This window comes from Xiphophorus couchianus, chromosome 18, assembly GCF_001444195.1.
Source record: "Xiphophorus couchianus chromosome 18, X_couchianus-1.0, whole genome shotgun sequence".
NCBI classification, from domain to species: domain Eukaryota; kingdom Metazoa; phylum Chordata; class Actinopteri; order Cyprinodontiformes; family Poeciliidae; genus Xiphophorus; species Xiphophorus couchianus.
The window spans coordinates 30,903,052-30,975,140 of NC_040245.1; the positions used below are offsets into that span (position 1 = coordinate 30,903,052).

The 72,089-nt window shown below is 38.7% G+C and overlaps 3 protein-coding genes across 7 annotated transcripts in view; 1 reads left to right on the forward strand and 2 right to left on the reverse strand.

Moving 5' to 3' along the window:
* Positions 1–4,197: 4,197 nt before the first annotated feature.
* Positions 4,198–47,398, reverse strand: brip1 (BRCA1 interacting helicase 1). Of its 4 annotated transcripts, XM_027999340.1 has the most exons (21): positions 47,158–47,398; positions 46,901–46,994; positions 46,238–46,349; positions 45,344–45,541; positions 44,983–45,128; positions 43,448–43,585; positions 35,191–35,469; positions 32,285–32,506; positions 31,969–32,168; positions 31,757–31,889; positions 29,826–29,980; positions 29,564–29,741; positions 29,280–29,420; positions 28,201–28,362; positions 18,495–18,654; positions 17,866–17,987; positions 9,897–10,009; positions 9,738–9,820; positions 9,524–9,606; positions 9,322–9,430; positions 4,198–6,650 (listed from the first exon to the last, which is right to left on the reverse strand). In XM_027999340.1, the coding sequence occupies exons 2-21, from the start codon at positions 46,988–46,990 to the stop codon at positions 6,001–6,003; spliced, it is 3,474 nt and encodes a 1,157-aa protein (XP_027855141.1). In that variant the 5' UTR covers positions 46,991–46,994; positions 47,158–47,398; the 3' UTR covers positions 4,198–6,000. The 4 variants fall into 4 exon arrangements, with proteins under 4 accessions (XP_027855141.1, XP_027855139.1, XP_027855140.1 ...); XM_027999338.1 differs by having other exon boundaries at positions 9,322–9,606; positions 47,236–47,398; XM_027999339.1 differs by having other exon boundaries at positions 9,322–9,606; positions 18,501–18,654.
* Positions 47,399–49,423: 2,025 nt separating this feature from the next.
* ppm1da (protein phosphatase, Mg2+/Mn2+ dependent, 1Da) lies at positions 49,424–59,317 on the reverse strand. Of its 2 annotated transcripts, none has more exons than XM_027999146.1 (6): positions 58,644–59,317; positions 55,045–55,273; positions 53,657–53,781; positions 52,717–52,898; positions 52,330–52,554; positions 49,424–52,137 (listed from the first exon to the last, which is right to left on the reverse strand). In XM_027999146.1, the coding sequence occupies exons 1-6, from the start codon at positions 59,167–59,169 to the stop codon at positions 51,766–51,768; spliced, it is 1,659 nt and encodes a 552-aa protein (XP_027854947.1). In that variant the 5' UTR covers positions 59,170–59,317; the 3' UTR covers positions 49,424–51,765. The 2 variants fall into 2 exon arrangements, with proteins under 2 accessions (XP_027854947.1, XP_027854946.1); XM_027999145.1 differs by having other exon boundaries at positions 49,424–52,140.
* An 8,431-nt stretch (positions 59,318–67,748) lies between these two features.
* Positions 67,749–72,089, forward strand: part of appbp2 (amyloid beta precursor protein (cytoplasmic tail) binding protein 2) — a 25,951-nt gene continuing 21,610 nt past the window's right edge. The window contains exons 1-3 of the mRNA XM_028045642.1: positions 67,749–68,151; positions 71,446–71,534; positions 71,961–72,089. The exon at positions 71,961–72,089 is cut by the window's right edge and continues 23 nt beyond it. Of these exons, the coding sequence (XP_027901443.1) occupies positions 68,014–68,151; positions 71,446–71,534; positions 71,961–72,089 (356 nt within the window). The 5' untranslated portion in view covers positions 67,749–68,013. The remainder of the gene's footprint in view (positions 68,152–71,445; positions 71,535–71,960) is intronic.

Consider the following 72,089-nt stretch of genomic DNA (forward strand, 5'->3'; position numbering starts at 1 on the left):
AACACGCACACAAAATAAATAAAATAAAAATAAAAGGATGTGAAAACCTCACTCGAATGTAAATAGTAAATTTCCTCAGTTATTGTCACATAACGATGCAATGCATTGGTTTGTTCGCTGAAGTGCATGAGCCGCTTATTATCTGTAGGATAATTTCCTTCTTACTGAAAAAGAAAACAGGGTTATATCAGTAGATTAACTCCAAACAGGTCAGGTTGGATTAGTTTTAAGGTGATCAAGGTGTGTGTAGACAATCACACGTCCTGCATATAAGTAGCTGCGCAAAGGTGCATAATTGTGGAATGCTTTGGCTCTGATGGAGAACATCGTCATTAGAAGGATTCAGAGGAAGCGTTTGTTCAGAGATCATATTGATCTGCTGGGAAATGTTGATGATGGTTTATTATCCTTCAGTGCGTTACCGGTGCACCAGGAGCTGCTGACAGGTCAGACACTCATCCTTCAGTTGAGCTATGCCACCCTTATGAATACACCTTTGTGGACAGAAAGCATCTATATTCTGTAAATGTGCAACTTATACACCTAATTCCTCTATTTAGAATTAAAGTCCATATTCACAACTCACCGTAAAGGACTCTCTGGCATGCTTTTTTCAAGTCCCGGCTGAATGCTCTGCTGTTCAAACAAGCATTTCCACTTGGATCTTTCTGTTTTCTTTTTTTTCTATTTGGAATTTTTCCTTAAAATGTATGTTTTATTTTTTGTGAGTGACCTTATGTGCCCTGAAAGCACCTTTTAAATAAAATATATAATTATTATTATATATAATAATAATTATATAGGGCAGCTGCCCTATTTCCCTCAAATTGGGATGTATAAAGGAAAGGTGTGCAGGTATGCGCGTACATATGGCTTTATGCATCAGAATTTCTTTTATTCACCGCACTTTTTTAAATTTGTCCGTGTGAAAGCTGCACACTCTTTTATACATGAGGCCCCTGGAGTTGAAAAGTTCCTGTAAACGTCATAACACGTAAAGTGTTTTGATCAATGTACTGTTTATTAAGATGCATGTGAAGACGTGTCGAAGTATTGGGTTATCAACATCAGAACCAGGGATTCTTCGTAAACTCAAGAGCATCCTCTTGAGTTTATTAAGTCCAACTGTCATACAACAACAAAGTGTCTTCAGAGACTTCTTTTGATCTACTGAAATATAGACAGCTAAAGGAGACCTGTCTTGTCCACCACCATCAGCCTCTACAATAAGTCTGAAGTAGACTGTTATTGTTACGCTTATTACAGAGTCATTCCAGCCCAAATCTCAACACGGTAGTGTCCAAACACACGTGACCAGCTGTATGGTATGTAGCAATATAATGTATGTAGCAAATGTCGCAACAGTGTACTGGCTGGTGTTAATATAACACATTATTTCACATTTGAATTGCTTCAAACTGTAGTTGTTCTAATGTAAGAGAAAAGACAGAACACCTACTATGGGGTCAGACCAGAGAGGACATCCACAAGGCTCTCTGCAATATAATATTATTGTGGAAATGAGTTCCAGCAACGTGAAATCCCCCATCCCGGCGTTAGGTACCTGATCTCCAGCATCATTTCCAGGGTAGTGGATCTCAGCGGCCATTAAAGGTGCAGAAGTCTTTGGTCTCTGAGCGGAGCAGATTTTGCACTGGAAAAATCTGGTAACAGAACGCTCCTCAGGGTCCCAGATGGCATTGTATGCTATATAAAAAATTATAAATGAAGAAGCAAGTAATTTTTCAAAAGTTTCAGAATAACAGAAATGAAACTAAATTATCAAAAGTTCTCAAATTTTCTTATTTAGTTACATTTAAGTAGGAGTTATCTATCTGCAAGTCTAGACTGTTTTCATCAGTTCTGCTGTTACTCACAAGTTAAACTCTGATCACAGTAGGGCTCCAGAGCGCTCCTCAAGGCCTTTAGAGACGAAGGGCTTTGAACCACCAGCATCCAGTTGTCTGAGACTGGTGGCGGAGGTACACTCTGACAGCAGCAGGTGAGGGCCCCAACATTACACCTGAGTTCTCTTAGAACAGCTAGATGGTTTTTATTACACACATCATGCTGGACTGAGACCAAAAAGCAGAACAAACATTTAGGCCAATGCGAATGCTTCGGTTTAGAAGACTGGGGAGAATAGAACCGTTAAAGTACCATGTGCATCAGAAAGTAGTTCTTTTCCACAGAGAGAACAGTAAAGTCCCACAGAACATGTTTTCTGCTCTGTGTTGCTCTGTGGGTACAGAATAAAAGTCAATGTTAGACATTATTGTTTGACCAAAAGCTGAAGCCCAATAGTTTCTTACTTACCTTTGACACTTTAGAGGCCTTTATAAATCTTCTGTGTTTTTGCCTATAAGATCTTCGTACTTTTACAGCTTAATTGAGAAAAAAAAGATTACTTTACACTTTATTTTTTTAAAACATTTTCAGTTATTTTTGATATGCTGCAAATGAACTTCAAGACTAAATCTTGCCAGAGAGTGACCCATTCTTGACTTCCTAGTATTTTTATTCAATTACAGTTGAGAAATTGTGGCACATTCTCAGGGGGGGTTAAATCTGGGGAGGTCCCTGACTCTGACAGGTCTAAAGTATTGGTGTTTTGGAGTCTCAATATTAAAGGCGGGATATTCACAAAACATGGCTTGAAACTGGCTTATGTCACTTCCCACACAAAGGTTGTGATCTACAAAAACCGGCAGAATGTGACTCATGACCTCTGAACCCGATGAACGCTGGTTTTGGAGACAGGCAAAACTGGTGACCCAAGATGGTGAGGTGGGGAATTGAAGCCACACTGTGTCATGATTCCTCTGACATTTCATTTCACTTCATATTAAACTTATTCATAGATCAACTTTTTCATAAGTTTTTTTAATGTTTCTGCTGATGAGCCATAACTATAAGGATCGCTACAAAAAAAGGCCTATGAATCAAATCAATCTTAAACTCTGCACAACATTTCATCAAAGTTTTTTCACTATCGCATGCATGATCTGGCTGATCACCAGGGTGATGTGCACCATAGATTAACACATAAAATGTGACTAGTTGTCAGCATCAAACTGACAGCTGTAAATATGGGAATGCCGTGGTGACACTTGTGCATAATGCTGCATGATGGATGCATTGACAACTGGGAGAATCAGGAAGGAAATTCTAACTATTGGGCCCTGATGTAATGACGCAGTTTTCCACTATAACCTGCAGTGGACTCTTCGGACTCTTCAGTGGCAGAATTCACTCACATCCAATCACTAGGTGCTCTGACTTACAGATAAATTGTGTTCCTCTTCTTCCATATTATGGCTCCAATAGCACTCACTAGAACACTCAAAACCTTTTTGAAGGGGTACCTATTTCCATAAAGATGTATTACAACTGTCGGATTTTTTACAAAGGTCTATTAGCTTTTATAATAGCTGTGCAATCATTTAGTAATGAAAAACCTTCTCAAGCCCATCAGTTAATATTAAACCAGCTGATACTGGCCTTCACATACAGCAACAGAAATGCTTTCTAAATACTGGCAGATTTGCTCTGGGTTCCTTGAATTTCTGTGCACATTCTTCTCTTCAAGTGTTCAATACGTATTCCATCCAATATCCTACTTCATTACTCATAACTTTATTTAAGCACCAATTTGCTTTGACTTCTTTGTATGTTTGGATTACTCAGGTTGTTGTCAACAATTTATGTCAATAAAAATATTAGAAACATATTTCCTAAAAGCAAAAAAAGACAGACATCCTCAATACTTATTGTGCCAGCTGCAGATATAAACTAAATCCTCATTAGCAAGAGTACTTACTGTAACATGAGAAATGGAAGCAAATCATTTTGAGAGTAATAAATGCATCCCAGCTATGATTTTATTATTTAACATTATGGTCTAGAAATCCAATAATGGCTCAAATTTTGGATTGAGCCAAAACATTACATACAATACAAAACATTTCCCAGTTATTGAACCAGCTCTTTGACTGGCACTTATAACTCCTAACAATAGTTTTTCTAGATATGCAAAAACAAGTATGTATGTGTGTGAGATTAATCATCTTCAGAATACTTGAAATGGGAAATCTTTTTATAGTAACGTTGGACTTTGTTAAATTGTCTCACATGCAATTTTAACACAATGTCTCTAAGTGCAGATTTAATGCTCTGGCTGAAGAAAAGTCTGAAATATGTTAATGGAAAAACATTTTAATTGCAGACCACAACTGAGTCTTTGAGTAACATGGGCTGCCCATTAAGAGCTTTTAACACACATTCGCAGTCCTCTCTACGCTCTGAGTTTTCATTATGTTAACGAGAGGTCATGCACGATTACACTGACAAGGGTCTTGGTTAGGCAGCTGATGGGGAAAGAAAGGCTTTAATGGAACACTTGTCTCTGCGCAAATCCCACATTGGTGAAGATTTTTTGTGTAATGAGAAGGATCAAATCAGGGTAATCATCTTTCATGTTATTGTTCAGTCTTCCTTCCACTCAGGCTGTTTGATGAGCCTACACTTCGCATCGACCTGATTAAATGACATACACTCTTCATGCTGAAACACTCAGATATGGCGCTTAAAGTGCTGATTAAAAGACTGTATCCAAAGTCACAAATGTGTGTGATTTAAAAATAAAAATTAATAAATAAAAAAAAAACTGTAAAGCCCGGGGATGTCACGATGCGATGCCAGGTGTAGGCTCAGGTAGTGAAGCACTGCAGACTGGAGTCTTTTTAAGACTTATAGATATCTCACTACTGACAGCCATGATGAGCTGTTACCTCAAAAGGACAGTTCCAAAGCTGAGATCATTAAACTAGCTTTTTTTTTTATTATAGGAAAAATACTGACAACTTATAACATCTCAAAACATCCATACTTCAAAAATCTAAAAAAAAAATCCCCTTGTGCAATATTCTGTTAGGAAATGTTTTAATGGGTAATAATTTAAAGAGACAGTTGTTTAAAATGGTAAAGACCCCAGATGTTTTGTTTTGTTATATTTCATTCTTGTTCGTTTACACAGCCAGATATTAAATATTAAATCTGTATTTATTCAAACAGTTTGCACTGAAATTCCAATTGTTATTATCACAGAAAGTAAAGGAATCATTAACAACTCTAATAAGAGTATAATTGGGAGAAAATACATAAATGTATATCTTCTAACATCAGTGCTACTCAAAGAACCCCAAATACAAGCAATGAAAATAACTCAAAGCAGGGCATCATTTAGTGATGACATCTAAACAATTGACTTTTACTGATTATATCTGTTTTATTTAATGAAAGCGGCATCATCATTCATGTAGCGTAGGGTGGGTTTATTTATATTATTGCTTTTCTACCCATAACACTTTGAAGTATTTAGAAGAAAAAACAGAAAAAAATCAATTAAATGAAATAGTAAAATTCTACTTTAGCTTAACTAGCTATTTATCAGTATATGCTCCAACAGTAAAACAAATCCATACCAAACCCACAGTAGATAACGTAAAACTACTTAATTAGTGAGATGGTCCTCCATTCAGGGTTCAATCGGGCATAATAGAGCTTCTGCTGTGTTCACTCATTACCGACGGACACATCATTAAACTGAACTACATAATTATTTACTCCTGCAGAATATAGATGAATTCCTACTTGTGTATTTTAATGATTTACCAAAGAGATGTTCAGTTTATGCAGCAATCTTGATAATGTTGGTTTTGTTTATTTGAGCTTTAACAAGAAGAGCCGTCACAACACATGAGCAGCAGGCAAGCGACGGCTGTGTGCAGTGTCAGAGTATTAATTGCCTGAGGCAGCTGGAACATTCAACATTAAGGGAATATAAACAATTTAAGATCGAACATGATTAAGAATCGAGAAGCAAAAACACAATATAAACACAGACAATTTCATTGCATGGTTTGAGTCCTTTGCTAATATTTGGTGGAAACCTTCCTTCTCTGTAAGGATGCAGTGTGTGTGCTACTCTGTGTGTCCAGGCTACTGGTTACCTGTCTGACTGAGGGAAACTCTCTGTCTGGACCTGGACAGCCTGTGAAGTCTACTTCCTCTCTGTCTACTCTGGCTCTCATTCTCCTCTGTTTTCCCACTTTGCTGCAGTGCCTCTGTGTCCTCTTTCTGGCCCTGTGATAGCTCTGTGCTTTGCTTACTGACTGAAACAACACTCTGTTCACCAAATGCAGTGGCTAAATCCTGAGATGGAGTGGCTGATCTCTCTGTGCCAGGATCAACTCTGGGAGAGGACACATGGTTCTCTTTCGGTGGGTTTCCTTCATCCTCAAAAAGTTCCGGAGTATAGAAAACACTCTTGTCTTCGTCATCATCAGAAGACTTTGCTGGTACTGGTGATTCACTTTTAAAGCGGGGAGGGGTGGTTATTGTGGACACCCCCGGAGCCTCAGTGTTTTCACTGAGACAGTTTCCATCCGTTTGGTTAGTGCGCAAGGTTTCCAGATTCATTGGTGGAGAAGAGATCTGCAGGGCCCCAGGCCGGACGGAGCAGTTCGCTGGTTTCGCTTTAAAGATCGGCGTCTTAAGGTTGGTGTTTGTAGGGTTGATGGTGAAAATGTGATACAAATGCTGGGCTGAGAGTTGCTTAGCTGGAGCACTTCGCAGTGCCTTCAGTGGCTCTGTGCAAACAAAAAACAATTTCAAATCAGCTCACAGACCACTTGTTTTACTTTTTAACTAGCAAAACTAGACAGAGTGTCATGACTGGGAGATAAAGATCCAGTCAATGTGGGCATACGCTCAATATAACCCAAACAAAGGTCAATGGGAATTAATTAAAAGCAACAGTCCAACATCTGTTCATCAGCTCGCTGCAGCGCCACTCAGGCACGCAAAAGATCTTACAGTAATGAGGTGAGCCACTCTACCTACCCCATGCTACCCCCCAAAAACCGCCCGCCCCCCAATTCTGAGGGAGCCGGAGGGGTAGAAGGAGATGGGCTGCTGCCTTTCTACCATTTCATTCACCTCACTGAAATAGTCAAACTGCTTAACCTCCACATGAACCCAAAGACAATAGGTGCTCACCAAGGCAATGTGCAAACACGCCACCTCGACGCATTTTCTGCTGCTGATGTCATCCCTACACATATCCTGAGTGTAAAAATGGTTGAAATGGAATAATAACTGTTTCTGTACAAAACATTCAGTAGTTACGTTGGTCCAACTAGAACAAAAATAGTAAAAGTGTCCTTTATTAGACACATAAAGCACCACTGTATCAATTATTAATAACACACCAATGAGCTTTAGTTTTGTATTAAATTTACATGTTTACATGAGAACCTAAGGTCTTAAAAACAAGCGCAGTTTAAACATTTTCAATGCAATAATCTGGTAAAAAATGTATTTCAGTTTTCATTCTTTAAAAAAATGTAAAGAATTGTGAATAAAGATACTAGAGAATCAACAAATACAGTGGTCAAAATAAACACATTAAGGCTTTAGGACTTTAAATTGTGTATTATGTCAAAATATTTTATGCTCAAAAATCTTCAGGTAACCACAAACTATGTTTTGGTTATAATATGAATTCATATTTAAATATACATCTGAACTAACATCATCCACATACAAAATCTCTTTGTGTGAGCTCATTGGGACTCATTGGGAAAGTCTAAATGAAATGAGAATGTGATCCTCTCACTAATTTGAAAATATTTTCTTTGAATTTTTATGGATATTAAATGGTAGTATGTTCAGAATATTTTCTGTGAAATAAAAACCTATAAAACATAGGCACTTAGGTGTTTCAGTCTTTTACTGAGTAGAAGACTGAATAGAAATAGAATCTATTTGTTTTTATTTCTTGAAATACCAAATAATGAAAAACAAAAAATGATTACAGAGCATCAATCTGAAGTCGACAAACATTTGCTGTTTTTAAGATATTGCAATCAGTCTTGATTGTACATATACTTTTTCATTTTCAAACAGGCATGTCTTGAGCCAGCTGTTGTGTTGACAAAGTGAGACATACCATAAGTACTTTCCTGTTTACCAAAGACCAAATAGATCCTAGAGCAACATGCATACATCTATACCTGATCTCCAGCTGTCTCTGGATAACAATGACAGCTGGAACATTCCAACATCTGCTCATCAGCTCGCTGTAGCGCCACTCAGGCACGCAAAAGACCTTACAGTAATCAGGTTAGCCACTCAACCTAGCCCATACTACCCCCCAAATCTGAGGGAGCCGAAGGCTTAGGTCACCAGTTCATCACAGGGCAACACAGAGACACACAGGACAAACAACCATGTTCACACAAACTCACACCTAAAGACCAAAATAATGGTACCAGTTAATCCAACATGAATATTTCTGGACCGTGAGGGACAGCAGTAGTACACAGAGAGAACTTGTGCAAGCACATCACATAGAGAAGATTCATGCAGGAGGGCCCTGACTGCTATTTGACTCCTACAACCCAGCAAGCCAACTGCTGCTGTGCAACCTGCGGTCGGCTCTCTATGTACTAAATTCTAAGTAACAAAAAATCATTACCAGAGAAAACAGTGCATTCTTAAATTCCAAAGCATTTCTTTAAAGTTAAATTAAAAAAGGAACATAGAAAAGTATTCATCAGTTTAAGCTAATAAAGGATTGATTTGTTTTCTAAATTGTGTGTGTGTTGGGGTGTGGGGGAGTACAACGGGCGACAATCTAACAACAGAGAATAGAACACAAAAGAAAATTTTAACAAATAAAAAGCACAATTCATCTGTGTTGTTTGTTTTTGTACAGCTGGAACAGCATCTTAAGGTCAGGAGCTGGAACGAAACAACAAAATGTCTCCACCACCAGGTCAATAGAATTACAAAAGAAAAACGAAACTTCTGCTCCAACCAGTTCACTTCAGTCTGAGTTCCCAGAATGAATAAAAACATGTTAGCTAAATGAAACAAACAGTACTGTCCAAATATCCCGCTTTAAACTTTAAATATTGTACGCCAACCTGTAGTTTCATACCTTGATAGTTATTCAGTTAATTTGTTCCTTTATTTATATTTGTTATGTAAAAGTGGCCAAGAAATCTTACTTTAGTCACATCAGACATGACGGAACTTCAAAGATAGTAGATAGAAAAACACAGCAGTAATCCTGGTACAAATGCTGCATGTTTAAATGCCTCTTCTTGCCATTTAAAAAGGAACCTTATCAGGTATGACGGTCCAAATCAGTAGATAAGTTTCATATGTAAAGTTTGGTTTGTGTTCGACAATAAATAAGGATGTCTTGAGACTTAAATTCTAAAGTAAGTCAAGTAAAATTTTATGTTTCCTCACCTGCTGTGTTACTGTGTTCAGTTTTCAGCTGTGTGACTGTGTTCTGCTGGGAATAAGGGGGTTTGTCACATGAATTGGTTCTCCGAGGCTCTGGTTCTCCATTAAAACTCTGAGCCGACACAGACAAGGGACTACTGTTAGACAAATCAGAAACGTTGAGCGTCGGGTTGTTCACAGGGGCCACCTCCACATTCTGCTGCACCTCAGAGAAAGCTTTCAGAGACTGCATAGCATTGCTGAAGGTGTTGTGTTGCTGGACAAGCTGGCGGACCCATTTAGACAAACCTAGGGTTGCACAAACAGACAAACAGCAGAGGTAACCGACTCAAAGAGTCGCTCAGTGGATAAATATTGCCATCTAGTGCTCAAACTGAAAGGCTATGTGAGACTGACTAACAAACAAAAACATTCAAAACCTGCAATGTATTTATTAGGATTGTTCTTGTATCGGTCATCCACCAGAATCAGGGCACCCCAGTCATTTCTGTGCCGGATGCATCTGTAAAATAACATGGAAACATGTCATTACAGAAGGAAGTACAAATGGCACCTTTAGGACAAAGTGAGGCGTTTACCTCCCCAGCGCCTGGTTTAGAGCTCTGTAGGCCTGGATCTCATACCAGCGATGGCCTGGAAGGAGACCTCTTGACTTGCAGTGCTGGTCATTGTACTTCATCTTTAGTTCCACCTAAAAATCACATACAACACATTTGTTACATGATGTGTGTTTTTTTTACTATTCTAAAGAAAACACTTTACTTTTGTATATTAAAGCTGCACCATGTAACTTTTATAAACAATATGCTTTTTGCATGTTTCTTAAAACTGTAATTGTATCCTGACAGTTTTTTTCTGTGAAAAAAATCAACTCCTCTCCTTTCTCCCTGTGGTCCTATTGCCATCTGCAGAAGCTCCCTGTCGGAAACCAATCAGAGCCAGGAGGAAAGTCTTAGTGCAGTCAGACACTCTCGTGTACATGCTGATGGTTTTAACAAATATATAAAAAACATTTTGTTTATAAAAGTTACAAGGTGCAGCTCCAAGCATTGCACCAGGTATCTAATAAATCTGTACTTCACCTACATTTTCTTGTAATTATTTGGACTATTTGTAATTTACTGCACATAAAAATTATTGAATGTGCTAAAAGAATAAAAACTTTCACAATGAAATTGTGCATGTACACTCTAATTGTTGAATAAATTATGAAATTAAGCAATATTATAGTTTCAATTCAATTAAAGTAAAGACACTAGAAATTATTCATTCATAGTAAATTCAACAACAGAGTCCAGATTGACCTGCTTCAAGTACAAATCCAGTCAGATTCATCATAAAAATGTTAATAATTATTGGTCTCTGAGGTATGTTTTAAAGTGACGGATTGCATCAAATCTTTACTTGGATGCAGTCATTTGTCTTGCGTAGAAACATGACAGTGGTAAGGAAGCATCGTTTAACCAGGTAACGGTTTAAAGGACAGGACATAGACAGAGACAGTGATGGGGCTGGTAACAATCTCTTTATTGCATAAAGTTAGTAAACATAATTGTGAATGTTATCAAGAAGAGGGGAAATGTGATGGAAAATGCTCAAACTATTCTGGCCTCCAAACAGCCTAATCTCAGCCTAATCTCTAGAAATATTTGTTTCTCTAGGTTTTATCATCTTATTAAAATGGAACACTTTAAGCACAGTTTTAAGAGTAATGTGTCTGCCTCACAGACAAAACCGGGAGCTGGTTACACAAGAAGAGTGAACTGATAAATGAAGGTTCAGTTTCAGATTCTTTCAGAAACTCGAGAAACTCACAAACCTTACAGTTTGAGAGCAAAGTGATCTGCAGGGAGCAAACAGAATTACAGCCTCTTTAAAGAAGGAGTTTGCTCATTTGGGTTTTTATCTGCAAGAAGAATTGATCTATTTGACAAAAGCAGAGCTTGACCTGGTTCACCAAGGTTCCCCAAACTAAAACTAGAAAACAAAATAATGTCTTTCAATGTCATTTATGGTTAGTACATTTCTAAGTGATTAGTTTGAAGACAAGAATGTCCTGTTTTGTATTTGTTTTTAATTTGGGAGTTAGGCTAAATATGACAGATTATCGTCAGCATAAAGACGGAACTTATTTCCACGCAGTTCACGAATACAGCCTAATAGAAGAATGTAGAAAGGCACTGAACTAGTGAGATAAAATCCTAGCCTGATGGGTTACATTTTCTCAGGTCATGATTCTAACAAACTGTTATATAAAGTCACATTAAACACAGTGAAGTTGCCAAAGTTTTATCCAAAATTATTAATATGTTAGATTATACAAAGCAGTAGGTGGTCATATAAGGTCTGAAATTGTGAGATATTACCTGGCCTCCCCAACAGATGTCTTCTCAAAGGAAAATAGAGAGCAAAGCAGAGGTGGGAGGAGGCAGGCAAGACGGGCCAGGCAACATCAAGCATCCCTGCACAAAAATGCCAAGAAAGCATCCATCCATTTGCATCTGTCGCTGCTGATTTTGGCGCTAACCTTTCAGAATTGACAAGTGAAAAGTTCAGCTGGCGTCTGACGAGATGCCATACAGGGCAGGCTGCTGAGCACAGCTCTAACTGCTTTTGACAGGTACCGTGTGTTCGCCCAGAGCCACAAAACACGGGGCCGCGGCAGGTACACCCTGTCCCCTCACACGCATCACGCAACAGCACTATGGCTTGCCAAAGATGCTATAAACAAATAAGCAGTCACAGGAAATCCAAAAAGTCAGCCCAAAGTTTTATCACAACTGATGACACCTCAGCTAAGACGTCATAAAGCAGGTAGACAATGGACGCCGATGTTTGCTAGCAGATTCAAAACAGTAGCAAAGGCTGTCAGAGGAAGCCAGACTGTAACATAGGAAGGTTTAGAAACGCTGTTGGCTTGGTGGTGAGAACTTTGCCAACATATGAGACACCAGAGCAGTTAACGAATCCACTTCTCAAGCCACAGAAAGGGTGCTAGCCTCAAGCCAGCGGTGTCATGTAAATGCAATCACAGTCCACTTCAGCATCAGAGCCATCACATTCCCGGTCTCTACCATGTCACCGCTCAATCCAACATGACAGGTTGCATATGTGAAAAAGCCAATTCTGGCTGCTAGCAAATATCACAAATGTGCAAGAAACCACAAGCTAGAAGGGATTAGTTAAAATGTCAAGAGATCACTCAGCTTGCTTTGGTCTTGTCCTCCACAGCAACCTGTTCATCTCCACAAACATTTATTCGTCCACGAGGCATGAGTCGCAGCTCAGCGCATCTGCCTCAGCTACGTTTTACGTGGGGTGTGTGTGCGCGTCAGCGTGCACGCCCCTGGCAGTCAGGGACATCTTGTGCCTGTCACTCAGATTGCTGAGCGCCTCATCTGCCACATGTGGCTGAGCTGACAGCTGAGAGGCTCAACTTTGAATCTGTGTGTGCTCTTGTGTGTGGGTGTGTGTGTGTGCCCACACTGACAAAGGCGTTAGGCTATCACGCTCCTTTCCAATAGACCCATGGATCAGCTCACACTATCTGCACAAAGTCACCCCTCGTCTTCCAACTCACTTGTTGGTATATAGAAACATCAGTGTATAGAAAATATGAAAATATTTGGAATGAAGGCTCAACCTAAAGACCATATCAGCTTATAAATCTTGACTTCATCAAAATTAATTTTGTGAAATCAATTATCAGCTGATACATGTGAGGCCAATCTTATACAAAGGTCTAAAAATCAAATAATGTCCTCTTCAGCTCTGCCATTAGAGAGACTTGACTGATAGACCAGCCCACCAGGTCATGTCTGCACGTTTGCAGTTAATAGTATATATTAATAGTCACCCAACTGTTGCCAACTCAGCAACTTTCTTGCTATATTTAGACAACATTTCAGACAAAAAAAATGGGTATAGTCCATCGGAATCGGTAGGTCAGACTTTTTAAAGATCTGTAATGGGCCAAACTGCAATTGGTACACCCCTAATTCTTTCACTTTTTGCTGTGTAAAGCAACATGTACTGTGAATAAATATTTCACACAATTTATCTGAAGTTTTTAGAAAGCAAACAGACGTCACAGAGTTTGTAGTTTCGCTGGACGGAGGGAAGCGCTCCCTCCCACTCTCCTCCTCCCCGTCCACCCGGTTGCAAGTCAGGAGTTGGAGTAGCAAGCGTTGCCATGGCGACTGGTGAGCTTTGATCGATAGTGTTATTCAGCTTTAAAAATGTGTAATTTATTTGCAATGTGGACACAGAGTGGAATGAGTCTGCTGTGCTCTCACTATTAGTGACGGTATGGTGTTGAACAGATGACTGTGTCAGACTGACTGAAGAGTTGAGGAAGCAGGAGAAGCTAATGGCGGCTAATGGCCGCTCTTGCTGCTCGCTGACGGCAGACAGGCTGTCTATAACCAGGCCGCAGAGCGCTGTCACCATAAAAGTCTCCATCAGCACAGATATAAACAGAGCTGAGATAACCTTAGTGTAGAAATGCAGAAATGTATCTTCCTTATCCAATTATATTTTTTTGGCAACTAAAGTATGGATATAAGTTTTAGCCAGTTACCAGCATCATCACATGCAGAGCTTCTGAAAATGTGCAGTTTCAAAATGCTAAAATTTCCCATCATACTGTTGTTTTAAAGTTATTTCAAAGAGAAGCCAGCAAAACTGCCTGTGTGACCAGGGTTTCCTTTGACTGTATGGAACAAAGAGAAACACAAAGTCTCTGCACACCACTGGTTATCTAAGGAAAAAACACTTTTCCATAGCCTACACAGAAATATGTCTAGTTGCACAACAAGGACAGTCATGGCTTAGACACTAAAAAAAAATCATCACACCACTGTGAATTATATTTACAGGTGGCATGGCCTGGTCTGGCTGCCCGAAGGAATTCCCATTAGTTAACTTTAATTTACAAGGCATTACATGGACTCCCACCAGCCTGTGTCTGTACTGCAGTTACACTGAGAAATGTTGACTTTTATACTTATTGCTCACACAACTTGCTAGTTCTTTCTGTCCTGCTAAGAAGGCTTTCGTTCACTCCACTTCCTTTTCTTGGAACTTGCTACAAGAAACTTTGAGATTGACTGGGTTCAATATTATTATTGAAGAAATATTCTGCTTCAATATTAGGCCATACTAAGGCTGGGCAATATGGCTGAAAAATGCATCACAATGAAAGCATTATTCATCTGTCAATATACTGTAGATAAGTATTAGTTAGTTTTTAGTATTAAATATCTGAAAAACTGCCAGACCTTTCCTCTATTATCCAGTTTTCACTCCATGCCCTTGTTATTTTTAATTTTAAGCAGCTATGAGGCACAGTGGCAAAACCTCATACGGCTGCTGAGCAAGTTACTCAACAAGTGGTTGCTAGGTAAGCAAAGACAGTGAGCTAGTTGATGCCACTCAGCTTCCTTAGCTGGCCGTGAGAGGTGGAGTAGCTAAAGCCTTTCCTCTGACTACATTCCCCAGAATGCTGTGTAATTTTGGATCAGAGTTCAGTAACTGACAGCTTCTTAAATAATGGCTTAAGTCAATTTTGAGAAAAAAATATTTTGTTTTTTTTTAAAAAAAAAAAAAAAATCACTACCTCTTGTCAAAGGTTGATATAGGCAAAAAAAAATCCCTTTTGTCAAAAATTGACTTAGGCCATTATGTATTGAATCTATTGATATTGATCATGTGTCTATTGTGATACATATTGTTATTGATTATTTGTTCAGCCCTAGTGCATACTATCATATAGATTTATGTTTTGTTTGTTGAGGCTATGTTGCATGACTTTGTGTTTATGATGTAAAGCACTATCATTGCCGCTGAAATGTGCTATACAAATAAAATTTTATTGATTGATTGATTTATATTCACATTCTAGGTATTAACATGAGAAACAGCATAATAATTCTTTATGTCTGTATTCTCCCTGTCCTTCTAAATATCCAAGACTTGCCTGTAAATCTGGTTTAAACAGGGCCGGCCACTACATCTGGAGCAAAGGCTGACCTTTGATTTTTGTGGTAGTTTAAAGGGAAGCAGGGTGAGGAACAGCAAATCACACATTGACAGCTGCTGCAAATACCTTGCTGTTAAGAAACCAACAGCAGCAAAACAAGTAAAACCTGTCACAACGTTGAGGTATTTGCTACTACATATAGCGACAAAACTCTTTTTTAATGACTGCTAATTCTGCAGCTAATCAATATGCTTGACAGTAAGTTGGAACAAGTTGTTTAAACACACATTTATTTCAATAAATTAGAAAGCAAGTTCTTGGAGGCGCATCTGAGTTCATAAAAGAAATGACAATAATTAAACACAAACAAGTGATAATCAGATTTTTTTTTTTACCAAAAGCTTCAATAATTTTCTCTCTACCTGTGTTTATCCTCCCCTAAAAAAAGACTGTGCATTGGTTGGTTTAAGCAGACTAGCTGCATGGCCTTGTGGTCATTAGTATCAATGTCCTCCTCATCCTCTCAACAGTGTAACACGAATGGCTCACAGACCTTTGCAGCCCCTAAGGGCCTCTCCAGAGGCAACACTACCTCTACTGCTACACAAGGAGACATGAGGAGGTCAAAAAAAACCTTGGAAAAGAAGAAATGAAAATAAAAAGACAGGGTGTAAAATATTGTTGGGGTGTTTCTTATGATGCAACCTAAGCAGTAGTTCAAACATACAGTACATTTCATCTCTACATTATAGTAACTTAAGTCCTTAAGAATTATTGCCTGTCTCATAATTCTTTTTATGAGGCAGACAAACATAAAAATAATTAATTACTGGTAGAATAAAGAAAACCAGATTGTGGTTAGATGAAAAAAAAAGTAAAAACAAAATGCAAACAATCTTTTTTCCTTTGAATGACTAAAAACAAAACCCTGAGGATGTCACCTTTAAGGACAACACAAAGTTAAAGCGCTAGCAGTCACCACCTGAACCTACAAGCTTCACAGTTATGACAACAGTCAACAAGAGACAGCAGGAGCTGGCGAGCTCTCTGTGGAGCTCTGCATGTGCAGCACATAAACAAAGGCTGTGGATGTGAGCACAGAATATGTCATTAGAAATGTACGCTTCTTCACGCTCGGTCAGCTCCACCCTGGTCCTAACTAGCTTTGGCTTTCTCAATCCTCCCCCTGGTGCTCTGTGCCATCCACTCATTTCCTGTTTTTTCCTGTCTGTCACAGTGGAACATCACATTTTGATACTGTGCATTGGACGTTTTTAATTTAGTTATTGTGTTGACTAAATAAATAAAATAACACAGTAAAATGGCAAAGTTGAACTAAATGAACTTTAATTTTTGATACTATGAGAATACACTCCTTTTAAATCAGTGACAGCAGTCTAAACAGGTAATGCTGGCGTTACTAAGGCCAAAATTTGACATTACATTACACCTTTTAAATCCATGGCCCAAACCTAGGTTGCCTGTTAGTCATGTGCATTTTGTTGGATAGGTCCAGCTGCTGAAGACTGGCTATGGATTTTAATGGTTGGGTTAAAACATCAATAACTACTCCCACTGTGGACCCATATTATCAAGGGAGTTTAAATATTTCACCAGTTTGGGTATTACAGGAGAGTTTCAGTGACCCATGATGGTTACTTTTAAGATCAAATTATTTCAGAACTCAATAATGACACAAAACTTAGATGAAGGCGGTTTAATTACAAATCACCTGTTATGGTGAAACTTTACCATATTTAAAGTTAATTTTTCACAACCAACTCAAAAGTACTAAAATAAATGAACAATGAATAAATAAACAACAATGATGATACATAACAGAAGCAATGACCCGAGTGCTGACAACTAAGGTGAAGGGCTAAAGTGAAAGGGTCTAAGAAGCTTCAATCACCAACACGTCCTTCCACGCTGACAGAACAGGTTAGTGAAAGCTTCATCATGCTCTGACAGGAGGATGAGTAAAGGGGAGGAAAAGTAGGAGGCGGGGGAGCCTCGAACTTAAAGGTCAACTTTTCTACTAAAGATGAAAAACACACCACAACATTGTTGGAGTTTTTTTTCAGGGATCACCAAAAAAGGATGCTTTTACTTGTTGTTGGTTTGTGTAATTGTGTGCCTAAGTTTTTCCCCAAAGTGTGTCAAATGTGTCAGATCCTAGAGCCACATAAAATGAAAAACGGAAGAACTCCTGAGATAATATTGTTAACGTGTTAATCCAGTTTGTTTCAGGCGGACAGATGAATGTTAAAAACGATGCAACAAATAAAAAGGTAAACTAGGGTAGTAACTTGGATGTCACTTCCTGTAATAATGTGTATTCAACCATTTTAATATAATCCAAGAAGATTTTAACTCATGTTGCTCATGTTGTCAGATGTAGTAATGTTTCCTTATCATATCTTAGCATTCTAGCTTTCGCTCTAGCTTTTTTTTTTATCTTTCCAATCTCACATAAATTGTATTCTGAGTTGGCAATCCAGATGATCTTATTTACATATTCTGCTTTTCCTTGGGAAAGATCGACAGGTTTCTGTGAGTCTACTTGCCTGGAGGTCTTTGATGTTTGGAAAAGGAATTCCAATGGTCACTACTGCTCTGGCATTGTCATCTGTGAAGTCTAGGCCTTCACTGACCTTACCCCTGCATACAGCAATAAGTAGTGCACCATCTAGAAAAGAAGCAAACAAAGTTCCAATCAACACAGTACAAATACCAGCAAAAGTCTGAAAAAAGACAAAAATATACCCTAGTAGATGAGCATTTTTTCTGACCAATTATACTTTACACACTGCAACAAAGCTTCTCTTTGGGAGTGCAATGATAAATCATTCAGCAAATAAATTGGCTATTTGCTGACCTTATGCGCTGATCTTATTACTGACCGACGCACCCACCAGGTCATGTCTGCACATGCTTGGTTAAACAACTCAAAAACTTTATTGCTGTAAATACCGACTTTTCAAACAGAAAAAAAAAAACGGTATCGGCCAAAATCAGAATTGGGAACTCAGACCTTTTAATGATTGGCGATCCCGATCGTTCTGATGCAGCTACACATCATCAACAACATTTTACAGCAGGAGTCACTACAGCAGGGTTGGGCTAATATACTTAAATACTGTCATGAATTATGCTAGTAGTTTAGAGTCAAGTTGGTAATGTGTATCCCTCTCACCTCTACCTTCACAAGTTTTTATGGCATCGTAGTACATCTGAAGTAGCTCGTCAAAGTCCCCCTTCCCACCACCGCGGGGCTCTGTGATGACGGTTTTCTCTTGTTCCAGCTTCTCCCACAGACCAGTGTTGACCCAACGGTCTTTCAGCTTGTCCAGCATCTGTTCAATTAAATTGTTTTGTTGTTTTTGCCATTGCTAAATGGTGACACACTATCTCAACAGATGATTTCTCTGCAACACAGGCCTTACACTATTGACACCAATCAATAGCTATGTCTACATCCATAAAATTCCTTGATTGGGTTGATTTAGTACAGAAGAACTGATATGAAGATAGGTGAACAATTTCCTTTAAAAAACAACACAGAAGTTGTATTTCCATCTGTGTTGAACATCAAAACAAACAAATGTAGTAGTGTGTTCATTCTGAGAGCCCAGAATGGACCCACACCAGTTTCTAATACTGGTTGAGACCTTATTATCGCAGGTTTAGCTGCGATAAGCATGGCGTCTAACCACTGAAGGTATAAATGTGTCATGTTGGCATAGGACACATGCACTGTCGGCTCAGTTTGCCACTTTGATGGCCAAATCCATGGCCACACTCCTTTGTTGGTAATTCCTTTAATACACAGTTTATTTTTTCATATAAACACAACAACACTTTAGTTTCAATAAAAACATTTATTAGTTCATTTGAATGCATTTGTTCTATTTGTTAGCGTGCACATTTAGTTGGCATATGTATTTATATCAACTTAAAATTAATTTTGTTTGCTTAAGATTAATTCTGTTTGTTTTCCTGCCGGTACTTATCTGCCTTGGAGTTGCCAGACAAAGGATGGGGGCCAGGGCTCAGCAGGCTTACATGCTGATTGGACTGCACCACTAGTTCCTGCTGGCAGGGGGAATTTGTAGTTTCTTTGTTTAGATAAGTTTTGTATTTAAGTAAATAGTAGTATTTAAAGTTTAATATTTTTGATTTTCATTTTTGGGTCTTTAGTTTAGCCAAACTTAGCTGTACTGTTATTTGTTTTTGTGTTATTTGTAATTGTATTCTGTTTAGTTACCCTATTGTGTCTTAACTGGTCTGATCAGCCAGTATATAAACCCCTGTGTGTCATTTCTTTGTTAGGTCAGTGATGTTTGTTTGTGCAGTCAGTTTGTTAACATTTTTTGCCTGAGTTCAGTTTTGTTTCTTTGACCTTTTATGAGCTCAGTTTATCTTTGTCATTTATAATCTTTGGGTTAAAATAAAAAACCCTATTTTTCTAATATGCCCTGTGACTCCTGTTTTTAACTCGGTCCATCACAGCCACAATAAGGCTGATCAGAGTCAGTTTCCTTCCGATTTGCTCGACTATGATCAGAATAATCCAATTGGGGTGTTTACATCATGCATTTTAATTCTGATTGACAGTTTATTTCAATTACTTATGTCCATGTAAAAATCAATAACTTATTTGCTCTTTGTTCAGAGTAACCACAACAGGAGTTCTGCAAGTATCTATAAGTTCAACTTTGACCTTTTAATATTGTCTTAACTCTCCTGGAGTTTCATGAGACGGGGTCATTTAGACCCTATGAGTGTTTTACTCTGTGCGCGGTCGGGCAGGGTCACATTGACCCTGCATGCGATTCTACAAAGTTTTCTTTTGAGTGGTTTTGGAAACTGACCATCTGACGGGGCAATCACTTCATTTTAAGCCAAGTTAAATCCATATTGTTTTTGTGATATAAGACGTCGGTTGTAAATCCCTAAAAAATATATTTTGATTGCATTTATTATTTTACTTTTATAAGTTTGTTTGGGAGGAACATATTTAGAAGTGTACTGTAAGGCTGAACTTAACACTTAAGCCAGTGCACAATATGACTTCAACACATTACCTAAATGAAGCTACATAATATATAGTTCACATAACATGTTTTCTTCTCTTATCTGCTTATCATGTTTAGTCCAGTGCCTTCAAACAGCCCGAGTTTCTTTCCTTTGCATCCTCCTAGAAAAGAGCTGATGTGTTGAAACCATCCCTCCAATAAAAATCACTGCTGTTTGACTATTGTTAGTGCAAAGGTCAGCAGCTCTCAGGGGAGGCACATTGATCTAAAAGCCCTCTTCCTAGCAGGCCCCACTCAAGTCTGTGCAGTGCAAATTATTCCCTTGAATAAACATGGCTTCACAATCAAAAAGAGGCTTCACTGGCTTGGAAATGTGCTGCAGGGGTCAAATAGAAGTTCTTCTTGTTAAGAAAATTTCTCAACATGCTCAGAGGGCCAAACTACAGAACTCTGATTCAGAGTCCTATCAGAGTTTAAATCAGTCTTACCATTCTTCTGGAGATAGAGCCTCAAGAAGAAAGGTAAGGCATAGGCAACCATGTCTTCTGGCATTTACCTAGATAAACAGCTTAGGACCAGTTCCTTTGTTTGTTTTTTTTTACTTATATATTTGTTTACTTCTTGAACAGCTCAAGGTAGAATAGACAAGAACAAGTCTCAGCACAGCATATACTGTATCTACACAGTTAGTTCAGGTGCAACACAAATACATATACATAAATTCATGGTTAATCTATCACAATGCTGTTTAGTATGGATGCAACAGTGAAGTTTGTAAAGTGGAAAAAAGGAGTCCAGATAAGTGAAAATTGTTCCTGTGGTAGAATGAAGAGAGCAGGTTAAGTATTCTAATGGAAAAAGCTCCATGAAAATTTTGTGCCTATATTGCAGGCTAACTATAATGTTGAGCAGGTTGAGAAATGAGATCGTAAGAGTCAGTGCTATTGCTTCATAGCAGTGAAATAAGGCATGTGGAGGAATTAATCTGGTTGGGCACTTCAAATATAAGTGAGGTCAGGATGTTTGCATCAATAAAACATGACACCTTGACTAAATATACAGTTGCATTGGCATAGACAAACCATCCTGCCCTTGCACCTAACGTGCGCCTTCAGCTCAGCAAACTGTCCCGCCATGGCTTTTCAGTGCAATCTTAAGCGGAACATGAATAATTCATGTCATGTACTTTAGGCAGATCTAGTGCTAAACAAAACAGCCATTATCTGCCAGGTTGCACTTGGAAAGAAACTGATTCCACAAGGAGATGAGCACAAAGGCAAATGTTCTCTCAGATAACGCTGGGATCACATGGTAAGTAAAAACTAAATGTCACAACGTTTTAGCATCACAGCAAGACAAATTTTGGTGCTTGTATTTTTCACCACCATTAATACGAAAAAAGAGTTATGTTTTAAAGTAAATATCAGTTTTTGTACTAATATATATATACAGTCACCACGCTTTCTGACTGGCTACCTGCTACATTCAACAGGTTGCATTCTCGCTCCTAGTCGGGGAACACCACATACGTTACAATAATCGGGCAATGACAATTCAACATGTTCAACATCCCTAATTTTAGATCGGAGCGGTATCGACGTTCTACAGCCTGGACCAGATCAGGCTTAACACGGCAGGATGATCAGTTACAATTAAGCGATAATCTAAGAACGCCGAACATTTGAAGGGAAAAATTGGGACAAAAGAAATCTTGCCATGTGAACCAAAACACAGCGAATTCCACAGCACAATACAAGTTATGGTTGTCAAAGTTATGCTAAAATGACTGATCTATTTCCCTCTCCCTAACTATTTTTCATAATTATAACTTTTTCCTGACCTTGTTAGTGGTATTTATGCTATACAGTTTAACTGAAAAACAGACTAATATGTTGGAGGGAAAAATGTAAAAACAATTATGAAGTAGTGTTGACAATTAGTAACAAAGTACTGCCTCACTTTTTCTTTTGTATATCACCAGGCATACATTTAAGATTTAGTGTGTTATATTAACTACAATCAATGGTAGTCATAGTTGGCAAAATGTCTTTGCCCTGCAACAGGAAGCTGGGAGAGGGATCTTGCACACATGATGTCACACTGCAACCGAAATGAGTCGTAATCTTCTTGTTGTGCCCCCTGCCCTGTCGTAGTAGGAAATGCTGAAGTTTATGTGTGAAACTTTAATAAACCTGAACATGTTTTCAAAAGACAACAAAAATGTCATTTAGAAGGGAATTTGTTTATTGTGCAGCACTTTGAGACTTTAACAATATATTTCACAACAGAATAGTTTAGATGTCCATGCATCATGAATGTGAATGAGCAATATTTAGCACATAAGGGGCCACAAAAATAGTGAATAATTCATTATTCTTCCTAGTCATGCTAGATGCAAGTCTCTGCCACTGATGCGCTAAAATGGGCCAGATCTCTATACCAACTGGGACCGGGTGGCGAAACAACCAGACAAAGCAGTGACCTGTTCTCTTTCTCTCGCACTTTTACATTTCGCCTGTATTCACCTTAACCCCTGTAAACCCCTTTGATCCCCCACCTCCCCCCAACCTCACCCCCACCCCCACCATTCGCCTCCTGTGCATGTGGCCTTACTCTATCTCCTTCCCCATGTCCCTGGTGTCAGTGAGCAGTGTGGCAACACATCGCAGCTCCTGTAGTGCCTGCTGAATAATGGAGTTGCTTTGTAGGCAATGGCATTAATGAAACATGCAGCCCAGAGCCACATTTCACAGTGGCGAGGGGAGATGTGTTGTTGCGCTGTTAATTATTTAGCCCCAAAATATCACAGCAGCCGTCAAGCCACCACTGGTGGCAAGAAGCCACCTGCCAACTCCAGTCTGCCACCCTTGCCTTGTCGTCCGCTCTACACATTGCAGTAACTAATGATAATACCAGAACATTTCAAATACAAAAATACTTTAGTAATTCAAAAGAATATTACCAGTAAACTCCTTTTATCCCTCCATGAATGCCCCTTTCTTTTATCAGTTTTAACAGTTCCTTTAGATCACTGGTGATCCAGGGTTTGCCACTGGGGAAGCATCTCACTGTTCTGGTGGGAATGGTGTTGTCCACACAGAAGTAAATAATCAATCTCACACACACATTGATGTCCTCTCCAGGTGGCTGACACAGAGCAATCCAGTCTGCAGCCTCAACACAACACTGTAGGGCTTCTTCAGCTTCCTGTGACCATCTTCTCACAGTTCCCTTCTTTACAGGTTGCCTCTGACTATGGGGTTTATATTCCGAGCAGAGAAAAATAAGATTGTGATATGATTTTTCCAGAGAACATTTTGGTGTGGAAATGTGTGAATCCTTGACATTTGTATAAAATAAAAAAAATCTTGTTCTCTCTGACAAACAGCTGACAAGCAGCTGACAAACTGTTGAAATGTTCCAATTGTAGCAGAGAGTGAGGCATGATTCAAATACCAGATATTTAACCTAAAGTCAAATAAATAAATTAATAAATAAAAAATACATGATTCAATCACACTGCACCAATTACTCTGCTGACGCCTCTGCACATTGGCCGCCTAGCACGCTACTGCGGCTGGATCTCTGAAGTTTATCTCGGCGTGGATCGCACGTGCCTGCTTTCACTGAAACAGCACACGACATTTATATCAACCCCCTGTGAGGACGCATGTTTCTCTGGAGAATTCTACATTTGGGTATGAGTCAAGTTTAAAAGCCACTGCGTTTGTTCTGCTTGCACAGCTCTAGGTGAAGCGCAAATTTAACCCACAGTTGTGCTTTCATAGGTGGGAGCATGCAGTGAGAATGATATGTCTTTGTGAAGATATATCATTCTTCACAAAGAATGATATTGCGTTTGTATCTCAACACGCTCCCTAGCACGAGGCTCTGCATCTGCGCTGAGAATGTTTATGGATGTGTTCCTGGTTAGAAGGGGAACATTGGTGGGTGAGCACCTTTTGCACTCGCCTCATAGCCACGCAACATGTTGATTTATTTTTATTTATTTCTATTTTCTTTTATTTTTTGCGGCAACATAATGTTTTGTCTACTTACAGTCAGGCAGTGTTGCTGCAAGTGGTGATCAGAAAAACTCGATCCATAAAGTGCAGGCTGGGGGGTTGTCTGTTTGTTGTGAACACTTATGCAAAGTTCCAGTTATGGCATTCCCATCTTCAGACACAGAATAAAAAAAATGGGAACCTGTCTTGCATTTAAAATTTAGACTACTGCAGCTGGAGTTTACGTTCCAATATCCAATTCGAATGCCAAGCAAGGGATTACAATGAGGAAAACATCCAGTAATCTTGGTAGCTAATTGTAATGTGGCTAGCAATAATTACATGAGCAAATAATAATTTTAAAAACAGACAAACTAACAGCTTTGGGTTCGTTGGAAACATAAAATTCCAGTTAGTCAGCTGGATCTCCAGCTACTGAAAAGACCAAACAAATTCCCACCTTAACTGAAAAGTTTTTGAAACATAGAACATTTTAAGGCCAACGTAAAATGTGCTGCTACATTCAATAACAAGCATTATCAAACACATTACTGCCAGACATACTTAATGCATGAAATTTTTATAATTAGCTAATGTTTATTGCAGTCGTAGCAGCTTTTTGTGATACTGTGTACAAAAATATTAATAATACATTTCCAGTATACTGTGTACTGCCAACTACACCACACATAGTACTAGTAGTAGCAGTTATAAATTGCTTATTTGCATTTTGCACTTTCATTTTCAGGATTGTTCTGATAGGACCAATTATCAAAAGAGTTAGAGGTGACATATGAAGAAACATGTGCAACTGTTTTGTGAATAAGTTATGGATGGCTTTTGTGATTGGCTTTTTGGTCTCAAGCTGAAAGTTGAACAGAGCATGTAATTCCATTAGGATTATTCTGGGCTAGAATTAGTCACTTCACTTTGAGCATTAGAAGTGATTGTATTAAATGATTAATAACCAGCAGACTCCTTGATGTGGGATTGTAGGAGAGAGATGCACGGGAAAATCATCTGGTTACTGCAACCAGACCATTTTCACGCCAAGCTTTTAAACCTCAAATAACTCTTAACTCTAAGTTGGCCATTTTCAGTTAGTATTCCTAACTATGCCAATTGCAATAACCACAAAACTAAGATGCTAAAAACCAGTTTTACAGCCAATCCTTTCTCACACAGTGTGACGTAACCTCAGTCCCTATTACCAGTGTTTAATAACTGCTCACAGACAGAAGTCTAGAAAGATTTATTTCAAATAGAGTTCTTAAAAAAAGACATTTTCAAATATCTAAAACAGGAGATTTTAGATATTTAGATGTCAACCAGAAATGGTTGTTATTCCCGTTGTCTAGTACATTCAAAGCTTGCTGAAAAAAACAACTCTTTTAAAAAGTAACAAACAGATTACTCTAGTTCCTTTAATAAGTGCTTTTAAAGTCTGAAAATGCCAGCCTTCCCAAACAACTGTAAAACCATCCAAAGTTTCCATGGTAAAAAGTCAAATAAAACGTCAGCTCAGCTCTAACATCAACAGAGATAATTTACACTGGGCAAAGTGATCCATCAATCTAATTTGCTCTAAAAACAGAAAAAGCATCTACCCTGATTTAAGACATTATTAGAGGTGCAGCTGCAGTCTCTGGATGTGCATGCTGGTGGGTGAGCAGCGTGCATTCCAGTTTGACTTTGATTTGACACGAGCTCAGTGGAGCCCAGGCGCCGGACACTTCTTCACACAGACAGGGAGGCGACTTCTTTAATGGCCCTTATCTCTATCTCCTTTAAAAGCATCTTGTATTCCCCTTCATGCCTCTACTTCTACAAAAGCCTGCTTTTCTTAATTAACCGTAACACCCTCTTTACTTTGTGAAGCATTGGTCTTTTCTTTTGGTGGCTAAGGCTGGACGGCTGAGTACGCTGTGGTTTTATAGACATTTACTGCTTAGACTAAAGTACCGCAAAAACAGAACAGATTTAAACTTTTGGGATAGCAAGTCCATGACTATAACTGCAGGAATGTTAGCAGGATTGTAGAACTTTGCATGTATAGGTAATGCCTAATAGATTTAGAATTTGCTTATATTTAGAGGCACTGCAACAGTGTCACGATTAATGAGAATAGAACAACAAAACACAAATGACCCCAAAACCCATTCATCTCTATGTCCTCTGCCTACTGCAGAGGTAGCTGTGTGGATGGAGCTGATACTCATCACTTCAATGTAGTGAATAGAATTGTCTTGAGATGTCTTACCATCTCTATGTCCACTGCCTGCACACAACCACACACAGCAAGAGGCAGACGGGACTCTGTGGCACCACCAAGGCCTCCATGGGCTCCAATTAATACCCAGCCCTTCATATTCCCTCATCTCCTTATCTTTAAGAGCTGACTGCAGATTAAATATTTATGAACCAGCATAGAGAAGGGAAAGACTTCTACATGAATATCAATAATAGACAAAAAAAACCATCCCACGGCTCATAGATGCTGCTTGGCTGGTACTGCGGGCTGACAAAAGGGAGGTAAAAGGGGAAAACAACACAAACCTGAGTCTTAGCTTTCCCTTGCTGTTTACATGATGGTATCATAAGCTGTTGGAGAATGCAACCTGATAGCAAGCAAAGACTGCAGACGAATCAAACCAGTGATCACTGGACGAGACACACAGAAATACTGGTCCAAGATGAGACATGAAAACATGCCAAAGGCCAAACTAAAACCTGCCATGTGCAAAACGCACGTCTCTGTATGACTCATCATAGGAGAACGATACATCAGCACCATCAACAACTTTACATTTACATATATTAAATACATAAAATGATATATGCTACTTAATTACACTGCATATGCAATGTGATTTTTGGACAAATTCATACAACATATGAAATCTATTTGGCCTTCACTAAACAAGAGTGACAACTGAGCTACAGAGAACATTCATTATTCATGAGGTTAAGGCCGCAACAAACAAAGGGGACAAAGTGTCTATGAGTGTGCACTAAGATGTGTCTTCATTAACTGAAAGAGGATACAGTTCTGTCAGAATGATGTCATTTAACAAGTCCCTGACAAGTACCTCTATTGATCAGGAAGACTCTATTATAACGTGATAGTGTTGAACTTTAGCAAGGCAAACAAATCCAATAAAGTTCAGGTTTGGCTCTTTTAAAACTATTAATTTTTAAATATGGTTGTGCTTAAAAAATTAGATTGTTAATGTATGTTATATCCAGCAGCATACCATTATGCTGCCTGACCTAAGTGCTTTGTTGCAGCAAAATTATTAATGTGTGGTCTCTTCCTCCTCCTAGTGGTCAGACCTAGCAGTGATATTAAAACAAACTAAACCACCAGCTTAAATTATTTAAGAAAAGATCATGGGCAGATATTACATAAAGATAGAAACAGAAAATAGATAACACCATAGTGATTATCTAATAGTCAAATCTCTGAAAAAGCAACTAGCTTAAAATTAAAGCTCCACTTGTTTTATCAGTTCAATTAAATTCAGTTTAGCTCTAATTCACAGCATGACTTCTCAAGGTATTTTACAAAAAACAAGTCAATTCTTAAACTTTTGGAACAGACATAGAATAAGTATTATTTGTAGTAAACATTCAAAACAGAAATAAATATGTCAATGTTGATTTCTGATCAGTTGCATCTGATGCATCCTCTCTCTTACAGTAAATACAACATTTAAGTCCCTTGCCCCTTTCAAGCAGATGCTGCAAGGTGTTTAGGGGCTGATAGTAGTCCATTACAGTCTGGTTTATTGTCCATCTTTTTCTAATTAGATTTCTATATCTTATCTTTGAGCTAAGAATGTTTTGCTGGTGTGTTTACCTTGTAGGAAGGCAGAAAGCAGAGCACGCCTTTGACCATGACCCGGCAGACATGAAGCAGCAAATCCCCCACCTCATCCTGGAAGGCAAATGTTTCAGCGTGCTGAAAGGTGGCGCAGAGTTTTCGGCCTTGGGGTCCTGCACCAACAGTGCCCACCCACACCTAAGCACAACAGAAAACAGTGGGTGAAAAGCTAGCCAAATTAGATTTTCTTTGTGTGGTGGAATGGCCTAGTTAAAGTCCAGCGCTAAATGCAACAGCATCAGTGGCAAGACATAATAATTGATGTTCAGAAACTCTCCACCCAGTCTGATTTAGCCTGAATTACTTTCCAAAGTAAAATTGGCAACATTTTCTGTTTCCATATGTGCAACAGTGGCAAATACTTTTGATATCCATTTTTTGTTTGTGAAGATTTAATTTTTGTAAAAATCTGGATTTTTTTTTCTCCAACCATGCATTTTTTTGGATTTCCACAGTTCAGAGTGATGTCAGCACACCCAGGACCTACCATCTGGTTTCATAAGTATATTATAGAGAATTTATATATTTGGACTTTGAATTCAGATCCAGAAGGGATGACTGAAATAAAATCATGCTTTTGAAGATATTTTTATTATCATTAGTAATTTTTTTAAAGAAAAGGAAGTAACAAAAATTGTATTAAAATCAGAAATTGGGTACACTATGATAACATCTGAGATAAAAAAAATTAAATTGCACTTGTAAACAATCTTAAAAAACAAGCTGGTTTCCTTTTCCATCCATGTTAGAACTACTTTCTGTTGGTCTGTCACAAACAACCCAATAAAACATATACTATATATTCTGGTTGAAACAAAGTTCAAAGGAATTCTTAAGCAAGGCACACTATCTTCTTATTCGGCCTAGGTTTTTTATCACTTGGAGACATTGTGACATCTACTGGGCAAAAAATGTACTTGGCAAAAAAAATAAATCTTGCAATTATCTCTGGAGTCAGTTTAATCAAGTAGTGTTAATAGGTTTCCATGTAAAAACAAACAAACACTGCTTTATTCATGATCACATGTCAGAACAGGTACCAAAATCTCATTAACCTGGGATTTGTTGATCACATGGTTGGCTTCCAACTGGATGGTGAATTTTACCCCAAGTTCAGAGGAGAAGGAGCCCATAGGGGACAGTGTTCCTGATGTCAGCACAATACTGTGCACTGACCCACTCAGGTCAGAGAAAGCCTGAAAATAATAAAAACAAATTCACAGTTCTATTTTATTTAATAACAAAAAAACAGGGAAACAGACATTCTTATTGCCATTGAAATCAGCATATTTCTTAAGGTCAGCAATAACACCCTCTGTTTACATGTCAAACATCTCACCACAGCAGGGTTGAGACACCAGAAACTCAGCGTGAGAACTTCCGTTTTGACCCGTGCATTTTGACGGTTTCGGTGGCGAGGCCGGACCAAAAAGCCCTGGGCATCAGGAACGTCAGGCGGGACCTGATTGGTCCAGGCATAGCTCCTCTGCAATGCAATGCGGTAGTCCTCAGCAAACCTGCAGACAAAGGAAAACCTCCTGATCGACCGGCTACCAAAGAAACACAAAGGACTTCAAAAATGTCAAAGTTTGGTCTCTCACCGGCAGCTGTCCCTGTAGAGAAAATCCAACACCATGAAGAGGTTTTTCAGGACAGTTGCTGTAGATGCGCTGATAATTGGGACCTGCACCATGTCCTCCTTGCCGTTAACCAAACCAACACGCTCCTCCTTCTCCAACACAGATGCCAGGTTTTGCTGTCTCAGATATACAGTAGCGCAATTAATCTAAGCTGCTCCAAAGAGCTTAAACTTTCAACTTCTAATGCACTCTCAAAGGAGACTTAGGCAAAATTCACAATTTGCAAGTTTTTATACTTTCATTTGTGTTTCTACTGCTTCTAAAAATAGGCTTAGCCTTTAAAAAAAATAATCAGCCAGTTTTTTGGTGTCTGAAAAATCTCAACTTTCAAAACCTCCGGAATGTAACATCACAAATCAGCAGGCACTGCTCCTCACCTAGCAGTGCACCAAGCTGCACTGCAGTGCACTTCAAAGCCAGTGGGCTTTGAAGCCCAGCCCATCACATAGCAACCCCATCAAAACCCAGTCCATCACCTAGCAACCCAGGGTGTTTTGTCAGCTGGTTTTACCGTCCAGAAACCACTTGCTGTATTCTTGTCGATTGTGCAGGAGTCTCTATGTCTGCTTTTCAAAGATGTATGGTTGAATAATTGCTATTGATACTCCAATCAGGTTTTTTTTTGCAGCCAACACAGATACAGATCACCCATGAGGGCCGATCACTGCCAACCACTGACACCAATTTGATGAATTGGCTGTTTGTTGGTTTAGGTATAAATGCTTTCGGCCATGTGATCTGGCAAAAAGGAACTAGAAAATCACCTTAATTTAGACAAAAACATACAAAAAACTTGCAGGCACAACACAGTCAAAAAGACAATTTAAAAAATCTACCAGTAATACAGGCTCTCAACAGCCTAAGTTATACAGAAAGTTAAATAAATAAAATAAAATAAAATTTATTTGAAAAAGAAATCATTCAAAGTCAAATGCAGGTTGCATTAAAATAAACAATCCTAAGTGTTACTAAATCAAAGGTGTAAGATAATGGATGGATGCTGCAGCTTTAAGGAGACATTTGATGTGAGAGTCCACTGCCTGGTAGGAATCTGCCTGCTAGTTCTGTGAAATATTGCGCCCCAATAGCACGTGGCAGGAGTCCAACAGCGAGAGCACTTGATGGAAACCAGCGTCTTCTACCCCTCAGAAAGGCTGGTCATCTAGTCCAATAAATGTAATTATTTTTTGAGTTATTTGCTCAGCCTTCTGATTGTTAAGCTCATTGTTGACAGTTGTGGGGTACTTTAATTGTTTCTCTTGTCTTTTTTTCTGAACTCAGCTTTGATATACCATCAAATGCTCGTTTTCTAAATGTGGCATTAAATTCATTGGGTTGCTGCGTTTTGACATGCATTTCCCTTGAGGTATTTTTCCAAGATGCAAACTTCACATCACTCTCAGAGCGCAACGGTTCCACTCGACATTGTTCAGGATTGGCTGCAGCACGCTTGCTCACTGTGAAAGAAGGGGAAGTGATACGCTGTACACAGGGCCTCTGCTGGGTTTTTGTACTGATTGGTTTTCGTGATCAGTAACATTAAACAGTGGTCGGCTAACACGATCACATATCGGCTGATAATGATCAGTGGCTGATTGATCGCAAAGCCACTCAAAGTTGCGCTTCTGCTAGCAGTTATTTTCATAACTGTGTAAACATTGAGGTGGAAATCGTGGCCTTCAGTAGCTTCTTTGGATGTAAAGTGACAGGAGGCTCATTCTGGAAGGAGCTCAAAATAGGCAGAACTAACCAGACTAACATCACAATAACATCTCAAAATGCTTTCAAATAAAATGATTTTGTGCAAAAACTGTAATGAACATGTTTGTGTAGTAAATTGTTCAAGGAAGCATAAGAGGTCTTTAAATTCTGCAACTGTAGTTTTTTTTTACCTTCATATTACAGAAGGTGTCAAATGTGACACCCAAGCTGTGGAAAACGGTCAGTATATCCTTTCCACTCCAGACTTTGCAGGCACTCTCAAATCCTCGTTCAGACAGCAGCACCTGGCTCTCTTGAATCCAGCTGAGTTAACAACAGAAAACTCTGAATAAAACTCAGGTTCTGAGAAAGAGAAAATGGTACGTTTCCCTCAAACACTGACTTGATCAGGGCGTAGCAGAAGTTCCTGAGAGACTCGTGCTTGGAGCGTCTAATGTTACTGTGGACCATGCCGTCCAGTTCATCTTTGGTCGTCTGCAGGCTGCTGAGCTCTAAGGTGTAGCTGGCGCTTTCCCTTGCACAGTCTTCTATGTTATGGGCCTCATCCAGCACCAAGATCTGCCCCTCCAGGTCAATTTCCATCTGCTCCAGAAATATTGAAAATAAGAACAGAACTGATTATATGTTAGGATGTGATGAGGAGTTCTTGATCTGCAGCCTTCATGGTTCTTCCACTGTTCATTTCCATTGGAACTCACACTCTCTCTGATCATTGGATCCAGCAAGTAGTTATACGGACAAAAGATGATAGAGGCATCCTGCATAAGTTCCCGAGCAGCATAGTAAGAGCAGGATCGGAGCCTTTTCCCCAGAGACACCAGGTCTTCAATGTCCCAGGCTTCACGCAGCCCATGGACCCACTGCAGGGTGTGCTGGTCCCGCATCTTCTGCACACCATGGTAGAACCTGCATGACCTTCCCTGAAGGTCAACAATACGAGCATGTTGAAATAAAAGAAAAATGTGGTTTTAAACAAATGTTTTACATCTTGCTTTGTTTTTTTACAAACTGTAACACCTGGGCAAGAAATTAAACCAAAAACAAGCAATAACTACCAGTTAACAAATGAAAACAATGTTTTTTATGATGCCTAAAATAGTGCAAGTGAACAAATAAAATGTGGTAAACACTATGCTGTTGTAAAGTAGTCAAGTTTTTAGCAAGGCTATGAGTACAGGTGAAGTTGGTTCCTCCTATTATTTTAGTACTGACCACAGTTCCTCTGTGGATCTGCTCTTTGCCATGGTTGCTGTTAGAGCTGACCCAACAGCAATAAACTAACCGTTGTATCGAGTCAGCAACTATTTCTGATTTCCAAGATTCTAGAATTTTTTCACTCATGGGGGTAGCATGTTGGAGTTGCTCTGTTATGTTAGTTCTGATTTGTTTGTTGACTTTGTTTTTTTCTTTGAGGAATTGCAGGTTTGGATGGTTATTTCCTCTGGTGTTGAAAGTTGAACAACTGGAGGGATTTTTTCTTCTTACTTTTAGACATATGTGATGCATAATTGATCATAATGGGCAAACATCAAGTTCCCAACTTCATCTCTCTGTCCATCTTTCCAGCCATACAGTCAGACAGAGATTTAAAGAGGAAAAGCAAATGAGGTAGATTAGCAGAGCTTGTCAACAACTTATGGTGTAATTCAGGACATGTTACTGTGGAATATTATCTCTGCTGCCTGGATATTAAACTATTGATGACAGCAATGAGACTGTCAAACAGAAACAGTCATCAGTCAGAGGCTATTTTAGTTTTGTGGCAAGACTGACTGCTACTGGAGAACTTTACTGCCCACAATATCACCATTAATAATGACTCTCAATATAATTGGTTGATATAAGTTACAACATTTAATTTCCACTTAGGCTCAAGTATTTTGAACTTAACTTAATTTATAAGAGAGTAACACTAAAACTGAAGTAACTTTGTCCAAGAGAATATCTTTACATTTTTTAAATAAATCTGTACAAGCAAGCATAACACTGAGTGATAAGTGGAGCTATTAAATAAATCACAAGTTTGGATCTTACTTTACATCCATTATCACTAACTATATTAATATTCCAATATGGATGTGTTGTTTGGAGTAGCACATCCAAACATTCATGTAGAGAATGGTGAAGCAATGTGAAGAAGCAACATCTAATGTACCAGGTCCTAATTACTGCCAGCAGAGGTCTCTCACCCAGAACTTTATGAATTTAACAGTTTGAGGTGTCAATGTCACAAAAACACTGTACACAATTTCAGACCAACAATCACAGAGGATGAAACTGTCTTCTTCTCTAAACGACGTACCACATGGGAACAGTGACACTGAACCCTGTCTGCATGGCAAAACAGGATCTGTTGATGGGGGATTAACAGCCCTCAGCTACTGTTAGGATGTCCAGAAGAGCTCTGAGCAAAGAGGAGCCTGAAAACAAACAGCGGAACTGCTGTGTGTCCGTACGGCCTGCTAACATGACAACGACTGCACCAGACCCTGAGGAGATACAGGGTGTCGGTGACAACTTCTCCAAATGGGGGTTATTTCTGGGCCACTCTTTTCATGACAAAGTCAGACAATTGCCTTGGAAGGTGAACACCTCCATTGACAGCGTAATTGTTCTCATTACAGTAGGCGCCTGAACTTCAGGACAGTAGGGGGTTACAAGTGTATCATGTCTCAGAAAAATGGCTTTTGACATTCTAGAGTGTCAAAAGTTGTCGTGTGGCTCAATTGTACAAAACTTCTCTGAGGCTATGAGCTCCACAGTTCACTCTAACCTGAGTGCACAGTCAAGAAAGTGCATCTATCTCCTGATACAATAAAAAAAACACTCTATTGTGAACCAGGGTAATAATAGTTTTAGGATTTTCATTATTATTTTTATTTTGTTGTGACTTTGTTACATTTTAACCAGTTTTTAGAAAATATTCGCTAATTTTTAGTAGTTAATTTTTTTTCAGTTTTAGTTTTTATCAGTTACAGTAGTAGTCTTAGCTTTTTCATACTTTGACTTTTTTAATTCTGCACCTAAAAATTAACCAAAGTATTGTACTGTGATAACAAACACTCAACAGACGATACCATTTTCAAAAAATGTATGGAATTGTTATTGAACAACCAACTGACTCAGATGTTTTCTCCCAACTTTTGCTGTCGCCATTTTGCCAATTGGTGCAAGTGTCACCAGGAGGATTGTGGAGTGCAGTAATTTGCCAACAGCTGACGTAAACTGCTAGTGTAGTGGTGGTGGGTGGTGAGATTTATTTCACATCAGTACGAAAGGCTAATTCATTCATAATTCAATTCATAAAAACAAGACTGAAGGATATTAGATCTATAATTTCAGTATGTTTTAGTTTTGTAAATGCACGATATAGATCCAGTTAATTTGAGTTTTTTCCCATTAATTACTGTTTTCATTTATTTCAGTTAAAAATGTTCTCAGTTTCAGCTTAGTTTTAGTTAATTATAATAACCTTGTTCTGAACACATCGTGAGTTTTTAATCGTTTTTATGAAGATGATAGACTAGCATATAGTAATGACCCTGGAGTTGTTACTATATGTGTGTATGTAGGCATGTGTGTGTGTGCATGACTCCTTCCTTACATCTTTGGCCTCCAGCAGATCCTTGCAGCGTTCGTTGCGGTTGAAATGTGGCGCCACGTCTGGGTTGACACAGGTGTGATCTCTGCTGGAAAGGATAGTCATGTGCACTCCGGAATAAACGGTGCGCTTCAGCTCATGAGCAATCTGAGTTATCTGCTTATGGGTTCGTGTGCCAAAAAAAATCTTTGGAATCTTCTTGCTGCCATCTTTGTCTTTGTCCTTGTTCTTCAAGTTGTCTTTGACTGATGCACACGGGCAGCGGGAGCAGGGTTCGGAGGACTGGACAGAGAAAAATACTGATTTCTAACAGGTTATAGTTTGAGTTCAACATAGTTTCATTTTATTTTCTGTTAATTCTATAGAATACCAGCGTTACAGCAAATGTCACAGCATTTGCAGGACAAACAGGTCCAACTCATCTTCTTTTATGTGCTAAGAATAATGCCAAAACTTAAATGTGAATGCCATACAATCTTATTCAATAAATTAGTACATATGTCCTGATGAGACTCATCAGATTAAAAGTACTTTTTGAAAATAACCTTTTACCAGGTATTAAACATTTTAAGAGTAAAGATGATAAAACGTCAGTCGTCTAATTAAGCTACATAATGTCTTTCCCCTGGTGATGGAATAACTAAAAAATTTACTTCTCAGTCATATTGTAGTTTATGGACTGAGTTTGTATATTTGCTCAATGATTGCCTCCAATTGAAAACAGTTACAAAATTCAGTTATAGTTTTGTTAAGAATTTTCACAATAATACAGTTGCATTTTATTGTCCAATTTTATCAAGTGCTCAAAAACATCTATAGTATTAGATGAGCTAACAATCAAAATGCTCTTAAAGAAACAAAAAACAAAATAAACAACTTCTGTGTAAGCCAAATGAATCCCTGTCAGTGCAAACTTTGTATTTTCCATTTGTGATACTGACTCCACAGCTGTCCCTAAATTGGCTGGCATAAACCTGTGCCCTGCTGAATTACACATAGCAGAGGAGATGTGAGATGATACAGTAAACATATTTCTTTAATGTAAAATTATACAATAAGACAAGTTTTAATTCATTTTACATATATTTTTCTGTATCACATGTGATTCTGTAGTCGTCACTACTTCTGTACTCTGCTGAAAAGCCAATAAGGTGTACTAATGTCAGTGATGTTACTGTAACCAGTTTCCAAGTCACATCTGTGTTTCAGCCTCGCCTACAGCCAAACTACTCTGGGTTAACCAGTTTTTGTCAGATCACAGAAGCTAGTTGTTCTGTCAGTAAATTACCTTTTCTAGTCTATTAATTTCAGTAAACAATTAACTGATCACTAAATTAGTTGACAATTATTTTAATAATTAATACATCACGATACATCATTTCATCCCTAAACTTAATTACGTTTCTTAAGTCTGGCCTTGCTTGCCTTTATACTGATGCTTTAACAACTAGCTCAAAATAATTTTGTCTGGACTGATTCCAGGTAATTCCAAATTCTCATAAACCTTTTCCTTGAAAGGGCATAGATATCAAAGAGAATGCTGCAGCACATTGTGGCTAAAACATAAATAAACTGAAAGTATGGCGACTTTCCCTGGGAATTATAATACAAATGGTACCGACACAGCAACATTGTTCATGGCATGAACAGACAGTCTGACAGAATGTCTTGTATACTCTTTTGAAAAAAAAAAAAAACACACTGAGAAGAATAAAGAATTTGTATCCATACATAGAAAACATCCTGTCACTCACCACCAGGTGACCTTTGCTAGGTCTGAAAGATGATAGGCCACCATTGTGGTGACTGAGAAAATCTAGCTGCTTTATAATTGGTTGTCCAGTGATGAAGTGAGTTCTTTTTCCCTGCTCACAGGTAAAGTGTAGAGCTTATGAAACTGATACTGCTAATGTGTCAAGCTCTTAAGTGGTGCAGTCTTTGACTGTTCAGTTATTCACAGGAATAGCTATTCTAAATTCCTGACTGTTTGAAGGTGAGTCGGTTTTCACAAATAGCATATTTAGGAACAATATCTGGTATTGGTTGCATGTACTTTAAACAAACACAAACTAACATAGACTGGAAAGTAACAGAAAAAGTACACAAACATTAAACAGTGGTAAAACATTCACTAAAGAAGTCAGTCACTAAAGAAGAAAATTATGTTTTCTTCCCTGGTGGTCTTTACTGTTAATTGACAGCAATGTCTGATCACATTACACCATAGTTTCTTCACTCTGACACAGTCAAAAAAAACACAATAAGGGTGTTTCCACACCTGATAGTCCGTATATTTGGTTCAATTGGGGACCAAAACTGCAACATTTATTACATTTTCAGTTGGTGCGGTTCTCTTTCACATGGAACTGTGTCAAACGATCCAACTGAAAACTGAAAAACCTGTTCCCCCCTTCACCTGTGGTGGCGCTGCACCAAGAACTATTGAAGGAATTGACACAAAACCTCTAAAGAAGACCAGCACAACTTCCTTCTTCAAAAAATGCAAACAAAAATTAAGTGGTATCAGATTTTAGCGGTTGTAGGATTTCTCCTGCAGCTAGTGATGCTCCTGCAGGCGCCATTACTATGCATTGAATCATGTGCGCAAAACCAGACTGTTCAAATGGGAGTAGATATCTGTCCCAAAATGATCATAGCGCTATTTCTAATACGATTTCTATAAAATACAGCTTAAATTGCTGATGTTTTATCCTTTAATACAAAGGTACAGCTTATGTCACACACTTAAGTCTCAGAATAATCCCCATTTGTTACCTGCATAAACAATATACAATATATTTGGGGGGTTTTATCTGTACACCAACAAGTTCACAGAAAAACACAATATAGCTAAACAGATTCAACTCATGACGTAAAAATGATCTAAACAACAACGTTCAGAACCGTTTCTTTCATAGCTGATAACTGACGGTATATTAATCTGGTATTAAGCAATCTGTATATAAAAACAGAACGCAACAGCTCCTGTACAGTAAGTTTATATCTCAGCTAACTAGACGCCCATTAGTTCAGTTGCTATGACAATGGTAAATAAAACACAAACGGAGTAGAACTGAGTGTTCCACCATGTCTGTAGTTCTGACATTTCGCCATCACTGTGGTTCTAAAGAGCAGCTCAGAGGGGCAGACTAAATTCTATGTCTATTTTGAGTCTAACTGACACTGTTTTGTGACAGTTAGACGTTTGTTTTGAGTTGAATTTGGCTCGTTTTTTGTTAATTATGTCGCCATAGTTACTCAAAATGCCAACAAAAGTAATAGCTCCCCTCATGGGATCGAGCCGCATGTTTTGATATGTATAGTGTGAGGGGGCACGCAGCGGTACGAGCTTCTGTAACGGTAGTAGGAAGCGGCAGTTAATTTGAGGTGTAGAACATTAGGTGCCTGTCATAGCACTGCACTGTGGCACACTTGCTGTACATACAGTATATTTAAATATACATATCTGCATTTTTTTGAATCTTTGCAAGGACTGCTCTAAGTTGCTTTTTATATTAACAGCATTTTATATTTTCACAATTCATAGCATTTTATATTTTATTTTATTTTTTATTTTATCTACTACTACTACTCAGTGGTAGTGTCATTGTGTCTTGTCTCTATGCTGTAACTGCAAAGTAATTTCCCTGCTGGGATGAATACAGTACTTCCATTCTATTCTACTCCATTCAATGCATAGGGAGAGCAGTGACTGATTTGCTCTCCCTATGCAAGTCAGTCAGTTCTACACTATTTTGAGGTTCAGTCCAGCAGAAATAGCTGCTGATGTTGATGTTAGATGGATTTATTTAGCTGCAGACTTTGTTACAAATGATAAAGTGTTCACTAAAGTTGTTTTTGCACTTGGGTAATAAAAGGTTTATATTTTTAATAAAATAACTAAATTATTTGAATGTTCTTATGTATTTCTCATATTGCTTAAAATAAGTATAAGTGGTTAAATGAAAATCTGCAGAATATAACAATTATTTATCCAATTTATCAATAAATCCTCAAAATAATCAGTTGAATAATCTAATACTAAAATAATTGTTAGCTGCAGCTCATTTATGTTTATAACAAGTAAACATATCTCCCTATTTTAGCCAACACATTGATAGGTCTTCCATAATGACAAGAGCGATTCCACACAAGAATGAATGGTATGTGATGTCATGCATTGGTACTGGCTTTGCTACTTATCAAGGGGATCAGAACGTAACACTTCTGATGACATACAAGAAGCTCCAGTTACCCAGTGGCTCAGATTTTCCAAGAATGTTTGCCCATCAAAAATGACAATCTGTGGTGAAGTGTAGGCCAGATAGCGCTCTTGGAGAGCTGCCTCTCAGAACTAAGGGGGATAACAAGCCCTGAGCCCATGTGAAAAACAAATAGAGGTGCTCAGGGCCCCAACACCAGTTCAAGTTACCATTCTCTGAAACAGTTACGCTCCACAGCCTGGGCCTAAGGCCCGATCACCTTACCTGCTGCTGCCACATTAAATAGAGCTATCCAAATATCCTGCACCAAGATGGCCAATAATTACTTATTCATTGGCAGGTAGGGGGAGGATGGGGAGCTTAGGGCAGCGTAGAGGGGCATCTTGATGAATAGAGGCCCTTGTCAGGAGCTGCAGCAGGAAACAGCTGACACAAGAGTATCTTTTTACGCGGTTGCTTCACGAGATGCCAAGACAACAAGGTCTCAAGCGTGGCCCCGAAGTCCCAAGCAGACACCCCTTTGAGAAGAACGCAGACAACTGGCAGAGCAGGAAAACACAACGCTGCAGAACGGTTCTCCTGCTGCCGCTCAGACAGAATGCTTTATAGTAACACAAACATACCACGCTGTTCTTGGCTTTAAAACTGCTGGTATACTGGGGGTATTCTTGTCTCTCTCTCACACACACACACGCGCACCCACACACACGTTGCCAAGTGTAAGCATACTGCTTGTGGAACTGACATAACAGAGGTCAGTGGTGTTACTGAACACCTCAGAATGTTCACAGGTAGCTCTTTGTTGCTCCACTCCTGGCCAACACCTGAGAGATGGAAATCTCACACTCCAGAGGGGCCGGTCACAAGGAACCAAGGGGCCACAGGCAGCGGATCACCTAGGCACTGCTGGCGCCTCTGACTGGACACCAATATGCTCCTCATTCCACAGCTTTCGAGGGCTTGGAATTCATTCCAATAAAGGGTGGGCTTCAATAGGCACTACCTTGGAAGACCTGACACCCAACACCTCTTCTCCAGATATGACCACACAACACAGGTAGGGGCCCTGGCAAATATCTGCCCTCCGAAGCACCTGTTTATCCCTCGGGCGCAGTAACCAGCGGGTGAACCCCATTCAATATTTATCCCTGTGGCTTTCACAGATCAGCAGCCCAAGCGAGGCAAACCCTCTTAATTAAAACTGGAGCTTGCTTCAAAGGGCCCCATTCAGGCCATCAGTCAGCGCTCGTGGGACAAAGCAGTCCGGGTCATGTAGCTAAAGTGAAACTAGAGACAAACGCGCTTTTTCGACTTCACTTTCCCTCCTCTTTTTCCACATCCGACTATCCAGAGCTCTCGTTCCAAGCTCCACAGCTGTGGCAGGCTGAGGCGCTGGTGTGGGAGGCAGAGCACCCCATCAACTACGAGCAGCAGGAGATCATGACGAACTTGCTTCAGTCTGGATCAGGATTACTTCTGAACCCAAACCAGAAACCACATCACAGATCCTCTCAGAACATTATGTTTCTGGATAGATCTGATTCAGCTGCTACTACAACTGAAAACAGGTTCAAATGTTAAAATATTTATATAAATCTTCATTCCCTGGATGACTCAGATCATATGTGGTTTATATAGGAGGCAAAGAATTACATTTTCAGGTAGAGTGCAGGTCAGTTTGAAGTAAAAAGAATGATGAAACGACAAAAAACAAACAGCAATTTACAAATATTGCAATAAAACAGGATGCATAAAAACACATTTCAATTTATTTAAATGAGTCGTATTGCTTGAATTCAAAAGAATTCAAGCCTGTTCTTTTGAAAGAACAGCAGTAAGAATGTAACAGAGGGTGGCAGAGAGAGACAAGAACCAGAGCATTTAAATTCATCTTTCAATAAATCTGCCATTTCTTATTTCAGTGAAAATGGCCCAAACTAAAAAAGCAGCTGTGAAAAGTATGATAACTAAAAAACTACAATGGGGAAATTTAAAAGAAGCGCAGGCTTAATATTTTATCCAAAACATTGTTCCAGGTGTAGCCAATCAATGAACTCTGATAATAATCCGTCGGTCAGATTCTATAATCTGGCATCGATGATTCACCATTGAACTGGATCCCATTATTTGCAGGAAACACCTGAATGTGGCTACATCTATTTCTCACTCAACTATTCTGATTTTTTTGCCTCCACTGGTTTGTGTCTGTGTCCTACCAACTGTACTGACTAATATCTGTTTCCATTTTTCAAACAATCAAGCAAATTAAACTACTTGTAAAACATAAGAAAGAAAGATCGATCTTTTTCTAATTAATTATTTTACAAATGATTAGGATGATGGCAGTGAGACCTTCTTTTTTGTTCCAAATTGTTTTGAATATTGTGCTATTTGTTGCTGCTTTAGCATGAATATCATCCCTCATCTTATCAGAGAGTGTGGCATAGCCTCTAAGTAATGCAGTGTATAAATGTGAATAATATAAAGAAAATATGAAAATTTCACAAAATGACCAAGAGAAACACTACTAATTATCAAAAGTAAACTGTGAAAACAAGCATTCGGGATGATGAACTTGGATTTTTTTTTTAAATACTACATTATCAACCACCTGCATTTAAATAAAACCATTAACATAAATGAGAAGCACAGTTGTAAAATGTTAGCAATGTGATAAAAACCTACAGGACACTTAACATTGACAGCTGGCAGGCTGCAGTGTGACACACAGATAGGAAGAATGTTTTAGTTGTCACAAAAATGCTGTTCAGGAGCTCAAAAATACAGAAACCAACCAGCCCTTCTTGTAAAATGTAAAGGCAGCATTTTGTGCAGCAACTATTTAAATTATTATTTTATTTTATTTTTTTTTTTAGAGCCTGGACGCCTCCCTGGTGAGGTGTTCCGGGCACGTCCCACCGGGAGGAGGCCCCGGGGAAGACCCAGGACACGCTGGAGAGACTATGTCTCTCGGCTGGCCTGGGAACGCCTCGGGATTCCCCCGGAAGAGCTGGAAGAAGTGGCCGGGGAGAGGGAAGTCTGGGCCTCCCTTCTGAAGCTGCTACCCCCGCGACCCGACCTCGGATAAGCGGAAGAAGATGGATGGATGGATGGATTTTTTTAGAGGTATCTTGTCAAAACTCTCTTCTGAACATAAAAAAATCATAATTATGAATTTCTTTTAAGAAAACTAATAATAATAGTTAATCAGCTTTATCTGAAGGTAATATCTCATACTTTATTTTTTAATTCTAACTTAAACCTTTTAATCCAATTCATCATTTTTCATCTAAAGCTTGATCAAGTTTGAACATTTCATGTTGAATTTGTGGAGCATACCACCACCTAGTGGTCATTCTTAATTGTAATCCTGAAATTTTGCTGACAAAATATATCAGGATAGGAAGCTCATTAAATCAAAAATCAGCTGCAGATCCTTTAATGTGGGACAGTTTTAGCCTCAACATACAAACATCCTTTATCACTCAGACTGCCATGAACGGAGAATGAAGGAGGATGTGTTTCATGCTAGTATTTGGTAACGCGTGCAGAGGCATCTGTACTGGATCTTTTCCCACAGGAAACATTCCGACACGTCATTCAAGGAAAAGTCAGCTGAAGTTACTGACGGCTAAGGGTGACCCATTACATAGCAACAAAGCAGTGCATGCTGGGACATTTTAGAGATTTGCTCAAGATGCCTGCCCTTACTGATCATACAAGTACTTCATAGTAACAAGATGCTAGGAAGGGCAGTGCAGTGGTCACAACAGATGCACAGCATAATGTGAAAAAGCACTAAATAAAGCTGAACCGCACTCACAGCACTTACGAACAACAGATTGGATCCTTAAAGCTTTATGAAAGAGCGGGTAATGGAGAGGAAGGGGAAAAAAAGCACTGATCTATTTCACATAAATTAGCTTGTAAAGTTGAGCAAAATGACTAATAATACATTTAGAAAAGAGAGAAATGCTGCAATGGTTTTGTGGCCCGTTACACTGAAGACATTCTATCCTGGTGTGAAATGTACTTACACTGCATGATGAGGACAAACCGGCTGCCTGGTGGGTTGAGGCAGTTTTCCAGCTCTGAGGACCAGATGTTTCACTCTCCAAATCAGGTTCATCATCAATGAATATGACGCCTTGTTGTGTGCGCTGCCTTTTATGGCTCTAAAAAGCAAAAAAGAATTTGACTTCAATATACAAGTACGATTTTTTTTTAAGAATTTTGCAAATTATTTATTCATTGGAAAGGTAAACAAAATAGACCAGTTATCTGTATTCTATGGAGCTCCCTAATGGACATTTGCAATAATGTATTTACTAGTCAGTTCATGCAGCATCTCTAATACCTCTAATCTCTAATCTCTAATGAAAATCTTTCTGCTACAAAGTCAGATTATTGTAAAGATTTTTCATGAATGTTAATATCTCGATTATTTAATCTTTATCTTACTCAATCACACCACAAACGGAGGCAAAACAGGTCAAACATTGCTTTTCCATTCATGCTCTAAGACAGTGGTCCCCAACCTTTTCAGTACCGTGCATCTGGCTTACATTCAAAGTCTATGTGGAGCATTGGACGTGCTTGACGTGTCAAACGGTCAAAACACTCCAAATGGTTCAAATTGCGCCGCGCTAGATGCTCAAAATGCGCAGCAACGGCCCTCAACGCGCCTCCACATAGACTTTGAATGTAAACCTGACACATCTGACGCTCAAAACGTGTTTGGTGTGAACGCACCAAAAGAAGGAAAGAAAATATATCCAAACTATTTGGACTATTTTTGAGTTATTCCCACCCTTCCCTGTAACCTTCAGACTCACCTTTAATCCCCAAATCATGAGCCATTTCCACCAAAAGAGTAATTAGTTGCTATTGTAAAGGTGCCTGATAATCAATTAATCTTTTACTTCATCAGCATGAAATCTTCCTGAAGATGAGAACATTACAGTGTATAATTTGTGAATGTTTATGCAATAGAGGGGAAGTCTTCATTTTATTTCAACAAAGAAAAAAAACGCCGTGGCATCAATTCTCTTTTTACTAGAGAATTTCTAGTATAGACTTTTAAGAGATAAAGTAAAGAACCAAGGATGCTTCATAGTTTGATTACATTTGGTTTCCCTTGTGATGTTAAAAGAGAGACTGAGACTTATTCAGAAAAGAAGTGCTTCAAGTTATTGAAACATGCTCACTTAATAGTTGTGTAAATTCTGGGGGGGAAGGGTTTGTTTCTTTTTTTTGTTGTTGTTGTTGTGCACCTGAGGTGATATTTACATAATTTCATAAAATAATTTTTAGGATTCTGACAGTATAAAACTCCAGCACTGACAGACCCCTTGTCCTGGGGGTCCACTCTCCAGCACACCTGAGTCAAACAATTACATTCCCTCCTCATCATGCAAGTTCTGTAGAAATTTACTAAAGATCAGTTCACTGAATCAAATGTGTGCCAATAGCAAAATGAGTAAAGCAAGGACAGAGTGCTCAGGGGACCAAGCTTAAAGACCCCTATATGAATACATTAAATTCAGGGTAAATGTCTGAGGATACACAGCACCTTGTACTCTGCAGTACGGATGCGCTTCCTGTCTGGTCTGAAGTCCTCATCTTTATTGCAGTCGGGGTCTAGAGAGGCCTGGACTTTCTCCGACAGACGGGATGCTAAAGACGGGCTTTTAGCTTGAGACTCACCTGGTAGTGGCACTAAAACACAGAAAGTAGACCACTCATGAAGACATGGATACCATGAAGAAAGAAAACTACACATAAGACCCTGCAACTGTGGTCATCTTTATGACTGATTTAGCTGTCAGCATGTTCCCATTGGGTCAAAAAAAAAAAAGTAGAAATCAGAGAAATCAAACAGTTACATGAAACAAGCCTGAAATTGTATCAAAAGTTATCAATGGGCCACTGACCGTCTTCTGATGCTGTGTGCGATGGCTGGGCCGTCTCTTTGCAGGGTGACTCAGTGAGGTCCACCACAACAGACTGGGCTGCTTCTCTGTGGCACACACAGGGACACGGGCTGGGAGGTTCTGACTTCTTGCAGTCGCCCACATCTTTATCTGACTGGCTTCTGTCTCCAGGATGACCTCCTCCTTCTTTCACTTTAGCTGACAAAACAATACAAGACTTTATGCTGTCAGGTAGCATGATGGGCCATATGGAAGACCTTATGGTCTGGCTATGGAAAGCAAATATTTGCAGTCTAAAACTCAGAGAGAATATCAAGCAAAAGTATTAAGACTCCTTGAACTGTTCAATTAATGTCTCACTTGCCCTACATCTGCCACAAAGGTCATGACATCTGTCACAGAAGCCACACCAAATCAGTGCCAGCTGTATGTGTGTATGTACATATGTGTATTTATTCTCTATTTTTAATTGATTTGTTCGAAATATATCTTTTCACACTCAATCTGCCACCGAAACCGTGGCAACTGTTACAGAAGCTGTAAGCTGCCTGGCAGCCAACAGCAGATGTGCCACAATTTGAGCTTGACCCTGCTGAACTACATTCTACTGTGTATCACATGCAATCATAATAACACACTGACAAAGTTAATTTGGTATGAATAATTTTGCAATGTTCTGTGTTAATTTATTCAAACAAAACAATAATAAAATGTTATGTAATCAATTATGTTAATTAATAAGTAAAGAAAGCTAAATTCAGTAGATGAAGATAACGTATTACAAAAAGAAATGGAATAAAAACATTCTTGATTAATCAGAAGATATTATTATATTACCATTTTGATACTGACACTGAAAGTGGGTTTGTCTGCTGAAAACACATGCAGCCTTACCCATCTGAGCCTGCTGCCAGCCCAGGGCAGAGCAGAGCAAGGCCAGACTTTTACCGCTGCCCGTGGGGCTCTCCAACAAACAGTGCTGTCCGTAGTTCAATCCTCGCATGATCTGCAAAAATAATGACACAATGTAGACCAAAGCAAAAAGACAACTGCAGGCCCAGTCTATCACATCATTTTACATCCAGCCATCATTACAATATCCACACATGCAGCGTATGACTAAAATGTTCTGACGCTTCTTAGAACAGAACTATTCGGTCACTTACATCCATCCAACTCTAGCCTGTGCTTATCCTTAGCAGTCATTAAGAATAAGAATACATGTAGGACAGTTTGTCACAAGGCAACACTGATACATACAGGAGAAACAACCATTCACACACATTCAGTGCTGCTGTAGGTTCTGGAATGTGAGCAGTACCAGAGAAGACCACAAGGAGAATATGCAAACTCTACATAGAAAAGTGGGGATTCACACACGGGATCTTTTTGGCATGAGAAAACTGTTCCTGCCGTGGCCCAAGTGGTGACGAAAATGAAACAAGTCCAACACTGAGATTCAGACCCTATACTGCTGCCGTGCTAAAGCAGCTAACTGGTGAATATGACAGATGACAGTATGGACGTTAAGATTCCCTTTAATCTGAGTTGACTTACAGAATTCATCATGGCTAGCTGGGATGGATACGCCTTGCAGGGGAAGTGAACCTTCACTCCCCCGATGGTGTACTCCACAGGAGAGGCCATGTTTCTTTAGAACAGAGAACATCCGCTTTAAAATATCATCAGCAACAAGAACACGACAAAGTCTACGTCCAATTATTGCCATTCATCAGCTCACAACCTCAAAGTCCATACACAGATAAGGTATTAAGTATTCTAAAGCACTTTGGCCAAACTTATTTAAATATTACCTGCTGCCACCAACCTGAAATAAGATATGACCTGAACAATTGTCTGAAAAGCTAATACTAGATTTTTGGCACCTTTACCTTCACTTATGACAGCCGTTTCTAATGTTTAGTAACTAACGTTTGTTAATAAAATAAATATTCTCAAGTAGGTAAAGGTTGCTAATACAAAGTGTTCATATTCTTTCTGCTGTCCTCATAATTCTTCCCGCTCTCCAAAATCACATTGGAAAGCCAAACAGGATGTTAGCTACGTCACAACTGAGTTCTTCCTACAAATCATTTCAAAATAAAAGCTACATGGAAAAATCCTGTTGATCGTACGCAGGATTTGACTTCAGTTTTCAATCACTCACAGAATTCAATCATTAAACATTAATGTCTGTAAACTTTAGAGAAAATATAATAAAGAATAAACAGAACATGCAACCTTCCACCTGTTCAAACACTGAACAGGTGGATCAGAACAGAGTAATGTATTTACCGTTCAATAGTGAGTAAACCATGGCAGAGTAAGACACATTCTTAGCATAAGCAACCACGGATTTAGTTTTACCAATGAATAACTAGCAAGTTATTTCTCTTTGTTGTAGTATTTATATTGTTTCTGCATTTTATTGTACTTTCAAGGCTTTTAATTAAGTATTTTTCTGGATAGTTATGTATATATACATGCATGTACATAACTGTACATGTACAGTCATGCTCATAATAATAGTGTGTTTCAAAAGGTGAGTAAACCTCAAAATTCGTCAATTAAATTGTATTTTAATTAACGCAAATGCATTGGCGACACCGCACATTCTATTTCAAAGCAAGAAAATTGGAAAAAGTCGCTGAATGTGATTATATTTTACGGAAAGTCAAGAAATTTTTAAAAATAGCAGTGTTGATATCTTTCTTTACAAACTCAAAAATATACTGTATAATATAAGAAGTGTTTGAAGATTCAACTTTCCTCAGAATTATAAACTAATATTTAGTTTATAATTCTAAATATTATAAAGTCGGAAACCAACATTTCCCATAACTGCTTCACACGTGGTTCATGGAGTCAATCAGTTTCAGGCACCAGTCAACAGGTTTTGCAGCCCTGTAATACCTGTTGAATGCAATACCTATATTCTACAGGGCTGCAATACCCTGGAAACATTCCACAATTCCTCTGCATTTTTTTGTTTAGCCTCACAAACAGCATTTTATATGTCAGCCCACAGTCCAGGGATTGTGCTGATCCATTACTTGAATTCTATTTTTCTGGAACCATAATTTTGCTTGCTTGGTGGTGTGCTTGGGGTAATTGTCTTGTTGAAACTCTAATTTCAAGGGCATGTCCTCTTCAACATGACTAGTACTCTGGTGTACTTAAACTGATCCAGTTTGAGTACACTGGAGTACACTATATATCCCCTGGTATGCAATATATAGGACCAACACCATAGTACAAGAAACATCCCCACTTCATGATGCTTGAACCACCATGCTTCACCGCCTTCACTGTGTACTGTAGCTTGAATTCTGTCTTTGCAGGACATCTGACATACCGTCTGTGGCCCTTAGAACCAGAAAGAACAATCTTACTTTCATCAGTCCACAAAATATTACTCCATTTCTTTTTAGGCCAGTCATTGTGTTCTTTGGCAATTTGTAACTGCTTCAGCGCTTGCATTTTTTTTTTCGCAATGGGACTTTGCGGACGTTTCCTGCTGGTAACTTCACACCGACGTCATCTGATTATTAAAGTACTGACAGACAATGTCAGGTCTTCGTTGATCCTCCTGGAGCTAATCTTTGGCTGAGCCTTTGCCATTTTGGTTATTGACCATTCCATTCGAATAGTTGTTTTTCTTTTTCTTTCTCGCCTTTCTGGCTTTGGCTTCCATTTTAAAGAGTTTGAGATCATTTTAGCTGAAGGTGCCTTGATCCTTAAACAAGGGTTACCTGCATACATTTTTTTTCCCACATAATCAATGACCTCGCTAACTGAACTCAGCACTGCTATTTTTTTTAACACAACCCTTTTGGTAAATGATTCGGTTTCACAGAATCAGCAGCAGGCACATCATGCCTGCTAGTTTTCTATACCTTTACAAAACCTTCTAGAAATTTGTTTGTAGTGTAGAAGAAGAAATTCTAACAATGATTTATCTTGCTAGTGATGTGGGACTGCTACTATTTTGAAAACTGCATGTATGTGAGCAACAGACTGCATCATAATTTCCTTGAGATTAATAAAGTACTACCTAACTTAAGTAAAAGTAAAAATGTCTACAAGAGAAAATTTATTATTTAACTTCAGGAAAAATTATTTTAATAAGTTCATTTCTGGAATAAGTGGTTTTGCTTTTCTCCACATTTACACTGTACACATGCACAACAGCTTTTAAAACTAGGGTTGGAAGTGGAAAAATGGCATTTCATAAGCATTTTTCAAGAATAAAATTACAGATATGAATCAACAGACCCAAAACCAGACAACAGAATGTATATATCTACAGAATGAGTCAAACATAAAGATTAGCAGAAAAAAAACATGCAACATCAAACAGGGTTTGGGAGATTCATAAGTCTTGTGTATTGGTCATTCTGTTCAGCTTGATTTTTTTTACAATAATTTTACACCAATGCTCAAGACAAAAGGGCTTGGCTTCTGTAGAACTTCACGTCTGTAACAAGGATGCTTCGTCAGGTGCTTCACATCCCTGCCACAAACTCAGATTTGTATCTTTTATCAAAGAAATTAATTTGCCTTAGTCCCCCTTAGCCTGGCAATTGCCTTCCTGCTTAATTCCACATAATTCTCATCTCCCTTCAGTGCTCTATATTGGATTTCTCTTATTGAAGTGGATTTTAACCAGGCCAGTCAAAAAGGAGCAGTTGTGAATGGTGATGTAGTTTCTGTACCATTTAAGAACTGCAGTCTGCCTACCACTGTAGTTTGACAGAGGAGGAAGTGAAGGAAGTCATTCAGTCTGTTAGCCACACTTCCAAATATTAAATCAACATTAAAGCTGCAGTAACTATTAAAAAAGAAAATTGACATATTTGATAACTGTCTTTATAGTATAAGACAGATAATCTGTAAAAAAAATAATTGAGCTCCTCTCAGTAATAACTAGAAACATCCTTTTAGAGGCAGGAGGAGGGTCTTAGTCCTGACAATCATGCTCATACCCATCTCCAGTCAGAACTATGGCTGCACAATATGGGAAAATCTTGGGCTACTGATAATATTACGATAACTAGTATATATAACTAGTTGTCATATATGCCCAATTTCTACTTTCCTCTCCGTCTCATCTCTGTTTCCATCATTCTGTGACCTTTAGCATTTTTGGGCAATGTCATTAGTGTCCAGTAGGAACATCTGGTGCTATAAGACTGCCAAACTGATTGAATATTATATTACTGAGAAAAATTGAGATTTATGACACTAGAAATAAATCCTAACTGATTGCATTCTAAACAGTTCTTGGTGACGTGAATATTGCACACACTTATTTTGCAATTCTGATTTTACATATTCTCGTAAACAGATTCCACTGATTTCATGAGACTCCCATGACTTTGAACATGACATCACTCTAAATTTCCTTTTGTAGCTGTTTTTGCAGCTACAAAAACAGATCTACCAGTTGCAAAAATCTGCTAAGGCAGAATTGCCAACATCTGCAAATAGAAACAGAAGACAGTTTTGGAGAACAGGCAAATGTCTAGAATAAACACACCAAACAGCTGAAAACTGTTACTAAATACAACTATAAAATATATGATGGAATATTCCTAAATGATGCAATATTTATCAAGAGTTTAACATGTATAAGAAAAACGAACATTGTCACACACTAACAATTCATATAAATATACAGAGTACTAGCTTACTGATTTGTTTACTGTAGTAGCACCTTCTGTTTATATTCAAGATAAGTTTTCAGTGATTAAATAAAATACATGTCAAAACTCAAGGTCCATTTAACATGGAAGCTGTGGGGTGTGCACATCTAGAAGGAATTTTATGTTCTATCACACAATAAAAGAATGTATAAAAATAGATTCATTTTGCATAAACAGTTCTACATACTTAAATACTCAGCTATAAAATTCATAATATTTACACCAGCAACATTATGCATACCCAGTTCTTCTACTTATTACCACACATTGTGGTAGCACAAGCTGGAATTTACATTTGAATATGCAGGATTTAGAAGGAGATCTAATGGGTGTACTTCAGTTTAAAATAAATTCTCTTCAATTCATATTTTAATAAGTGACTTTTCCACAATATACCAAACACTGAAGGTTAAGAAAGCCATTTGTATTGGAAATGGCTTTAGGAGCAAACATAGGTTCTCCACCACAGTAAGGCCAAGAATGTTTATGGTGAACTGGCTGCAGCCCAACATTCTGATATAAGCGTCCCTCTCCCTCAGCGTCGATACTGCTTCACTAGCATTTTAGGAATCAAAAATCAGATAAGAAAACGTTTTAAGTGGGATTTGATTAAACACTTAGCACAACCTTTAACAAAGGTTGCTCTGACAATGTCAGAGGTGCAATCATCCCAAACAGGAAGCCATAGGAGACAAAGATAACAGCTGGTGTGTCTTTTCAGCAGACACACACTGTGGTCTTGTTATGCTGCTGTAGAATGGGAGAGACAGACTCCTTCTGTTTCTCCTCAGTGTTGTGCTGGACCAGCGGTGGCCTGTCAGTTCTGCGTTTAGCCTTCTTTGCCAAAAGGCCTGACGAAGGGGATCCATTCAGAGTTCTTTTGGTGGATGTCTTCCTGGTTACTGTTCTGTCAGCTAGACTGGAGTGACTGGGCGAGTCCATGGTGCTGTTTGAACATAGAGGTGACAGACTAAAAGGGTCCGACAGAGTCATGTGGTAGAAACTGTTGCTTCCAGATAGTCCATCCTGTCGCTCCAGAGCAGGGAACAGCTCAGACATGGCAGAGGTAGAGTCTTCATCTGGGGGTTGCTGCTGGAACCATAAACATAGGTGAGTTATTTAGCAGGAATATAAATCAACATTTTTCAAAATGCAGTATCTCATAAAAGGAAGTGTTAAATAAAAGGAAATGTTTAAAACCAATGAAAAGTAGCTGGTTTCATTCTGAGGATTTTTCTAAATTATGAGCAGCTAAAAGAATTAGCTTTGAGTCATCATTACCGGTAGTAGCGGAGTGTCTGCACGGGATATAGATGTAGGAGGACACTGGGACACTTTGGCCAGGTCCAGTAGCACCTCTTCATTGTGGAATGTTTCTTTGGAGCCCCCAGGTTCCAGCAGGGCAATCACAATGGCACTGGTGTTGTCAGCACGTAACATTCGTTGGCGCCACCGCAGCAACGAATGGCTCACAAGCTGCCTGGCACTTGTTACACCACATGGTACCTGGAATGACAAATGCTTGTTATTGTTGTGATGAGCATTGATAATGAGATAGACCTTATTGATTAGCCATTACACATGAGTCTTTTGACCAGGCTTCCTTATCTGACTGTTAATCTAAAAACTACAAAGTACTAGAGAATCTCATCAACCCAAACAACTTACCATTTCCTCATCGTTCTTCTGACACATGGAGATGGCCTCTTGAGGTGGCACCATATTCCACAGACCATCACTCCCCAGGACAATGTAGCGGTGTTTTCGAGGGTCAAGAATCACAACGCTGGTGTCTGGCTCAGGAGAAACCACAAACTCTCCACTGTAGAAGTCATAACTCCACAAATCACCTGTGGAAGTTCAAAAATAAATATGAATGAAGCTGCATCAATGATGAAAAAAGACCAGCATGTTTTAAGAAGGTATCAAAGGTCAAAAAACACACAAATGCCATCAGTTGTAATCAGCAGCTCCAAACAGATAGTAAATGTTATGTCTTGAAAGTAATCCACACCACACTGACAATTCCTCCTGCTATAGAACCTTTTATTAAATGACATGCAACTCACTATCAAAGTAATGAATGTTGCTTAATTTTTCCTGGAAATTTTAAAAAGATGAACAGAATGGTTTCCAGTATGTTTATTGATGTAACTCATGCCTCTGTAATGAATATGTACAAGATGACCTCGTCGTTTGTGTCCCTGGGTAAGACACTTCACCTGCCTTGCCTGCTGGTGTTGGTCAGAATGGATGACAGCGCAAAACTTCAGCCTGGCCTCTGTCAGACTGCCCCAGGGCAACTGTAGCTACGATCCAGTAGATTTCCATTATCTGCATGTGAATTTGCTCTTTGAGATTTTAATTTGATATATAAAGGGAATTATAAAGAAAATTGATTATTATTATTATTATTATAGAATTAAACAACTAAGCTGGATTGTTGCAGTCAACAACAGTTCAAAGTGTTGCTACAATGGTTTATTTTTAAATTAATATTTAAGCTTCTGAAATAAATTTCTGAGCTTTCTTAATGGCCAAATCATCCGTTCAGGCAGCACCAGCTGTGGCGTAATTGACTGAAATTGTTTTGTTGGTTGTTTCTCACCTAAAGCTCGAGCAACAGCCAAGAAAGGTATCTGGTCAATAATGGTGCTCCGACGAACTGGACCATTGTGACTGAGTCTGGGCCTCTTCCAGACCACACGGTTCACTCCTGACTTCTTGATCACACTGAGGGAGATACGAGAAGAGAGGCAAGCAAAGTGTGGACTTTGTGGACTCCACATAAAACTAATTTTATGTGGATAAAATTAGTTTTAAGCAACAGTAAAGTGTTGCTCACCTCCTTTACTACTTTTCTTGTCACAAGAACAGGTCAAACCTACTTCTCTATGAAACTTACTACTCTCATCCACAGGGAACAGGTCTAGGATTAAAATTCTAATAAACTTCTAATGATAATGAAATCAAATAAATAATTAAGATTTTAACCAATCTGACTTTATGTAAACATGCTAGAATAAACCTTTTGTTTTTAAAGTAGTTTCACCAACTTAACCTGGGAGAAAAATTGCAACCTGACTGGAATTTCAGCTGGTTATGTAAAATAGCATTATAATCATTACTCATGATTTAATCCCAGCCTTTACAACAATGAGTATTTCTCCAACCTCTTTCCACCCAACATTTACCTGCATCTGCATGTTCCTCTGACTTGTAAAGCAAGTTCTGGTGACAGAAGCTACAAACATCTAAAATCTTTTAAAAGGCTGCATAAAACTGTTTACAAGGCCTACAACACCCTTAAATATATCGATAGCCTCACAAGCTTGGTCAAACATGTAAAAACAACACAACTTTATTTTGTTCAGTTCATTTAGGTCAAAGATGTACAAAAAATACACTGCAACAAACTTTCTTTCCAGAGAAAGAATGATGTCACTCAGAGCACAAAGAATAGCATTAGACTGAATAGATCTGTCTTATAGATTGGTAACATTGTCACTGATACCCGAGCTAGATTATTTTTCAATACTGGGATCAATACAATATTGATATCGGTTCATTTACGAAAAGCCCATCCCCCAAGGCTTCAGTGGATTCTCATCCAGAAAGATATTTAGACATTTTTCATTGTTGGTCTAGACCACTGGTGTCACACTCCAGCCCTCAAGGGCCACTGTCCTGCAGTTTATAGATGTGCCACAGCTACAAAACACTGGAATGAAATAGCTGAATTACCTCCTTCTTGTGTAGATCAGTTCTCCAGAACCTTAATGACCCAATTATTCTATTCAGGTGTGGTGCAGCAGAGGCATATCTAAAAGTTGCAGGACACCGGCCCTTGAGGACTGGAGTTTGACACCCCTGGTCTAGACATTCCTTCCCGATTAATCCAAAATTTCCAGATATTACAGCAATGTCTACTTCTAAATGTTCCTGATTATAGCCTGTCATCAATGTGTGCAGAGCCAGAGAAAAATGTTGGTTTACCTCCCTCCAAGACCTTCGATACGTTCTCTCTCTTTGGGTAATTCAGGCTTGTGGTCCTGGGTCACTTCGATAGCTTTGATGAATGGAACTGAAGGATCATCCTGGACACCCAGAACTATGGCTGAATCGCCGACATGAGCCACATACATGCGGTTTCCTCTGAGCACTACAACACTGGCTGTGGTGCCTGATGTACTAGGAAGCCCTGTGAGAGTTTTTGGCCATTCAGCTGTGAAGAAAATAAAAAGACAATACATGTTTACTGATTGTGTAAACATTATTAGGGGTTCAATGTTAACCACTTGGCTGACACCAAAAATCAATACACAGTACAGAAAGGTGCATTAAAAAATATATATGCATAAAAATTATTATATCATTGTTGTTCAGCAGTTTTTTTCCTTCTGTTTTAAGCTTAGTTCTCTGATAGTAGCTCAGATTTTAAGGACAAGCCTCATCTGTCCAGAAACGGGCCTAATGCTGACCTCAACAGACACTTACAGTGTAACTACCGGGATAAAAACTGTGACTTGCTTAAAAATACTGCTGACATGCTCCAGCAAGTCCAGCCCGACACAAACACACCCACTGAGACAGTATCTGAACAACCCAAACTCAGCATAACGTGTCTATAGTCAGCCAAGCTAATTATAGAAACTAAATTTCATGTTTGACTATAAAACACAACAGATGTCGTTTATGGTTTTGAATCAGCTCTGCTTGATTCTGTGAACATCCTCAGTGGTGCTTTGTTTATAGTCCATGACTCGGAGGCAGCAGCTAACAGTGCTGCAGCTAACACCGCTAGCTGCGCGCAGGGCTGAAGTTGGCATCCGATTTAGCACGAGTTCATTGTATGCCATTTTGGATTTTGATATATGACTGCAATCATAAGTCAAACATGTACACAATTATTATCTATAGATTTGCAAAACCTTCACTTCACTTGTGAAAACAATGCAGTTTTGATTGTTTATCTTTTGGCAAATAGATGTCTACATTGCAAATGGCTTGTGTAATTGCTTCCATTTTATCATAAATTCACATTTCAGATCTTTTATTCTTTGCAGGGAAATGTGCTAAAATGTCAGAGTCTCTGGTAGAAGCAGGTCACAAGAAAGGAGAGGAAAATATATACTAATACTGCCATTGCTGTATTCAGCCATAGTAGATCAAAGGTATCATTTCTTAATACTTCACAGCCTTTATGTAGACCACTAAGCTAAATCAAAACTGAAAACTGCAAGACTCAGAACGGCCAAGCCTAGTCTACACTGACTGAGGTAAAGTCAGCTGACCTTAGCTCTCCCCAAAGACTAGCTTCATAAATGTTGGATTACCATTACAGTGATAGAGAAGCAGAGGTACCCTTGCTGGCAAAAACTATCAGAATAAGACATAACTACCACTACCATATGCTATATCCATAATACATATATAGATTCTGTAGATTTTGCAGCTTCATGCAAGTACTTCATAGGGTATATTTTGTCTCATGTTCAGGAATTTATTTCTCATAAATCCCAAGAGTTGACAACAAACTTTGAGAATATTATGCTAAAGATTTGCCTATGCTATTGCTAGAACTAATATTCTATAGTTTTACTGTAAATCTTAGAATAAACACCGAGACTCATTTTCAAGAATTTCTTCTTGATTTTTATTGGCATTTGGCCAAGTAAGTAAAACACCTAAAACATAATTTTCAATAAATTAACAGCTTTCTGTAGCACTTGATGGGTGAGGAGGTATTATTTCTTTCAGCTGTATTGGAGTAGAGAAGCATCTACTCCACAGGTGTCAAACTCCAGTCCTCAAGGGCCGCTGTCCTGCAACCTTTAGATGTGCCATAGCTACCATACACTGGAATGAAATGGCTTAATTACCTCCTTCTTGTGTAGATCAGTTCTCCGGAGCCTTACTAATGACCTAATTATTCTATTCCGGTGTGGTGCAGCAGAGGCACATCTAAAGGTTGCAGGACAGTGGCCCTTGAGGACTGCAGTTTGACACCCCTGATCTACTCCAACACACTCATCAGCTTGCTATTTATTCTATGCCTCTCTGGCTGTGTTTATGTCTTCTCAGACAAGTGATGAAAGTATTGAAAAGAACAGTCTCCCTCCATCTGTTAAGCTTTCTCAGTCAGTATAAGCCCAGACTGAAAACTCATCTATTCTCCCTGGCCTTCAAGACCAGTAAAAGAGAAAAGGTAAAGGATGGAAGATAATCATTGCAGCTAAATTTTTAAATTGTTTGGGTTTTATTCATGCTATCAACTTTTGGTATCTCTGCTAATTTTATTTGTCTTAGTTTTACTAAACTTAATTTTATTTCTATTTTTTCTCTTTTCTAACTGTGATGTTTGTTGTGAAGCATTTTGGTCAGCTGAGGCTGGGGGGACGTTTTGTCTTCATCTTGTGGCCAAATGCTGTGTGTGGCTATAGTCCACCTCTGCTGCTATAGTCCACCTCTGCTGTGTTTGTACTTTAAGTCCTGTTGTATTTTCATACCTTTGGTTGAAAATACAAATAAATTTTGACTTTGAAAATCAAAGTCAACTTTGAAAATGGGAAAGACCGCATATTGAAAACCAGTGCTTTAAAATACAATTTTTGATTTATGAGACTAACGGCAGTTGTCTGCTCCTGATCCAGATTTATTTAAAATGCAAGAAGCCATCCTCAAAACGTTCATAACTAGAATAGACTATTATTAGGTCATACACTATCCTTTAAAAACACAGGTCCCAAAAGGCCATCTTTGAGTACAAACACAGCAGAGGTGGACTATAGCAGCAGAGGTGGACTATAGCCACACTCACAGCATTTGGCCACAAGATGAAGACAAAACGTCCCCCCAGCCTCAGCTGCAACTTGTATTTGGATCTGTATTTGTATTTTTGAAGACCGAGTACAAATTTCACTGATTACAGTTTTATTAAAATATAAATTGGAATTATTTACCTTAACACAGAGGTGTCCAAAGTCACTCCTCAAGTGCGGGTATCCTGCATGTTTTGAACCTCTCCCTGGTTCAACACACCTGGATCAAATGATGGCTCATTTGCAGGCTTCTGCAGAACAATGGCATGCTAAGGCTAAGGAGGTAGTTACCAACACCGAAGAGAGAACTAAAACATGCAGGATACCGGCCTTAGGGAGACTTATCGACACCCCCATTTTTAGCATATTGGAGTCGAGGAAATGAAATCCAAATCTTTAAAAGACAACGGAATGACCCTTTAAACAAGCAACTATTCAGAGGCATCGAATCTGATACTGACTTCAGTTACGTTAGCGGTCATATTAAATTCGAAAAGAAACACAAAATACTCTTATTTATACCTAAACCCGACTTAACCAGCATTTAAAATGAAACAACTCATGGTGGAACAATAAAACGCTTGTCAGACAGTGGAAAATTACTGTTGCCGTAGAACCTTCGAGTAAGCTAGCAGTAGTTCGGTGTCGGCAAAACATTCATGTACGTTCCACAAAGTCCGGTTTTTGGCCATGTTTAAAAAGATGAGGATTACATAATTTAATTTCCAACTGGTTGATATTAATTAGAATTTTGTGAGTTGATGTTAAACTTACGTAGCTTCTTCCACATAGCATGGTGGCAGGCTACAAATCCTTTGCGTATAGCTGAGCAGACCTCCCGGTCACAGTTGGACCAGAACCCGCGTTGTTTCTTTATGTATTCCCATAAACAGTCTCGCGCAAACTGCGCAGCCTCGCTACCCCCGTGGCCATCGAACACCGCGAAGAACGCCACGGAACGGCGGGAGCGACCGGAGGTACTGGCTTGATCTCGAGGTGGACACTCGCTTCCCGGTGAAATGGTTTCCTCAAAAATGTGTTTTTCTGCAGTTCGAACTCGTTCACTTGATAATTCTGTAAGCTGCTCAGTTTTGGCTTTTCCATCTTTAATGTCTGGATGTGAATCCACAGCCGTAACGCTGACGCTAAAAGCTCCCCCATTACCCGCCTCCTGTTCACCCGGCGTCGGCTCATCTTCCCCCGGCTCGGGCTCCACTATGACCTCAGTCACGTCTTCCATGTATTTCCTGCCTCCTTGGTCAGTAAAGACACTAACTCGCATCAGCAAGGCGTTTTCCATGGTTCCAGCTCTATGAAGCTTTTCAAGTTTTCGGATTTGTTAGCATATAAAATTGAAGCTGGGTCTGATTTGAATGCGGGGAAACGTCCTGCCTTTGTTTATGTTCGGGCGTAGTAAGCATGCTCAAACCGTACGTCTTGACGTCAGAAACTGCCTACTTCTGATTAAATGACGTGGCAACGCCACTGCGGCTGTTGCCCTCTACAGGTTAATCCAAACCTATTCTCATTAAAGCAAATAGGCCACATAATGTAAAAACAGGAGCACAGCTGAAATCTCTACACCAGGTAATTAGCAACTTGTCTGTCATAAAACAGTTCAAGGGTTTGCTGTGGTTACAGTTCTTTATTTTGCAGAGTTGTCAGACACATTTATGTAACCTGTGTGTACGATTAACGTCCTTTACTGATAGCCTAGACTTATACTGACAATTAACCTTGATGTGTTCAGTTGAAGGGACTCAAACCACAGCAGCTGCTGGTTGTTCTTTAATGCAGAGGCCTGCACAAGTTGTTACATTTAGCTATTTATATACAGGTTTTTTACTGTCTTTCTTTCTTTAGAATCGGAATCAGATTTATTGACCAAGATTGTGTGTACCAACAAGGAATTTGACTTTAGTTTCTGTGCTTGCATTATACCCTTATAGAAATGGAATAAAGGAAAAAAGGAACAGTATGTACATGTGAGTGTGTACAGCCATTTATCAAAATAAAGAAAATGCTTATGATTGTGCAAATATGCCATTTTTTTTGTTGTCTCTCAGTAGATGTTTATTGAATTGGGGAAGAAACTGTCTCTGTGGCAGTTGGGTTTTAAGTGTCATTCTGTAGCATTGACCTGAAGGTCTAACAGTTTTATATGTTAGACCTGCAGAAAAACACATGTCCTGGACGGAGAATCAGCCTTGATTCTCTCTGAGATTCTCTCTCTCCCTGGTTGTTCATGCCACTCTGGGCCTGTCCTGTTTTGTGGCTGAGTCAAACTGCACTGATGGATGTGAGTGTATACAAGACTGAATGAATAATAACTCGATGAAATTTTACTCGCGTAAGAGTAGTAATACTTTTTAGTAAAATTACCCAAGTAAAAGTAAAAAGTACAACATAGTAAAAATTCTCTTAAAAGTACATTTTTTAAAAATCACTCAAGTAAATCTAATTGAGTAAAAGTAGCTAGTTACTACCCAACTCTGGGTGTAAGGTGGTTAATAGGAACAGGAAGTGATCCACAGTAGACAGTGTTGTTGATGATGGCGAGGGGAGGCAGTGTGGGAAGTGTTGTCTGAAAGTCCACTGTCCTCTCCACAATCTTGAGCAGGTTGACCACATCAGTAGACCAGCTGATCAACTTCTTGTCTGTATTCAAACTCATCACTGTCCCAGATCAGAACAATGACAGCGGTGTCATCTGCAAAGATCCTGAAGTTTCATAGACTGTAAGTTAACTGCATCATTTGCTGATCTCTTTGCCATGTAAGTAAATTGCAGGGGGACCTCCTGAGATTGACTGCTTCATCACCAGTCGGTCAAAAGACTTCATGACTACTGACATCAGGGTGACTGTTAACTTGATATCCTGAGGAAAACGTTTTGACATATCTTGCAAAGTCTGCTATCACGCACCCATGACCAGAATGGAAACCAGTTCTAAAAGTTGTGGATGATAGCCTCTTCTCTGCACTCTAGACACCATTGTGCTCCATTTCAACACAGAGATTTTCAATGTTTTTAAAAAAAATATAATTCTTCTTACTGTCTGTCAGGCAGGTGAATATTAACACTGAATATACTCAGTTTCTTTGCGTTTCCAAAGGTGTATCACAGGGGTACATCCTTAGCCCCATTCTGTTCTCCATTTACAGTGGATACATAAAATATTCAGACCCCTTTAAAATTTTCACTGCTTGTTTCATTGCAGCCGTTTGCTGAATTTAAAAAAGTTCATGTTATTTCTAAAGAATGTACACTCAGCATCCCATTTTGACAAAAAATACAGAAATGTAGAAATTTTTGCAAATTTATTAAAAAAGAAAAACTGAAATATCACATCGTCATAAGTGTTCAGACCCTTTACTGTGACACATTTAAATCGCATGCTGTTCATTTCTTCGGCTCCTCCTTGAGATGGTTCTACTTCTTCATTGGAGTCCAGCTGTGTTTAATTAAACTGACTGGACTTGATTAGGAAAGGCACACACCTGTCTACATAAGACCTCCACCAGTCAGGGCTTTATGGTGGAGTGGCTGGATAGATTCCTCTTCTCAGTGCCAGACATATGAAAGCCTCCATAGAGTTTACCAAAAGACACATGAAAGACTCAGACTGAGAAATAAGATTCTCTGGCCTGATGAGATGAAGATGAAACTTTTTTGGTGTTAATTCTAACACCAATGAGTGGAGAAAACCAGACACTGCTGTCACTACAATCCCAGCAGTGAAACATGGTGGTGGCAGCATCATGCTATGTGGGTGTTTTTCACCTGCAGGGACAGGATGACTGGTTGCAATTGAAGCAAAGATGAGTACAGAGAGATCTGGAAGAAAACCTCTTATAGAGTGCTTAGGACCTCAAATGGGCCAAAGGTTCCCCTTCCAACAAGACAATGACCTGAAGCACAGAGCAACAAAGAACAACTCTAAAACCATTCTTTACTGGCCCAGCCAGAGCCCTGACCTAAATTCAATTGAGCATGCCTGTAGAGACCTGAAAATGACTCCACCAACGTTCACCATCCAACCTGAACGGAACTGGAAAGAATCTGCAAGGAAGAATGGCAGAGGATCCCCAAATCCAGGTGTGAAAAACCTGTTACATCATTCCCAAAAGGTGCTTCTACTCAATACTGAGCAAAGGGTCTGAATACATATGACTGTTTTTCTTTTTTAATAAAGTTGCAAAAATTTCTACATTTCTGGAGTTTTTTCTGCTGAGTGTACATTCATGAGAAATAACATAGACTTTTTTGATTTTAGCAAATGGCTGCTATAAAAGCAAACATTTCAAAGGTGCCTGAATTCTTTCCATACCCACTGCAGATGAATGATATTCCACATGCTGTTGGTAAAGCATATAGGTATACGCTGATGACGCCTTTTTGTATGTCTTTGGTTCATCCCCTTTCTTTAAATCAAAGATTATTTTATATCCAAAGTCACTTCTGTGAATGTAGAATTATTCTTGAATGATAAGGGAACAAAAGTCCTATGGTTTAACTGAAAATAAATGTTTATCTCTCCAACTTGGACTTCAACGCTACAAATGGAACCATCATTGTCTGTCAAAGCAAAAAGTGGATTTCTGTTCAAAAACCTTGACTAAAAGAAACATTATTGAAATATAAATTATTCATGTTTGATTATGGTGACATAATTTATAACATACTTGCAAATAAATTAAACTGGATGCAATATGTCATTCTGTCATTTGATCTATTTCTAATTCATCTTATAAAACACACCTCTGTTGTTGAACTGTCAGGTATTTAGCTTTCATTGCAGACTTGTGACATCTACTGGCTCCTGTTCATTTATAGCACCCAACTAGATCTTTCTCCTCATTATTTAAATCACTTACTACAACAAGAATCCCCCTGACGATACAGTCCTCATTCCTCCCAACTTATTAAACTGAAAGTCCCTAGAACTAAGTCTCCTTTTATGTCTTTCTGTTTTCTTACTGCAAATGACTATAGTTTTTTTTATTTATCAAAATACACTGCATCTCTACACTTTGATTTTATTTCCTGCTTTTAATCACAGACTAAAGAACCTTATTAAGTAGTCATGTCATTTTTTGCAGAATAATTACATTGCTTATTATATGTGTGTAAATGTTGTAGCAGTTTCAGGCTAACATTGTAAACACCAAATTGTAAAACTGGTGAAAAACTAACTTTAACTATTGTCACTGCTTATTACAGTCATGTTGTTTCAAATGGGTTTTACCATATTTTCTATTGCAGATTTTGCCTTTAGAACTGTTTATTCAGTCAATAACCCTGAATAATGCTTCACAATGGACTCTTGAGTTGAAATAAAAAATGAATGGGTCACTGATCTTAATTATTACCCGGTGGGTTTTTTGTGGTGGTTGTAGGCTTGTTTTTTTTTGTTGTTTTTACAAAAACATATTAGATTTGGCTTTAAAATAATTCCAGTCTTATGAGGGTTTTAAAAGGTTCAGCTTGCATTGACATATTTTACAATATTTGAGCTTATCAGAAAAATGATGAGCTAACTTTTTTCTGTCATTGGTTAAAGACTGAGCATCACAGTTTCAGTCAGTTCAAACAGATTTGTTATAGAAAACCAATGAGAAATAAGCAAACTGCTGGTGCAGTTTCCCTCGACTTAGAACAGGTCTTTGATACGGTGCCCCATAATTTACTGATTTCAAAGTTCTCATAATTTAAGTTGTCACTGTCTTGGTTTCGGTCATATTTAAAAGAACATGAACAATGTGTTGTCATCAATTATAGTAAATCTTCCTTTATCAAAATTGAAACAGGGATTCATCAAGGAACTATCTTCAGGAATCCCCTCAAAGGATAGTCTCCCTGAAATTTGTCCTGAAATTAACCTGCAAATGTATGCTGATAATATTATTTATGAGTGGGATTAAAGCAGTATCGCAGTCAGTGAAATACTGAATAACAGCTTGTAGAGAATGTCGTCGTGGCCAAATGACTCCTGTTAATACAAAGAACAAAAAATGTGTATTTGCTTTTCAAAAAAAGAAAGCACCCTTACAGTCCTTGCACATTCGAATCAGTGGAGATTCTGTTGAACAACTATCACATGAGAAATATTTAGGAATAATTTTGGATGCTCAGTTAAGAGCAATATTGATAGAATCCACAAAACTGTTGGAACATACATTTCAAAATTATCAGAAAATGTCTAACGCTCTACTGTGCAGAGATGTTTTGCAACTCAATGATCCTTTCACATTTGTCTTATGGAACAACAAGTTTGGTTACAAACTAACCAAACTATACTCAAATTACTGGAAAGTCTTTAAAATTGGGCCTTAAAGGCATTACATCAGAAGCTAATAATACTTCATTACTGTAATATTCTTTCTAATTTTGGTATCCTGGATTGTTTAAATTTTATAAGTCACAACTTTTTAAAATGGATTTTTAAATGCAAAGGTAGATTAGCTTTAAATGGCTACTGCACGGTTCCCTAACGTAGAGCCACTTGTGCTCAAATTACTCTCTATATTAGAGGATCTGAAATTTGGAGCTCACTCCCTGTCAATTTAAAGTCTATACCAGTTTATGTATGTTCAAAAACAAACAAAACTCCACTTATATCAAAAACAGAACTGTAACCATATGTAAATATTTCTCTTGTATTGTTGTGTTTTAAAATTTTCTTGCTTTTTATTTATAATTTTGCACATGTTGTCAATAGTATGTTTTATTTTAATAATTTAATTACCACTACTAATAATGACTCAGAGCCTCCATGTTGTTCAGACTCTGGGTCCATGGTGAGGAGGAGGAGGCGGTTCTGTGCCCTCCAACTATCAAATTATGGGCAAGAATATTTTTTTCATACACTGGTTTGTGAATAAAAACGTAGGTCTGATGTTGACGTTAGAAAAACTGTTTCTATTTATAGTTTCATAATCGTCCTCACAATAGCGGGAAAAAACCCGCCTCGCCACTAAACACAGAAACGCTTCGGCTGCAGAGAAACTTCTGACTTTAACTTCATCATTCTGCTAAATGCCCGGTTCGCTACAGGCAGCTTGAGTCGGTCCACCGACAGATATAGAGAATATCTGTCTTTCTATCAGACATCCTGATATAAGACACGGTACCGACTGTCACCGCGAGTCGCAACGCAGATCAAAGCCCCGGTACCACCCGGTACCACCAGGTACCTACCACCTGGTGACTATTTGCTCTGGTTCTCCTTAACGTTTCTACCAGGTGGGTTAAAGCCGCTGCTGACGGGATCTGGGCTGGAGGTTCGCGGCTGTAAATAGAAGTTATTGCAGAACCTCAAGTGTTAAAGAAAGATTCGGCCCAGAGCAGTTGGAGTTCACAAAATAAACATCAGAGAAAATACTGGAGCAATAATTAGAACCGCAGCATAAAGCCAAACATGCCACAACTAAATGAATCAAAATGTTCCCAAAGCATCGGTGGACAGACAGGGGCCACCGGGGGATTAAAGGTAGATTCCAGGTAGATTCCAGGTAGATTCCAGAGATGCGCATCGCAGCAGCTGTTCCTCCAGGGGCGGCCCAAGGTAATATGGGTCCTTAGACAGAACCCCCCTCCCTCCGAAACCGACCTACTAAGAACCTCAGCATCACTAACATGTTTAAATATACACTGCTCAAAAAAATAAAGGGAACACTCAAATAACATCCTAGATCTGAATGAAAGAAATATTCTCATTGAATACTTTGTTCTGTACAAAGTTCCATTTGCACAACAGCAGGTGAAATTGATTGTCAATCAGTGTTGCTTCCTAAGTGGACAGTTTGATTTCACAGAAGTTTGATTTACTTGGAGTTATATTGTGTTGTTTAAGTGTTCCCTTTATTTTTTTGAGCAGTATAGATAAGGTGAATCTGTGAGAGGAGACCAGGTTTATTGGCAGAGTTTAAAATCAATCACTGATTATTGGTTATTTGCTGTGATGTATTTGTAAACAAACCCAATTCAAACACAAAGATTACAGCACATTGTAGCCATGGTAACACAACAATCAAACTATCAAGATGATTCTTTAAACTTTTACAAAGTAAACTTCCTAATTGAATCCTAAATGTACTATTTATCTTTCTCAGCTGATGCATTAAATAAAATTTAACAACATTGTAATTCTCTATAAATGATGCTACAGGTTAAGATCTATGGTCTGTGTTACAATTAAACCATTTCTAGGGGCCCCTGAATATCTGGAGGCCCCTAAATGTCTGGAAGCCCCTGAATGTCTGGAGGCCCCTGAATGGCCCCTACCAGCAGCTACTGAGTTTTCTTTGCCTTTATATCCCAGTCTTATAATTCTAGATCTCAGAGATGCTAACATCAAACTATTATATAGAGTTAACCCCTTTGAGTTTCTGATCTATAAATCAGTCTGCAGCCAGGTTGTTCTAGAGGTAAAATAGATATTATTAGGGCTTCATTAGTAAAATGGCAGCAATTTTGCTTATTTCATAACTTTATAACGTAAGCAACCTTCTCTCCTCTGGTCTGTTTAACAGCTACAGTCTCAGATCAGCTCAGCCCTCCAGGACTGTCAGCAGCAGAAACAGAAACTTTATACCTGTTGGGGAAAATATAGACTATATTTGCTTTGCATTTTCCCGCATGATGGCAATGATATAGTAGGATCCAATTAGATTCTTGATTAATATGGGTTGTTGCTATGTTGTTGTACGGAGTTTTTGTTCAATGTGGCCCTTTTCTACATTTGAGCCCCTGCCCCTCCATAGGTCTCTGCACGGCCCTGACTGTATGTATGTAATTGGGATTACTAATTAGGTAAAAATAATTATCTTTTGAAGTTTTAGGTTCATTTTTAGACTGATAATAATACAAAGCCACTTGAACTGTTTTCAAAGCATATCTCAAAGTATTGTACTCATGTGCATCATAAACACAGATAGAAACTTCACTGTCTGGATTTTAGATGTATTGGTGTCTTAACAGCCTTCAATGTGGATCAACAGCATCTAGTCCTAAAAGGTTTATACATTGAACCTTATATCCAGACTACACTAGTTCCCCTCTAACCTGTCACCTTTGCTTGCAGGTTATAGATCTTGCTTTAAGCACAAATTATTTTATTATCAATCTGGTGTCTTTGCCAACTGATTTAGCCTGAAACAGAGGAGCGGGTGTTTTTTCAAAAACAAAATGAAGGATATTGCCATATTTTAAGTTCTAGGATACTTACAAGAAGATTTAGGTCTATTTGCCTTTTGTTAAAGGTTCCAAAAACCACATTGTTTCGCGTTTACAATTATTTTATCTTTATTCTTCCTATTTAAAAATATATGTGTAAAAAACAGCACCTTCAATCTCTGAGTTAAATAGAATGGGTAAGCACCATTTACTAGCCGACGAGGGAACCGGAGTGCCATGTAGGCGGAGTTTACGATCCATTTTAAAGCAGCGTAATCCCAGTTCGGTCATATTATGACTCGAAGGACTTTTGGTACCCAGAACAACAATGTTTAGATTTATTGAATCAAATAATTGAATCTGCTGAACAGCACAGCACGTACAGGCCGTGTTTAACCAGCTGTAGGTTTGTTTTATCTTATATTTATCTTATCAAAGGTCTATCTGAGATTGCGCTGCCTTGTATTATTTGGTTTACTGTGACACTGTCACATTTACTCCCTCTGGCCAGAAAAGCCGTGTACATTGTATATGGTTTTTCTTATAGCTATATAAGTGAAAAACAAACAAATAGGTGACAATTTTGTCCGTTTCTACACCTCTTCCCTCCACGCTCAAAATTACGTCTCCTCGAGTCGTTTTCCGGCTGACCGTTAAGGAGTGAGCTCACCGTTTTCATCAACTGCACTATTACGTCATTGCGTCAGCGGCTGAAAATGCTTGCGTCTGGAAGGGGGCACGGAACTGCTGAAGGGTTGACGAATAAACATCGGAGATGAAGGGAATTTGCACAGCGAAATTGAAGCTACAGCAGTGACCTGTCGGTATCACGACTGATTCTATCCTCCCCACATAGCGAACGTTATATGAGGACTCACGGAGAAAGGGCTTTGGTCGCAGTAAGGTAGCGAATGTAGGAGAGAGAGTTGGGGAGGGCTGTAGCTGCTGGGCTTTTTGGAGAAACAACATGGCTGCGGCGGAGCTCGAATGGATCCCAGAAACATTGTACAACACCGCTATCTCGGCTGTGGTGGACAACTACAGTCGTTCAAGAAGGGACATTCGCTCGCTACCGGAAAATATTCAGTTCGATGTCTACTACAAGGTGAGATGTAGCAGACATGGCGCTCAGGTGTGTCTCACAAGCAGGACTGGGTTTCTATGAGCAGCTGCTGTTGTTGCTAACCATAGCCCAGTACAAAAGACTAAGATTAACATATACACTGAAAAAATGGCATGAAAGGGAACAAGCTTAGCCTTAATGAATAAACTAACTCCTAACATGACATTATATCTTAAACAGTGGCGTTTATACATCTGTGTGTTGACTGTTATTTTAAGACCTTGTTCTCTCTCTACTTGGACGAATGTCAGTAATGAAATTATTTAAGATTATTACTGATTTATTTAACAATGACATGTAAACAGTGTTGCTATGTTACGTTTTTATACAAGGTAGGCTTCAGAAACCAAAGTCTCAGCAGCCTGAGGGGAAAGGGACCAACACTGGAGGCTGATGTGCTGCATTAGTATCTACCTAGTTAACAGTAGGCTGGAAAGTGTCATGTTAAAAATGTTCCTATACTACAACAAAAGGGTAACTGACCCAGACTGACAGCAGGGTTTTGTTTTGTTTCTTTTGTTTTTACATACCCTGATTTTCAGGATTAGCAGCTGGCCCTCAACTTTAGATAAGAGGACCTGCATGAAAATAGGACTTTTCAATTGGAGAAAACTTTTCCATTTACCAGCCTCTTTCTTTTCTTGGGTCCCAAGAACTAGGCCTCACTAGACTAAGGGTAAGGTTCTTGTTAATAAACCTGGACTGGTTGTAGAACTGGGGCTTTATAGATTTGGGTCAACTATTTTTAGTTTATACTTTATTCTTAGTTCATTGTTTTCATTTGTCAAAAAAATGCCAAATTCCACAAATACACAATTATTCTCTGAAGTGTTGGTGTATTTTTTACTTTAAGTGTCTCATTACAGGACAAGTGTTGACAGATTGCAACCAACTAGCCAGCAGAAAGGCGGCATTCTCAAGCAGTACTTAACTGCAGTGATATTTCCCAGCACCTCTAGGAATTTGCTGATGACAGCAAAATAAAGCTGTACTCATTAAATTGTGCTTGATCTCATCATGAACAATCTCAGATCACAGTCCTGAGACTCCAGGTCAGCAGCAAACGATATTTGTTCATAACAGTCTGGATGGTCTATTTGGAGGTCAGTCGGATAAATATGCATATTTATCAATGAACACAACAACACTATAATGTGGAAACGTAAGGTCTGTGTTTATTGTGCTGCTGATGGTTAAGAATGTCAACAGTATCAATTTTACAACTTCAGATTTCAACTCTAATAGAAGATGTTGCCAAACCAATAAAAAGCAGGATCGACACACAAGCATTTTCATGGGAACTAAAATTAACGTACTGGATTACTAATATGCCAGTCCGCCAGACACAAACAAGGTTGCAGCTGGAGCCAGAGCCTCTATGGTCTCCGAAGCTGAATGAACATAGCAGCTATTGAGACCACGTGTTTCTCAAGAGGAGACCATGTTTTCTATAGTCCCACATTAAGGAGTAACAAAAACTGTTGCTGATGATCAAACTGAACAGTTGAGCCTGAGGTCAAGTTGCTGGAATTCCTGCAGAATTGATTTTAGAAGCTAACTAGGAGTCAGACTTCTTCCACATGATTGCTGCATCAGTAGGTTCTACCATTTTCTACCACATTCACTGACCCCAAATTGGAAAATTATTGCAAAAATGACTTTTCTTCAATCACAGTAAATAGAGTCCCAAAATATTTCCTGTGTTTTTTGTTTTTTTTTGTCAGCTATGTTTAATTGGTCAGTAAAAATCGATGCAGCCTGTAATACATAAAAAGAGTCAGCGCAGTGGAAAGGAATGGCTACTATGAGATTAAAGGTGGCAGTATGGTCATTGTATAGCTGGAATCAAGAATGGAGCCCTGCCTGGAAAGATGGCAACAAATGTAAGATTAATTTAGCCATTTTGTGTCTTTTTAGTTTGGCATGTTTTGTACAACATCAAGCCATCTATCACTGGATGTTTTGTTCCTTCTGTCAGTGGTTCGAATTTTCTTTGATGACAGACTGGTTAAATGACTTTCTGTATTTTGCTAACTGTAAGGATATGACGTGATGTTATAGCTCTTATAAAAATTACTATAAGCAGGCGCTAATATAGGGGACTAATATTGGGGATTTTTAGGAGACAGAACTGGTTATATTTCTGAACATGTTTTTATAAAATAATAGTGAGCACTTGGCCATGTGTAGCAAACAATCCATCTGCAGCTAAATAAATCCTTCTAATAGCAACATGTGAAAAGCTCAGCTCCTTCTGCTTAACTTAAATAAAATAAATCAATACAGTGTAGGAGATGATCTGTTGAACTATTTTTTTTAATTAACCGCTTAATATTTATAGAGCAAAAGGTGCTTAGTAGGAGATTTTTTTTTAACAGAATCTGAACTAGGTGAAGCTAAAACTGCCTCTTGAGGAGCTCTCAGTAGGACAGTATTGGAATAGAAATAGAAAAGGTCTTACGGAATTCAGCTATAACAGCAAGATCTATTACCAAACAAAGGTTTTTCATATTAAATCTAAAATGTATATATTGTACAGTTTGGGCTTAATTACTGCGCTGAGTCAGTTGTTCAAAAATGGCCTTTTGTCAGTCTGTTTCCTTGGTTTAAAATTATTTCAATAACTGATTCATCACAATTTGTTTCAGCCCTAATTAAATCATGTTATGAGATTTGAGCATTTTTAGTTAGTTCTAGAATTCCTAAATACTTAAAAGAAATGAAACTGATATGTGATGCCTTCGTTTTGTTAGAAATGGTTTGTTCCAGGAATATGTGGAAATATAAAGGAGCACAAAGACTCCATGTACGTATGAAATGGCAGTATAAATTGCCAAAGGGGGTGAATGGGATTTTACAGATGGACCACCATAACATTTATATGATCATTTAGAATTTTGAGAAGACAGCTTTTTAATTTACAAAATCATATCTCTTAACTTTAAAGAAGAAGCCAAATGGACTGTGTGTGAGTTCACCCAGTGGCTGCTGGTGCACTGTGAAGGCTTCACTATTGAGCATTCAACTAATTCCACCTCACTGCATTCTGATACGGATTAGACATCAGCAAACTCTGTATTGTTTCAACTCATGAAAGCAGACAACATTGTCCAAAGAATCATTAAAACACACCCAAAATAATCCCGAGACCTTGCTCATGATATGCTGTGGCCTAGTGTCCACCATGTTGTTCCCCAAATGTATTTTATCAGGTTCATCCTAAGTTCATGTGTTTGTGATCATAGTGCACTATGGATCCCCATGTCTCTGTTTCAGCTGTACCAGCAGGGAAGACTCTGCCAGCTGGGAGGAGAGTTCTGTGAGCTGGAGGTGTTCGCTAAAGTGCTCCGAGCCTCAGACAAACGGTGAGAGCCTCACCATCAACCCTTCACTTCCTCCACCCTGTTATCACTCTGCTCTTCTCCTAGCTGCTTCTGTTTCTGTCAGCTTGCTTCTCACAGTTTAATGGTATTTCACAAAGCCCTGCTAATGAGTAGTAAAGTCTACTGTGACTCAGGCATAGATTTTGTCATTGTAGAGCAGACCCAGATCAAAATATGGATTAATTACACACAGATGGATGCTATAAAACCTTTACTTCTATTAATTATAATTTTCAGTTTAGCTTACATTGTAAATATCTGTATGGTGGTGCTTATATGAAGAATGTATTCCAGCAAGAATCAGTATTCCACTACAAATGTTTTAAGCTTTGGACAACTTTTCAGGAATGGATGCCCTGATCGATGCCTGTAGTGAGGTGCTAACCTCCTTTTTTGTCCCTGTGGCAGACACCTCCTGCACCACTGTTTCCAGGCCCTCATGGACCACGGAGTGAAAGTGGCTTCAGTTCTAGCAAACTCATTCAGCCGTCGTTGCTCATACATTGCAGAGTCTGATGCCCATGTCAAAGAGAAGGC

Excerpts from the sequence above, each read along its gene's own strand:
- ppm1da (XM_027999145.1), bottom strand. The coding sequence starts at position 59,169 with ATGGAAAACGCCTTGCTGATGCGAGTTAGTGTCTTTACTGACCAAGGA. Across the intron at positions 55,274-58,643 it reads TGCTATGTGGAAGAAGCTAC|CTGAATGGCCAAAAACTCTC; the intron begins GTAAGTTTAACA and ends TTTTCTTCACAG. Across the intron at positions 52,555-52,716 it reads AGAAGAACGATGAGGAAATG|GTACCATGTGGTGTAACAAG; the intron begins GTAAGTTGTTTG and ends TTGTCATTCCAG.
- brip1 (XM_027999338.1), bottom strand. The coding sequence starts at position 46,990 with ATGGCCTCTCCTGTGGAGTACACCATCGGGGGAGTGAAGGTTCACTTC. Across the intron at positions 43,586-44,982 it reads TCCGTACTGCAGAGTACAAG|AGCCATAAAAGGCAGCGCAC; the intron begins GTGCTGTGTATC and ends TTTGCTTTTTAG. Across the intron at positions 6,651-9,321 it reads TGAACACAGTAACACAGCAG|AGCCACTGAAGGCACTGCGA; the intron begins GTGAGGAAACAT and ends TTGTTTGCACAG.